A 72089-nucleotide genomic window follows, 5' to 3' on the forward strand; every position below is an offset into this window, starting at 1 on the left:
CTCCTTAGTATCTTAAGCCTCCTCCTCGACTTGTTGACCCCTCCACTGGAACATTACCGCCGCAATCTCCTCAAACCTCAACTTGCGAACCTTTCTGATAATAATGGCAATTGGATCCTCCTCATAACCCAAGCTCTCATCTAGTTGAATTGTGTTGTAATCCAATAGATGGGACCTGTTAGAATGGAACATCCAGAAAATAAACACGCGGAATACTGGATGAACACTCGATAGACAAGGAGGCAAGGCAAGCCTGTATGCAACATGAACAACTCGCTCCAAAACCTCGAATCAACCGATGAACCATGGACTAAACTTTTATTTTCTTCTGAACCTCATGATACCCTTAATCAGCAAGACTTACAAAAGTACCTTCTAGCCACCATAAATGAAAAATCACATGCTTTCTGATCCGCGCACATCTTCTGCCTAGACTATGCTATGCGAAACTGCTATTGAATCTTTACCTTATCCAAGGTATCCTTTACAAAATAAGTACTATATAACCTAGCCTTTCTAGGAGCAAACCAACCGATGGGGGAACGACATCGCCGATCATACAAAGCCTCAAATGGATCCATCTTGATACTGGTCTGATAGCTGTTATTATAAGCAAAATCGAACAACGGTAAGAATAAATCCCAATGTCCTCCAAAGTCAACCACACATTCTCTAAGCATATCCTCAAAAATCTGAATTGTCCACTCTGACTACCAATCCATCTATGGGTGAAAGGCCGTACTAAGCTCTACCCGAGCACCCAAACCACTTTGTACTTCTCTCCAAAAATGCAAAGTGAACTAAGTGCCTCGATCTGAAATATAGAAATAGGCATGCCATGCAACTAGACTCTCTCCTGGATAAAAATCTGGGCAAATCTCTCTAAAGTATATGTACTCATCATCGAAAAAATGTGCATAGACTTGGCGAGTCTGTCGAAATGACCCAAACTATATCAAATTTCCTTAATGTATGCAGTAAACCAACCATGAAATCCATGGTGATGTACTTCCATTTCCACTCCAGTATAACCATCTACTGAAGTAAGCCATCTAGCCCATGGTACTCGTACATAATCTACTGGCAATTCAAATATCTCGCAACATAGTCAACTATGTCCTTCTTCATTTGTCACCACCAGTAATGTTGCCTCAGGTCATAATACATCTTATCGATGCCTGGATAAATTGAATAACACGAACTGTGTGCCTCTTCCAAAATCGTCTCCCTCAGGACACCAACATGAGGAACACATAAGAAACTCTGGAGTCGTAGAATACCATCATCCACGATAGTTACCTTGTTGGAGTCACCTCATAGTATTTTCTCTCTGAAAACTGTCAAATGCGGATCATCAAACTGACGAGCCTTAATCTGCTCGAATAAAAACGACTGAGCCATAATACAGGAAAAAACTCGATTGGGCTCTGAAATATCCAACCTCGTAAGTCGATTAGCTAAGGACTAAATGTCCAAAGACAATGTCCTCTCCTCTACTGGAATAAACCCCAAACAACATACTCTCGACTTTTTTCCTTAAGGCATCCGCGACCATTCTCCTTGCTTGATGATAAAGAATGATAATATCATAGTCCTTGCTAATATCATAGTCCTTCAATAACTCAAGACAGATGCACTACCTCAAATTAAGATCTCTCTGTTTATACAGATGCTGCAAATTGTGGTAATCAATGTAAATCTCACACGACACCCCGTAAAGATAATGCCTCCAGATCTCGAGAGCATGAACTATCGTAATCAACTCCAAATCATGCACATGGTAATTTTTCTCATGATGCTTCAACTGACGTGAAACATATAAAATAATTTGCTCATCCTACATCAATACATGACCCAATCCAACATGTGAAGAGTTAGATACACAGTATACATCCTTGAATTAGAGGGCAAAACCAACACTAGTGATATAGTTAATGCGGTTTTGAGATTCTACAAGCTCGCTTCGCAATCATCGGAATATTTGAACTGAGCACCCTTCTGGGTCAATCTAGTCAAAAGAGATGCAATAGATGAGAAGCCCTCCACAAATCATCAATAATAATTTACTACCCACAATAAACTCCTACTCTCAGTTGTTATGGTGTGATGAGTCCAACTCTATATTACCTCGATCTTCCCGGGATACACCTTAATACCCTCACTTGACACAAAATGACCCTAGAAGGCCATATAACCTAACCAGAACTCGCACTTGGAGAATTTAGCATATAGCTTTTGTTCCCTTCGAGTCTAAAGCACTATCCTCAAATGGTGCTCATGCTGCTCCATGCTATGCGAGTAGATCAATATGTCATAAGTGGAGATAATGACAAATGAGTCAAATATGGCTTAAACACCAAATCCATAAATGATGCTGGAGAATTAGTCAAGTCGAAGGACATCATTAAAAACTCATAGTGCCCATATCTAGTCTGAAAAGCCGTCTTCAGAAAATCTGAAGCACGAATCCTCAACTGATGATACCCAGATCCCAGGTCGATGTTCGATAACATTCTAGCACCCTGACGTTGATCAAATAAACATCAATGCAAAACAATAGATTCTTATTCTTAATGGTGACCTTATTCAGCTGGCGATAATCAATTCACATCCGCATACTACTATACTTCTTATTCACAAATAATATATATGTTCCCCAAAGCAACACACTCGGCCAGATGAATGCCTTCTTAAGAAACTCCTGAAGCAGCTCTTTCAACTCTCTTAGAGTCATACGACAAGGCATAATAGAGATAGGCTGAGTGTCTGGTGCCAAATCAATGTCGAAATCTTTATCACGATCCGATGGCATGCCCTATAAATCAACAAAACAAACTCCCTGCACCATAGGCACTGAATCTTTCATGGGAGTGTCCACAGAAGTATCTCGAACAAAGGCCAGATAGGCCAAACAAACCTTCTCGACCATATGTTGAGCCTTCAAGAAAGAAATAACTTATATGGATGTACCAATAGATGAACCTATCCAGTCAAACCATGGAAACTCTGGCATCACGAAGATAACAGTCTTGGCATGGCAATTTTAGAATGGCATGGTACAGAGACAACCAGTCCATGCCCAAGATAATCTCAAAGTCAATCATATCGAGCAATAAAAGATTTGTTCTAGTCTCATACCCACAAAAAGTCACTACGCAGGACCAACAAACCCAATCCACAACAACAGAATCACCTAGTGGCATGGAAACATATATTGGAACACCCAAGAACTCATGAGATACATCCAGATTAAGGGAAAAAAGAGAAAACACCTAGCAATAGGTAGACCTGGGATCAAATAGTACTGAAGCATATCTATTGTAGATAGAAATAATACTTGTGATCATGGTATTAGAAGCTACTACATATAGTTTGGTTGGGAAGACATCGAATCTAGCCGGAGCACCACCTTACCAAACTTCATCTCTAGGGAAACCCCTACCCACTTTCCCTCTGCCTCTGGCAGGATGAATGGGAAGTATGGTAGCTGGTGTAATAATCATGGGCTAATGGTCCTGCTGCACTGCCTTCCTTCGGACATTGGGAACAAAACTCTTCACTTGACCAAACTCTTCACACTCGAAATAACTTCTTAAAGTGGAAAACTACTAAATCTGGGTCTCAACCTGATAACTTGGATACCAAGTGGAGGAACCCTAAATAGCTGGTGGCGTTAAGTGATGTCTGGAATGGCGTTGAAGTATGGCCACGTTGGAGCATCCTGAATAGGCTGAGGTGCTGAATGCATAGGCCTGCTAGAATGGCCATTCATGAACTAACCTCTACCCCCAGGCAGGGCGCCACTGAATCCACCAGAATGTCGAGGCCTCTTATCAATCAACATGAACTCCCTACTTTTGTTGTGGATATGCTCGATCCTTTGAGCTATCTCCACAACCTAGAAGTACATAGTCTCTATCTCTGCCTCTTGGGCCATAAAAACCTGAATCTCATGGTGCAAGCCCGCAATAAACCTCCGATCTATATCTGTGGGGAGTATGATAGATGTATGATAAGACAAGTCAGTGAATCTCTTCTCGTAATCAATTGTGAACATATGACTCTACCGAAGCCGATCAAACTAACCCCTTAACTCCTCCCTCTGTGAAGGTGGAATATACTTCTCCACAAAGAGGTGTGTGAGTTGATCCCAAGTCAAGAGAGGTGCCCCTACTGACCTACTCTTGATATAAGACTGCCACCATCTACGAGCCGTCCCTTTAGTTGAAATATGGTGAAGTCCACCATGTTGGACTCCATTAGTCCAAAATTATGCATCCTCTCCCTACAATGGTCAAAGAAATCCTGCGGGTCCTCTAACTTCTCACTTCCAAAGATGAGAGGATGAAGTCTAGTAAATCTGTCCAGCCACTTCTTCTACTCAACGGTCATGGCCCATCTAGTCTCTGCTCTAGCCCTTGTAACCTACTGAGCCCCACCCACAAGTACTGCACCTGGTATTGTAAACAACAACAGTGTGCCTTAGCGCATGAGTAGCAGGGGTCTGTGCTCCCCCTCCTGCTTGAGATATGGCCGAGTCTACTAGAAATAGGCTGGTTGGGTCTTAGAATCCATAAACCACAGCAAACATCCCATGACCTCCTAATAGCCTAGTGCGGTCATAAATTTTGTTGGGGCCGGATTGACTACAGGTACCTCATCCTGCTCGTCAATTATAGGATCCTCCACTTGATCAACTGGTGGTACCACAGGGGCAATGCTAGGATGCCATCATCCTCTAACAGGAGTTGTGGCCCTCCCTCAGCCTCTACCTGTACCTCTGATGGGTGGGAGTAGCCCCTTTTTGCTGAGTAATGCCATCGCGCGTGTTCTCACCATCTGTGTGAGAATAAGAGAAATATGCTTACCACAACATTAACTACAAGATAGCCGATGAATAAAGAAATGTTTTCTAACACCCTATAGCCTCTCGAAGATAAGTACGAATTTCTCTACATTTATCTGCAAGACTCGACTAGGTATGCTCATGACTCGTGAAACCTATGTGAACCTAGTGCTATAATACCAAGTTGTCACTACCCAATTTCCACCATAGGCCATGATGGAGCTCAACGCTGTTATAAGGAAAGCCAATGGTAAAACACCAAAAGATCATCCGTTCATAATACTTTTAAAATCAAGAATCTCTATAATAAAGTGAAATTTGGTTTAGAAGCCATGGTAAGATACTTCCATTACTACTATGTCGCAAAGTATGAACAAAACATAAAGCATAATGAAATATGTATCAAGTACAACCATAAACATCTACTAATAATCCCCAAAACCCGGTGTCACAAGTGCATGAGCATCTTGTAGAAAATACAAAACTACTAACTTCTGTATGGAATAAAAATAGATAGAATAAAATAGACATAGGGGGAAGGATACTCTAGGTGCTACGGGTCAAAGCATGGAAAGTATCTCACTACAAGATTTCTAGAAAATGCGGCTATGTGCTCGAGTGACCACGTGAAGTACATGTCTTAGTACCTGAACAATTAGTACAGAAGTGTTGTATGAGTACTTAAATCAACGTGTACCCAGTAAGTATCTAGTCTAACCTCGAAGAAATAGTGATGAGGGGTCGACATTGACACTTACTAGTGGTCCTACAACAATGTACATATAGTCGGGTGGTATGAAAAAGAACAAGTAGCAACGGAAGGGATCAACATAAATAATATGGTTCTCTAGTAAGAGTGATCACGAAATTATAAAATACCATAATACTACTACCAGGGAAAACAGGTCAACCAATCAGTACGATGCCAAATCTTAATTCAAGGAAAATTATATGTACATAGACTCCCTATTGAATATTACGCACGAGTCTGCCAAGGCGAACATCCCTATCCCATAAGAATAGTGTTACACAATACCACCGAGGCAAACGGCTCGATCGTATAAGAATAATGTTACACAATACCCCCGAGGCAACAACCCGATCCCATATGAATAATTCACAATACTACCGAGCCAAACTGCCCATTCCATAATGATATTTCACAACACTGCCAAGGAAAACGTGTCACACCCCAATCTTGGGGTGGGGGTTGCGACAAGTACACACTGACCGAACACCCGTGCGAACAGACGTTTGTTCTTACAATCTTTTTATTAATTAAGACGGGCCAGTGAGTCCTAGCAGTAACAATACCAGAATTAACATATGTACAGCTGATTGTCAAAACAAATATTCGCATTTTATACATGACAGTTACTATCACCCGCATCTTCATACCCAACCCTTACACGCAACCAAACACTAACACTAGTCTGCAAGCATCTAAGAGTACCAAAAAAAAGATATATATATTACAAACTTAGTCAGGACAGGGCCCCACCGTACCTAAAATGTTTATGACATCTACTTTAGTAGCTATTGACTTATGACATCTACTCCCCTTTTGACTGGCACATTGCCCTTCCATTCGATAATGGGCTCTCCAAGAAACTTAAAGCGAACAACTTTCTTCCAACAATCCACCGTAGCATAAAATAAGACTAGACAATCCATACCAAAACAATGTACGGGCCTCTAAATCAATATTCAGATATACTCCTAGATCTAAAATCACCATAATCCATTCCAGAGCCGTTTATTTATTAGTCAACATCTAGTACCTTTTTCAACATAAGCTTTTAACCATTGGACTAAGTGTCCCAACTCATTCCGAAATATCCCCCGAACCTAACCAACAATACTGATAAGTCATATAACCACAAGTGAACATAGAATACGCAATAAATAGGGGATCGAGGCTACAATACACAAAATGACTAGTCGGGTAGTCACATTCTCCCCCATTACAATCCTCTCACGCACCTAAAAAGGGCAAATATACCGAGGGCTGAACTTGCCCTTCTTTCCGAACCTCATCACACCCTTCATGGGCGATACTCTAAGCAATACCTTCTGTCCTACCATATATGCAACATTACAAACTTTCTGGTCGGTGTAACTCTTTTATCTAGACTGTGCCGTGCGAAGCCGATCGTGAATTAACTTACCCTTTTCCAAGCAATCCTGAAGTGGATCCGTGCCAAAACAACTAGCCTCCCCTGGCTCCAACCACCCAACTAGAAATCGATACCGCCTCTCATATAAGGCCTCATAAGGAGACATCTAAATACTCGATTGGTAGATGTTGTTGTAGGCAAACTCTGCAAGCGGTAGAAGCAGATCCTAAGAACCCCCAAAATCTATAACACAAGGGCATAGAATATCTTCCAAAATCTAAATGGATCTCTTGGAATATCTATTCGTCTGAGGGTGGAATGATATACTCAACCTAAACCACATGCCCAACTATCGTTGCACTGCCCTCAAAATTGCAATGTGAACTGCATATCACGTTCAGAAGTAACGGACATCAACACACCACGAAGATGAACAATCTCGCAGATATAGATCTCAACAAGCTGCTCCAAATAATAGATAGTCACAACTAGAATGAAATGTGCAAAATTAGTCAACCGGTCCACAATCACCCAAATAGAATCAAATTTCTTCAAACTTTGTGGGAGCCCAACAACGAAGTCCATGGTAACACGCTCCCATTTCCACTCAGGAATCTCAAGTCTCTATAAAGAAAATCACCTGACCTCCGATGCTCACACTTCACCTGCTGATAGTTCAAGCACCGAGCCACATAATCCACTATATCTTTCTTCATTCTCCTCCACCAATAATGTTGCCTCAAGTCCTAATACATCTTCGCATCTTCTGGATGAATGGATTACCGCAAACTGTGGGCCTTCTCAAGAATCAACTCACGTAAACCATCCACCTTGGATACACAAATATGACCCTGCATCCATAACACCCCATCATCTCCAATAGAAACCTCCTTGGAATCATTGTGTTGCATCGTGTCCTTAAGGAAAAAATAGGTGGGGGTCGTCAGACTGATGCTTTGTGATGCGCTCAGACAAAGAAGATCAAGAAACCACACAAGCTAGAACCTGACTAGGCTCTAAAACATCTAACATCATGAACTGATTGGCCAAGGACTTAACATCTGATGCTAGCCATCTCGTACCAAAAGGAATATATACAAGGCTACCCATACTCACTGCCTTTCTACTCAAGGCATCTGCCAGCATGTTGGCCTTCCCGGGATGATACAAAATGGTGATATCATAGTCTTTTAACAGCTCCAACCATCTCCGCTGCTTTAATTTTAGATCCTGTTGCTTAAACAAGTATTGTAAACTCCGGTGATATGTAAATACCTCACAAGACACGCCGTGGATATAATGCCTCAAATCTTTAATGCATAAATAATGGCTGCCAACTCTAAATCATAAACATGGTAGTTCTTCTTATGGGGCTTCATCTGGCCTGAAGTATAAGCAATCACCCTACCTACTTGCATTAAGACAAACACTATACCACTTCGAGAAGTATCACAATACACTGTATAAGAACCCGATGCTGAATGTAGAGCTAGAATTGGAGCTGTAGACAAGGCAGACATGAGCTTATAGAAGCTCTATTCACACTCATCAGACCACCTGAATGGAGCAACCTTCTAGGTCAATCTAGTAAAAGGTGTAGCAATGGATGAAAATCCATCCACAAATCGGCGATAATATCTGGCAGAGCTAAGAAAACTCCAAATCTTCGTGGATGAAGACGGTTTGGGCCAACTCTAAACTACCTCAATCTTCTTTGGATCTACCTTGATCCCCTCACTGGACACCACGTGCCCCAAGAACACCACCGAATCAAGCCAAGACTCATACTTGGAGAATTCAACATAAAGCTTCTTCTCCCTCAATGTCTGTAGCACAATCCTCAGATGTTGTACATGCTCCTCCTGGCTATGTGAGTACACTAGTATATCATCAATGAATACTGTAACAAAAGAATCAAGATATCGCTAGACTACACTGTTCATCATATGCATAAATGTTGTTGGGAATTAGTATGCCCAAAAGACATCACAAGGAACTCGTATTGGCTATAGCGGGTCCTGACCTCAACCCAGTCTTTGAAAACACTCTAGCTCTCTGACGCTAGTCAAATAAGTCATTAATGCATGGTAATGGATACTTTTTCTTAATTGTAACTTTGTTCAACTGCCTATAATCAATGCACATCCGCATAGTACCATCCTTCTTCTTCATAAACAGAATCGGTTCACCCCAAGGCAACACATTAGGCCTAATGAATCCTTTATCAAGTAGCTCTTTGAGCTGTTCTTTCAATTCCTTCAACTCTACTGGTGCTATATGATATAGAGGAATAGAGATGGGTAGTGTCCCTGGCACCACGTCAATACTAAAATCATTGTCCCTATCAGGTGGCATGCCCGACAGGTCTGGAAGAAATACATCCAAAAGGTCTCTCACTACCAGAATAGACTCAATAGTAGGAGTATCAACGCCAACATCCCTCACAAAGGCCAAATATGCCAAACATCCCTTCCCAACTATCCGTTGGGCCTTCAAATATGAAATCATTTTACTGGGAACATAATCTAGAGAACCTCTCCACTTAACCCTGGGTAACCCCTGCATCGTCAATGTCATGGTCTTAGCGTGACAATCCATAATAACATGACATGGTGACAATTAATCCATGCCTAAAATCACATCAAAATCAACCATACTAAGTAGTAAAAGACCAACTCTCGTCTCTAACTCCCCAATAGTCACCACGCATGACCAATACATATGCTTCATAATAGTAGAATCACCCACTAGCATAGATACATAAATAGGCATAACTAAGGAATTATTGGGCATCTCCAAATAACGAACACAATGCGATTATACGTATGAATAAGTGGAACCATGGTCAAATAATATGGAAGCGTCTCTATGGCACGCTAAAATAATACCTGTGATCATGGCATCTGAGGCAAGTGCTTTTAGTATGGCTGAAAATAGAGAGTAATGGGTCTGATCGACCTCCCTCTCTAGGACAGACTTAAGATGACTTGGCCCTACCTCGAGCTGGTTGTGCAGGTGGTGTAGCTGTTGGTGCTAGAATCATGGGTTGAGCTCTCTGTTGTGGAATCCTGCTCAATAGTCTGGTGCATTCTCTCTTGAAATGACTCATGTCTCTGCAATCATAGCAACCCATCCTAATGGGCTATTGAACCTAATAACCCAAAGAACTGCCTGTGCAAACCTGGGAAGATGAAGTATGGTAAGAACTCCATGCTGGCAACACAATGAATAGTGACTGACCCGAACAAGCACTATATGAACCATGGCTAGTTGATGTACCATGATGAACAAGAGGAACCATCTGCGCGAGCCTAAAAGGGCGACCCCTGTTATGATGGGACTGTCCTACAAATGGGGCGCTGTTGAAACCACCTGAACTACGAGGCCTCTCTCTCCTCATGCTACTAACTGTGAACCCGCTCTAGGCATCTAGAAATATGAACTACCTCGTCAAACCTCGCACCCAATGCAATCTCTTGAGTCATAATGAAACGTAATCCATAGTTGATGCCATCCATGAATCTTCTATTCATATCTTTCTCAGTGGGAACCAACCATACCACATGACGAGCCAACTCTGAAAATCTCATCTCCTACTAAGTCACTAACATACCCTCCTAGCGTAGCTACTCAAACTGCCTAAGCCTTTTTCTTTCCGAGTTTGTGGAACAAACTTCTCTATGAAGAGAACTGAGAAGTCATGTCATGCAAGTGGTGCAACGCCAGTTGGCCTGCTTTACTCATAGGACTCCCACCATCTATAGGCTGCCCACATCAACTGAAAAGAAGTAAATGAAACTCCACGGGTATCCAAAATACCAATCTTGCGAAGAATCCATAGGCACTTGTCTATGACATCATGAGCATCCTCTATCTCTACCCTACTGAACTTTGGAGGCTCAAGCCTCCCAAACCAGTCTAGCTTCTTTTTCTCCTTGTCACTCATAGATGGGCCAACCTAAGCCTGAGCAAATGCAACTGACTGGGCTGGTAGTACCCCTAGTGTCTGGAGTCCCAGAGCTACCTGCTCTAAAGTACGAGCGACAGGAGTTTGAGCACCTCCTCTGGCTAGAGAAGTGGTTGGTATGGTAGGAACCGAAATCGCCTAAGCAAGGTTTGTGCATACAGTCAATATCTCGGCAAAAGCATAATGGGAACAGCTAGTGCTTGAGCTGGTACACAGGCTTAACAACATCTATTATTTTCTCCTCAGCTGGAGCAACTGGTGGCTCCACAGGTGCTGCTCTAGCTATAGTATGAGCCGCACCTCGAACCTCTACCATGGCCCAAGCCTCTCGCGGCACTAGTTGTTGGTACTGATGGTTGTCTGCCTGATCTAGTTGCACGTGTCCTCACCATTTATGAGAGAATAGAGTAATAGAAGTTTAGTTTCCGGAATCAACAAATCTGCATGACAAAAATACAAGAAAGTTAAGTTTCCTAACGGTTTGGTAGCCTCTCGAAGATAAGTATAGACGTCTCTGTACCGATCCGCAAGACTCTACTAACCTACTCATGACTCGTGAGACCTTAGTAACCTAGTGCTCTGATATCAACTTGTCACAACACAAAATCCCAAACCGTTGTGATGGCGCCTAACACACTTACAAGGCAAAACGACAATCGTATAACAGCTAAACATTTGAATGAAATATGTTTAATAAACTCAACAACGGAGAATCTCATAAATATATTATAAAACTAACTCAAACTCTACTTTAACCATCCAAAAATTAGGTGTCAACGAGTACACGAGCAACTAAGCATCAAAATAGTCTGAAACTCTAGTATAACTGTCTGAGTAATATAACAGTACTGAATAAAATTAAAAGAAGGGGAGTCAACGTCTGCAGGCATTATATCAGCTACGCAAGGTCTCCGAGCAGATACTAGCACCAATCTAATAATCGTCACGTCCAAAATTACTTATATCTGCACACGAAGTGCAGAGTGCTATATGAGTACAATCAAACCAAGTATAGAGAAGTAATGAAACCAAGTTGTAGAGCACAAGAAGAAACATTTGTGTGTGTGTACGGTTTCTCAAATACTCTACTTAGTCAATATTAGGCATAAAGAGGTGATATGCAGTTAGATCAGGTAAATAATCACGAAAATTGCAACTAAAGATGAGATGAAAAATCCAAACAATCACTAGCAAGATTTCCTCAACCTTTTCAATTCCATTCCAAACCACTGATAAGATTTTCTCAATATCCGTGTCTACACAATCAAGAGAGAAACATAAGAGGGTGACCCTAGGGGGATGGATCCATATCCACACGCAAGCACAACCAATTTAACATGCTACAGCCTGGCATGGTCACACGCTCAATATCATACATCGCCCGACGAGGTCACAGGCACAACAACACAATTCGCCCGGCATGGTCATAAGCATAACGACATAATTCGCCCGACATGGTCACCGATATAACAACACAATCCGCCCGGCATGGTCACAAACATAACAACACAATATGCTCGACATGGTCACAGGAACCTAGCCCAATCATATCACTCAGGAGCAAATAGTAAGAATACATGTACGTAATGAATAATTAACATATCTCATGTTCCTGGACTGGTAAAAGTCACATGCTAAGTGTAGGCATGTGCAGAGTGTACTATTATAGATCAAATCGGCAAATATCATCACAAAATAATATTTATCAAGTTCATTTAGGGATTAAACCTCTATGTAGCCTCTAACATGGCTCAAATAGTTCACAAAAATGTTACATATATGAGATACATTACAGCTTAAAGCTTAACAATAAATTCTAGGCATATCATAGCCTAAGCACTATCCCGAGCATGGATAAATACCCTGGTGCTTGCATTGGGCTCAAACCCCACACTTATGTGCACCCATAGCACGTAGCTATCACAAATAATTCAAGCAACTATTACCTCAACCATGTTTAGATAATATACGTACCTCGAGCAAACCAAATAAATTCGCTAACAAGCCCTTCCAGCACGTATCAACCCCTGTTAGGCTCGAATCTAGCCAAAATAACGTAATACAATCAATAAAATCCATAGGAAGTGATTTCAAAAGATAAAGCTAAGGTCTTTAACTCAATTCAAAATTCAACCCCGGGTCGACACCTCTAAACCCAACAAAATTCATAAATTCCAAACACCCATTCAATTACGAGTCCAACCTTACAAAAATAATCCAATTCCAACAACCAAATTACCCCTCAAATCAACAAATTTTACTCTCCAATGACACAACCCAAAAAATCCCCAAATTCTAACTTAGATTCATGAGAAATAGGTGAAATAATCAATGTGGGTTCAATATTTATAGACAAAAGTGGTTAAAAGTCACTTACCTCTTCAATCTAGGTGAAAACCTCTCCAAAAATCGCCCTAGTCCATACTCCAAAATTCCCAAAATGAATAAAAACTCAAACCCTCGACTTTTAAATCACTGCCCAGCGCTTCCACTTCTGCGGGCTAAATTATCGCACATGCAGTTTCGCTTTTGTGGAAAAAGTCTTTCTTCTGCAAAGACAACTTCAACACCGACCTGCCGCTTCTATGGTTTACCAAATGCTTTTGCACGCCCATACCTGCGGGAGCCATCAACATATGCGGTTCCTACCCATCACGCAAAACTTCGCTTCCGCAGAATGACCATCGCAAAAGCGACTTCGCTTCTGCGAAACATAGATCGCTTCTACAAAAATCCCCAAGCTAGATATTTTTCGTACTTGTGACCCTCCAACCGCACCTGCAATGGTGCATCAGCGGTCAGACTCACCGCAGATGCGGTTACCCTAGCAACTCAAATTCTTTAGCAAATGCTTAAGGTATAAATCGATGTGGAAACCTATCAAACCAACTTCCATTGACCGCAAATTTTTCACACAAGTCATAAATGACACATGAGACCTACTACAACTTTTGGAACCAAAGTTCGAGCCCGGTATCAACAAAGAAAACTGTCGGTCAAACTTCTCAAAATTCAAGACGTTCAAATTTCCAACTTTCGCCAATTCAAGCCAAAACGACCTACTGGCCTCCAAATTAATATCCAAACATACTCCTAAGTCTAAAATCAGAACCATCAAAACTCCATTCCGGAGCCGTTTACTCATAAGTCAACATCCGATAAACTCTTTCAACTTAAGCTTCCAACCTTGGGACTAAGTGTCCCAATTCATTCCAAAACATCCCCGAAACCTAACCAACCACCTCGACAAGTCACGTAACTACAAGTGAACATACAATAAGTAATAAATAGGGAAACAAGGCTACAATACATAGGATGAATGGTCGGGTTGTCACAAATATCTTATGGTCGGTTCCCGAATCTCCACCAAGATCAAAGCTTCTATATCGTATACAAGTGAAAATGGTGTTTCACATGTGCTCGATTTCGCTATTGTTCGATATGCCCACAGCACACCCAATAGCTCATCTAACCAATTATCTTTAGCATCTTCTAACTTCGTTTTAATGTTTTGAATTATTATCTTGTTGGTAGACTCTGCTTGTCCGCTAGCACTTGGATGATACAGTAAAGATGAAATCCATTTGATCTTCAGACCCTCCAAAAACTTTGTAACTTTGGAAGCCATAAATTGTGGCCCATTGTCTCAAGAGATTTCTTTTATTATTCCAAACTGACATATGATGTGATGCCATATGAAATCCATCACATCTCTTTCCCCGATCTTTTTATAAGCACATGTTTTAACCCATTTAGTGAAATAATCAGTTAAAAACAAAAAGAAATCCTACGTGCCCGGGACCTTTTGGTAAGGGACCTACTATGTTCATTCCTCATTTCATAAATGGCCATGGTTATATCACCTAATGCGAAAGTTCTGCCGGTTGATACACAAACTTTGCATGATGCTGGCATTTATCATATTTTTGTACAAATGTCTTTGCATCTTGCTCCATCCGGGGTTAGTAGTAGCTAGCCCTTATTAGTTTAAGAACCAACAAATATGCACTAGAGTAGTTCCCATATACTCCTTCGTGAACTTCCCTCATCACGTAGTCAGACTCCGATATCCCTAAACACCGAGTCAATGGCCCTTGAAATGATCTCATATACAATTGACCATCAACAAGACAATAACGAGTTACTTTAGTCCTTAGTGCCCGGGATGCTTTCGGATCTTCATGCAATTTACCATGCCTTAAATACTCTATAAACTCGTTACTCTAATACCAAATTAGGTTGGTTGTGCTAACTTCACAATTTCCATTAACATCCAATATCGAATGCAGCAATTGAATGCCCCCACTGGAATCAGTTCCTTTCATTTCCATGGATGACCCCAAATTGGCCAATGCATTTGCCTCCACATTTTCTTCTCTTAGAATGTCAATAATTGACCATTCCCTAAACCGTGAAAGTAATACTTGACACATACTCAAGTATTGTTGCATGTGTTTCTCCTTGGTGTCGAAGTTCTATACACCTAGTTCACTACCAGCTGGGAGTCGCACTTTATATCGATAACCTCAGAACCTAGTCCCCAAGCTAATTCAAGTCCAATAACCAAAGCCTCGTACTTGGCTTCCTTGTTAGTTAATGGCACAGTTCTAATGGCATATCTCATGGTTTCTCTTGAAGGAGTGATTAAAACTATCCCGAGATCGAACCCTTTTGTATTAGATGCTCCATCCATAGAGAAGGTCCAAACACTTGATACCGTCCCCGATACCAACACTGCTTCTTAGCAGATAAAGGAATTAATCTTGGACTAAAGTCAGTCACGATGTTGGCAAAAAATTGTGACTTGATTGCAATCATGGGCTTGTATTCAATACCGAATTCACTAACTTCGACTTCCCATTTAGCCAAACGACCCGATAATTCAAGCTTATGAATGACATTTCTCAACGGAAAGGTTATCACAACGTCTATAGGATGACATTGAAAAGAAGGCATAAGCTCTCGAAAGATGACTACGAGAGTACTTCAATTCCTCTTTGATAAACTAGAAATGCCATGAACTTACCATAACCAATTCCGAAGGTCTATGGGTTGAGCTTCATGTTGTACTTTCTTAGAATGTCAAATGTTTCTTGGAGATGATTCAAATGATCTCCTGCATTAAGAGACTTAACCAACTTGTTGTCAGTATAAACCTCCATTGTCTTACCAATTTGTTGTTCATACATCTTATTCACAAGACTTCGGCAAGTGGCTCTGGCATTCTTAAGCCCGAAAGGCATCACATTATAGCAATATAAGCCTAAATTTGTGATAAATGAGGTATTTTCTTGATCTTTCAGGTGCATCATAATTTAATTATACCCGGAATATTCAATAACTCATTAACTCATGTCCGACCATAACATCAATCTTTTGCTTAATATTTGAAAATGGAAAAGAGTCCTTAGGGCATGCATTATTTAAATGTTTATAATCTATGCACATTCTAAATTTATTATTCTTCTTAGGTACCACTACTACATTAACTAGCCAATCGGGATAATTTACCTCTCATATAAAACCTATATTTAGTAATCGGATAACCTCTTCTTTGACAAACATGTTTCTTACCTCTACTATCGGTCATTTCTTCTGCCTTACCAAAGGGAAGTTGGTATCAAAACTGAGTTTGTGGAAAACCACCTCTAGTGAAATTCTATCATATCTGAGTGTGACCATGCAAAAAAATCAATGTTAGCTTTCAAAAAATAAGTAACTTTTCATTTGAGTCCGGGATTCAACTTGTCCCTAAGAGGAATTTCCTTTCTAATAACTCTGTGAACAAGGCCACTTGTTCAAGCTCTTCTGCGGTTGATTTGGTTGCATCTGTTTCTTTCGATACCTGAAAAGATCTCAGTATTTGAATTTCCTGAATCAACTAACATGCGTTTAATTTTGAAATCTAAAATATTAAAAGAATTTACTAGATCATTGTTGTGCGGCAGAAAAAGTCCTTCAGCATCCTCTTTATAAAGGTGATGTCATCTTCTGAAACTTCTTGGATCCCTTTTCCATGAGTTATCGATATCTTCATCTTCTTTGTTGTTGAAAATATCACCCTATTTACTTCATCTGACCAAATATCATGTTTATCGCCATACGCGGTGACCCTGTAGCTGGCTTTGATGGTTCTGCAACACTTCGATTTTTTTCCATAATTATTTTTGGCCCGAACACTTAAAAACTCTCTAAGGTGACCATTTTTCAACAATGTTGCCACCTCTTCATGAAGGTGCCGATAGTTCCCAGTCTTGTGACCATGTGTTCCATGGAACTCACACCATATATTGGGATCCCTTTGGCTTGGATCCGATCGAATATGTTTTGGGAACCAAGCCTTCTTTATGTTTCTCATAACAGACACCAATTCTACGAGGTTCATGTTAAATTTGTAGTCGGATGATCGGGGATATGTTCAATCTCGGGACCCTGATGCTTATTTTTTATATAAAGTTATGATACTCCGACCACGATCCATTCTTATATCAGAAGCAAACCTATCTAATAACTGAAAACCTTTATTTCCTCGCCCATCGGCCTTTACTTAAGGCTGAAAAATACCTCTCTAAGATCACCGATTTGCATCAACATTAACTTTAATATATTCTTGATTCCAATCTCGATTTTGTCATTTGGAAGACAACGAGGAACTCAGGTTATCATCTTCTATTCTAATCTTTGACTCATAGCGATTGTGGACAACTACCCATGTAGTTTTGTGAAATTCAAACAAGCTTTCCTTCAGCTTCCTAGAGGCATCTGAGCTCAATTGGTTGAGACCTTTTGTAAATGCTTCCATTGCCCACCCATCCGGTATCGCCAGCAACAATATCCTTTCATTCTGAAAACAGATCACGAACTTTCGCAATAGTTCGGATTCTCCTTGAGTGATTCTGAATATATCCCCCTTTCTGGATTGGACTTTTCTTTCCCCAGCATGAGCTTTAATAAAAGAATCTGCAAGTATTTCAAAAGGGCTAATCGAATGCTCGGGCCAATGAAAATGCCATGTTAAAGCACCTTTCGTTAGGGATTCACCGGATTTCTTATCGTGAGGGGCTAAGTCTATTCCTTTTATTGTCATAGTATAAATTGTGATATGATCCTGTTCATCCGAAGTCCCATCATACTTTGGAATATCTGAAATCTTGAATCTTTTCGGGATCAACTCTAGGGCCGCACTTGGTTTGAACGGCGGTAGTGTATAATTTTTTGAATTTTGTTCCTTCAACACCATTGTTTCTCCCCGGATCTGATTCATCTTAGTATGAAATTCTTCAGCATTTTGGTCCACTTGTTCATTAATTTCCCTCTTGAATCTCATGAGATCGATTTTGAAAGTGTCGTTAGCATTGTTGTCATTTTTGGATCCGCTACCAGTACCACCTGTTTCACTCTCATTAAAATTGAATCCCTCCCTCGGAGCAACGTTATCATTTCTTTGCACTATTTGATTTTTAGGCTTGCTATGAGGAATTCGAACTCCTCCATTAGGATTATTGGAAGCAACCAAAAGCCCTTGCTTCAACTCTATCGTCACGTGGTTTTGTCTTAAGAGGTGATCCATAATTTCTCTTTGTTTCTCTCTCAAGATTTTAACTGATACAATAATGTGTTCGTCATCCGCATCATCAGGAGTTGGAGTTCTCATATGACGAGAAATTTGGCCTTCGCAAACTAGAGTTGTTTCATGTCCTTCATTGCGAGTTTCTCTTGTTGAAAATTCCCGCTGGAACACATCATCTCACTCGTTGTGTGTCCCAACATTGTAAGCATTGTTCACATTGTTAGCTGCCATATTTGAAATTTGTTTTTTTGCTAAAAAATGATTCAAATTTGTTAGTAATGGATGAAAGGATCAAAGCAATTACACAATTATCTCCACCTCATGGTGGGCGCCAAACTATTTACCCGTAAAATATTATAGCTGAATTAGAAATGTAGTTAATAGACACGCGAATTAAGTTGATCCAAAAATATGAAATGAATAAGAATGAAGTCATGGATATAAAAATAACTTAAAGAAATACAAGCATGGTTTTATGATATGTTTATACGGAAACAATAATATGAACAATGTTAAGAATAAACATAAGCGAAAAATTTTATAGTATGAGAGCAAAGTATAGCCTTTTAATACAAATGATTCTTTCATGTCCTACAGTGGATACTAAATCTCCTATTTATAGCTCCATTGAGGGAGACATGATGCCCAAATCAAGCTCCTCTTGAATGAGAATAAAACCGCCATTGAAGGATGCATAAAGGTTGGCTATAAATATAGAGATTTTTTGCAACGGCTGCTCATTGAATGTTGTCTTTACCAATTGTTGTCTTCCTTTCAAATCTTTTCTCTTGGTTGTAATGCCCTCAGAATTGACACAGCACCAATCTATTGCTTGTATTTGGTACCAGCTACTTACAGACGTGACATCTTACCTCTCTTCAGTTCCATGTGCATGTGACCTATTCATTTGTCCAATTGTCGCTAACCAATTTACCTCATATACGAACGCTAGCTAAATTTCTGGTAAAAGAGTAGGGAGCAGTAGATGCTGAGACATGATAAGCTCCAGAGTCCCCACATCTCAATTACTGAGAAACAAAATTGGAACAGAACAGAAAAAAAGGTACCTTTCGGGTAGCATGTAAACATCTTTGTTAAAATACATTTTTAAACACAATATAACTAAGGAGACGTGCACAATGCCCAGCCCAGTACAAGCGCCAAAAGGAAAGTGGGGCTAGTTACTGACGACCCTACCGACCCCAATCATGAACCCAATGTTCAAGGTTCCTCTAACCCAACTTCCAAAACCCCCCTTCTCAATAATGGCGAAATACCCAATGTGGCCGGTCCCTTTTCCCCAAATGGGTACTCCAACAAAGACACAACTGTCAGCCCAATTCCCCATCCAAATACACTCACCTATGCTTCCCCTACCAACCCTTCTGAAACAACCTCTAATGGAGAAATATAAATAGTCATCACCAACAATCGAGTGCCCTATCTAGTACACCCCCCCCCATTTCCAGATAAAAAGACAACAACTGTCAACTCCATTAGATCCCCAATTAATGACCATCCCAGCCCCTAGTTTTGATTTCCAATAACCCTTCCACTAACCAAGACTTGACACCAAAAGGAGTTCTGATGGAACGACAGTCCCTTAAGTTCACCCCACTTGTTAGTCAAAGTAGTAAAGCAAAGAAACACAAAAATGGAAAAGGAAATGCAACCAACTATCATCACCTCCCTACCACCACCACCGGACCATCACCCGGCCTCCTGGTTGAAGGTTGCTCTACAAAGCCAGGGACTCTCTTACAATTTCACCCTGGGCAATCAAAAGGTGACCCTGATAGTGCAAAACCCAGCCCACATAGTCAGAGTCACGGTAGAAGCATTGATCAAAGCACTAGTAGCCTTTGGGCCGCTCCTATGGTAGTCGATGGTCAACAGAGACAGCAAAACTTAACACAAACCATCATATTCTGCTTCAAAAAAGAAGAGCATTTTCCCACCTCTCCAAAACATCAAGAAAGCAATCTCCAAGGCACTGGAGATCCTGAAGAATACCTCGGAGGAAGAGGGAACATCTTATGCCACGCCACGAATGAACTCGCTACTATTGGACTCAGTGAGAACGATAGAGTTCAGCACGGAAACAAGCGAGATAATAGTGGTACTATGCCCCAAAAAAATGGCCAAGTGTGGAATGAGCCTCGTCTCAACCCAAACTCATGGTCCAACCAAGCCATTACTTAACCTAACTCCAGTGTTGAGTCTCAAGAGGAAGTCTCCCCCACCTCCAATGAAGGGTCTGCAATGACTGAAGAACCCTCAAGAGGGACCTCACCAACCACCCCCAACTCCACTGATGAATTACATCATATGGAATGTTAGGGGAGGAAACAATGCCGAGTTTAGCGGCACTATTTAGAAATGGTGAAAATGTACAAGCCTGCCATGCTCGTCCTACTTGAAACAAAAATGGAATACCACCAGAATCTGGCTCAAGAACTTTTGATATGATCATTCAGTTTCCGGCAATAGGGCTCTTTGGGGGAATAGTGTTTATGTGGAAAGAGGAGTTTTTGGCAGTTGAAGAAGTGGCAACTACCCTCCAAGGCATCCATGCAATGGTTAAGGTAAGTACCAACTACCCCCCATGGCTCTTCTCTGCTATTTATGCTAGTAATCTCTTAGCAAATAGGAAACTCCTATGGGAGAACCTAATCACATTTTCAAAAAACCTAAAAACCAACTGGTTTATAGGACGAGACTTCAATGAAGTCTTAAAGGCCAGGGACAAATTTTGGGGCAATCCCATAAACCTGAGCCACAACAACCTATTCTGGAACTATATAAATTAGTATAACCTTATAGACCTAGTCTATAAAGGAAGCAAATACACTTGGATTGATAAAAGGTATAGTAATAGAACCTCTCTAATCCTGGAAAGAATAGATAGGTGCTTCGCAAATTAAGGCTGGATTATACAGTACCAGAAGCTACTGTATTGCACCTACCTAGGACCCACTCAGATCATTGCCCTTTACAAATTAACATGGTAGGGCCTCCAAACAACAAACCATCAAGGCCCTTCAGGTTTGAGTCAATGTGGGCTAGCCACCCTTTCTTCCCTAACATCATCAATAGGGCTTTCTCAGACCATTTCACCCTTCTTCAATCCACTGATTCTTTCAAGACTCTGGTCACCAAGTGGAATCAAGAAGTCTTTGAAACATCTTCCACCAGAAGAGGAGAATCCTAGCAAGAATTTATAGAATGTAGAGATCTCCTATCTACCAATTCAGTAGTTACCTGTTACACCTTGAAGCACATCTAGCTGCTCAACTCAACCTAATCCTCAAAAAGTAAGAAGATTTCTGGAAACATAAGTCTAGGATAAACTGGTTAAATAAGGGTGATGCTAGCACTAGATTCTTTCATACCTCCACCCTTAATAGAAGAAGTAGGAACAGAATCCTCTCTCTTAAAGAAGAGAATGGAATATGGCTTCATGACTAGAATGATATTCATGCCCAATTCTGGGCTTTTTTCTGATCTATACACCACATCCCACACTAAAGCCCCCTGGGCTTTCACCAGCCACTCCACCATGTCACTCATTCTGTCTGAAAGCCAAAAAGCTTTTCTGGACAAACCTCTTCATGTGAGTGAGATTAAAAGGACAGTCTTCTCTCATAAACCTTTTTAATCTCCTAGCCCTGATGGCCTCCACCCATTCTTCTACCAAAAATATTGGGACATAGTAGGGGACTCTATCACAAACTTCTGTCAAAAATGCTTTTCTACAAGCTCTATGCACCATGAATCAAACTCTCTTGTGCCTAATCCCAAAATGCCCCCAAGCTTTAATATTAAAAAAATTTAGGCTAATAGGACTTTGCAACACCATTTACGAGTCAGTCACAAAAATCATTGTGAAAAGGATAAAGTCTATTCTGCCCCGCATCATTTGGCCAAGCCAAGCAAGCTTCCTTTCTAATAGGAGAACCTATGATAATGCCATCATTGTTAAAGAATATATCACTCACTTCAGAAAAATGAGGGGGAAAAGTGGCAACATGATCCTATGAATTGACCTAGAGAAGGCCTTTGATAGGTTGGAAAGGTCCTTTATCAGAGACACTCTAGATGCTTTCAACTCCCCCCAAGCCTTATCTAAACTCATCTTGTCCTGCATCAGTTCATCATCCATATCCATTCTTGTCAATGGGAGGGGGGGAAACTGAGTTTTTCAAACCTTCAAGAGGCATTAGGCAGGGAGACCCTATGTCCCCCTACCTATTCATTTTGTGCATGGAAAGACTACCAAGATCTATTGATAAAGCAGTCCTAGATAACCAATGACAGCACATAAGTATAAGCAAATCTGGACCAAAAGTATCCCACCTCTTATTTGCAGCCTAACCCTATTTGCTAGAGCCAATGACAGGAACTGCAATACCATTCTTTCCATAATGCAGAACTTCAATAAGAAGTCAGGGTAGAAAATCAATCTCACCAAATCAAGAGTTTTGTATTCTTCAAACATTATGCAGGATTCCACACAGAACCTTTCCAACTCTCTGTTCATCAGGCACACAACATCCTTTGGGAAATACCTTGGATTCCCCATTCTTTATAAAAAATAAGCTTTTATAGATTTTCAATTCATCATTGATAACATGCAATCCAAACTGGCTGGTCAGAAAACCAAATGCCTCAACATGGTTGGGAGAACAATTTTGGCCAAAACTTCTTTGAACAACATTCCTAGCCATGTAATGCAGTACATAAAATTGCCCACTACAGTTACCAATTAGATTGATAAAATACAAAGAAGCTTTCTTTGCGACACCACCCCTGAAAAGAAGAAGTTACATCTGATCACGTGGGAGGTGGTTGCTAAGACCAAGGCTGATGGAGGGCTAGGACTGCAAAAGTCTAGTATCAAGAACAAAGCTTACCTCAGAAATCTTGCATGGAGGACCTATAAGAATACCAATAGTTTATGGGCAAGAGTTTTAATCCAAAATCATTGCAACATGTCCAGTAATGCTAGGTCAGTTAGACCTAGACACCAAGAATCTCCAATCTGGCAGGGCATCCTAAAGGGCTAGGAAATATACAATAAAGCAAGCATGTGGGTAGTCCACAAAGGAAACATGGTTAGTTTTTTAAATGATGCATGAATCCCTAATCAGCCAGCAATCAGACAGATGATTGAGGGTCCATTAATCCAAAATGACCTAAATACTAAGGTTAGCTCAATCCACAACCTGGGAACTTGGGACACATCTGCTTTGTCCATTAACCTACCTCCATGTATCATGAACCTGTTGAACTCTGTGTTCATCCCCCCTATTACAACTAAAGAAGACAAACTTATATGGAATTTCACTCCTAATAGCCAGTTCTCAAATAGTTCTGCTTACTCATTCCTAAGCAGGACAACCACCAGCCTCCATTCTAGTGGAGGAAGACTCTTTCAAATGGATTTGGAAGTTGCAAGCTCCCAACAAAATCAAGCACTTCATCTGGCTTCTCACCCATAAGAGGCTCCCAACTAGGAGCTTCTTCCACACTATAGTGATCAACTGTGATCCACAATGTCCTTATTGTAACAATGGACAGGAAACTATTGCCCATATTTTCTTTGAATGCACTAATGTTGTTCATTTATGGAATGAAATTCTATCAAAATATTCAAAAAATGGTTCACAACATGCTCCAGTTTTCAATGGCCATCAGTGGCAATCAACATGGAACTCTATCAAAAATGTAACTTTCAATAACTATATCCTTTCGAACAATCTCATTCCTTTTTGCTTGTGACACATTTGGTTAACCAGAAATAGTAATGTATTCAATAATAAGAAGGAACACATCAATGCCACAAACATAGTCTCAAAAACAACTGAATACCTTATGCGTACAAAAAATGACTCAATAAAGGTAACACATCATATCATGTTAAAATGGGAGCCCCCAACCAGAGGTTTTTACAAACTGAATACAGATGGAGCAGCAAGAGGGAACTCAAGAATAAGAGGATTAGGAGGAGTATTCAGGAACCACAATGGCCACTGGATCATGGGGAACATGGACAATATTCCTCATACAACAAACACTAGGGCAGAAGTACAGGCTCTCATTCGGGGTCTGCACCTAGCGGAGCAAAACAACTTGGCTCCCCTGGAAATAAACACTGATTCAGCTGAAACCATCAATATGCTTTTGAATGGAAGTCTAATTTATGATCCTCTAATTTGTGAATGAAGGTCAGTCATCAACATGATGGACAACGTGATAATGAGGCACATCTATCAAGAGCAAAAATAGAGTAGTTGATGCACTGGCCAAGGAAGTAGCAAAGGAAATCTTTTTGAACAAGTCTAGGATATTACAATTTCCTCCGATATTTGTCAATGATGTATTTTGGGCAGGCATCCTTGGAACTTAACTAGTTAGATCTTTTGTGGGTTGTAATATAAACACAATTGTGCACAACATTACAACTATGGGGGATCTTCAATGCCCCTGATGTAGTTCCTTTTGTTAACTAGCATATAATATTATATCCCTTTTCACCAAAAAAAAGGGGGGGGGGGGGGCCTTTATGCACTAACCAATTGAAAGCTAAGTTTGGAAAATTGATCAAGACTGGCCTTTTCTGCAGCGTTTAAATTTATATTTGATAGTTTGTCCAACGAACAACATAATTGGTTCAAGATGGAAACATATGGGACCACTCTAGTGTTTGTTTAGATCTAGATTCATGCCCTTCTCCCCTCCAACAACCTTGCCTGCTTTTATTAAAGCATTCAAAGTTCTATATAGAAATATATTTTATATAATCAGATCATTTATAAGATAACATATAAATTTTTACCATAAATATTATTTCATTTATTTATTTATGTGATAAGTTTTTCTTTTTAGTATATCCAAAAAATAAGTTATTTTTATTTAGAAAATAATGACCTTGAATGTTTTTCATCTTACTCTTTATAACATAATTAATAGTCACACAAACTTCTATGGTACAACCACAAGTTTTAAATATTTTTATTTTTTCTTTTAGACATCATTCGTGTCACTATCATATAAAATGCAATGACGGCAGTAACTGCTAACTTCGTAAAAATTACAACTGGCCTATGATCACACGTTACTATGCAAATAATGTAAAACAAATTTCTACACTGTCGGCTTATATATATTAAGAGAGAAAGTATTGTTCATTGATAGTTTCAAATTTTTATCGTACTATCAAGTAAAATTCACATATAATAATAGGTAACTCTTCATATCAAATTTGGTATGGTAACATGAAAAATAAACAAAAACCCTGCTATATTCAATTAAATTGCACTGGGAATGTAAACATCTTGACAGTACTAACAATATCTTTTCGGTATGGGTGTGGACTGCATGGTATTTGAGGGAGGGAGGGAGTGGAGACTTTCATTCTTCTTTTGTCTTTTTCCTCTAGATGTGTCCAAAACAAGAGCGGTCCTTCCATAAAGTAAGTAAAACAACAGTTTTAGGCCCCATATTTGTGGGATCCCATTTTTTGTTACACTTAATAGACTATGTATAAGTTTAAAAAAGAGTTCTATAAAGTGAAAAAGTAATTTTGATTTCTTTCTTTATCAAATATAGAGAAGAAAGATTTGCAACTGCCATAATTTCTACCAAGAAAATTGCACTTGAAATGAATATCGAATACGAATTTCGTAAAAAACGTGTGATATATAGGAATTAACAAATTGATATGAATGTTGATAATGAATTCTCAAAATCTTCCGAAAAGTCCTTTAGAGTTGATTACTTTTATACATAATAGACAAAGTTATTTATTCACTTCTAAATAGATTTGAACAATTCGAAGCTTATGAAAATATTTTTGGTTTCTATTTGGCAGTAAAAACTATGATCACTAGATGTTGGAAGTTTGAAAAAATAATTCCTTAATCATGAATGTTCTTTAAAGCATAATAATCAATTTGATACTGATGGTTTAGATTTAATTTCTAAACTAAAAGTATTAAGGAATATAGTACCATTAGAAGCTAACAGTTTAATTGCTACACTTAATCAAATAAAAATATTTAATTCTTTTCGAAATACCTAAATATCTTATGGAATAATGTTTATAACTCATGTTACCGTTGCTTCAACGGAATGAAGCTTTCAAAACTAAAATTGATAACTTACCTAAGAACAACAATGTCACAAAAAATGTTAAATGGATTAGCTATATTGCCAATTGAGAAATACTTATTACTCTATCTATTCCAATTTATGTTAACCTGTTTGATTGGGTACGGAGTTTAAGAAAAAGTGAAGACTTTTGGAATTATAGTCCTAAACAAGTCAAAAAGGACCCCAGAGTATTTGTATGGTTATAAAAGATTCTAATTAAGGGAAAAATTGGATGTTTAAGCTAAATTGTTTCCAAATTTAGAAAGGGGTCATTCTTTTTGGAACGGACCAAAAAGGAAATAGACTCACATAAAGTGGAATGGAGGGACTAGGAGTTATTGATTATAAGAAAATTATTTAATAACTTTGTATCTAAGAAATGCTAAAAAAATAGACTTCAGATAAATAAATTTAAAAAATTAAGAAAGTTAAGACCCCTTACAAAGTTTGGCTTTAGGCCACAAAATTCGTTGGGCCGCCTGTCGTCCAAAAAGGTTGAAAATATTAGCCTACATTATCTTACAAAGCAGCTCAAACCTCTTCCATCAACTCCCCTTGCTTATTCTTATTGATAGCAGAAAATAGTAGGGGAGTGAGTTTACCATAGCCAAGAATATGTCTAGCAGGAGAATAAGATCAGCTTCAAGACTCACTCAAGATGAGATTAATGATCTCGTCTTGAACTACAAAACAAGTTGCCGGACTCCTCTTCAAGGTGAACCTCCATGGTACGTTGTAGCATATGGTCGTTGCTCTCTTTCGATTTCTATCTTCTTTTCTGTAAATAGAAATAGGTCTAGAATGAATTTTGCAAACTCAGCTGATTCTATTGTGTAAGCTCCAACTATGTATCCATTCTAGACCCATGTTCCATCAAACTAAGCAAATAGTGTTATACTCCGTCCTTCCCATTTTGTGGAATCAATGCTTGATCGGGCACTAACTTTAAGAAGAAAATCAATAATTTCGAAATTTGTGGTAGGGACAAATCATAGATATTTACCCATTTCAGTAATGGTAAAATTAAATAAGAAATTTAAAATTATAAGTTGTTTTTAAATATTAGAAGGTGTCATTATTTTGAGACGGCCTAAAAAGAAAAGTATGTCATATTACATGAGACAGGGTGAGTACAAAAGACCATACATCTTATGAGGTAAACCATGACATGGAGATTAGAATCATGTCGAAATGAGCATGAGTTATATGACGAGAGGACGCCAGTCGGGAGTCATCCTAAATATAATAAGTCAGCACATCTTTCCACTCTCAAGTTTCAAAGATATCTCTTCTTCTTTTTATTCTTTGATTTTTGACAGGTACCAGCCTCGAATATACTTCAAGAGACGTGTAATTACATCAAAATGCTTCATAAAGAGGTGGATGATCACAGTGAGAGGCTCTCTCGCACATTAGCATCCATGAATCCCGGCACTGTTGATCTCGACACTATTAGAAGCCTTCTTCAAAAGTAACAACCCTCCTCACCCCACTAGAGACACATGCATCACTAGTGGTTAGCTTAGCATTTTTTAGTATGGGCATTGTATTGGGGAAAATCGAGTTAACATTTAGAATTAATTATGTGTTGACATGTCAAGACACGTGGATCAATGAAAGAATGGCAGCTGGTAAATAGTATTCAAAGAGCCGCGAGTCTTAATAGGTACCGGCAAAGATTCAATAAAACAAGAAGGAACGATTACTCGGATCGCTTGATGATTTGAAGAGACATCGAAGGAATGAATTTAGTTAGCAAAAAAGTACAGATACGTATTATCTGTAATTAATGAACATCAATGATGGGGAACATTATAGAATCTTCACGAAACAATTTCGATTGTCAATTATAACGTTATATTAATGCCATTAATTACTCATAATGGCTCTATTATGAGAGGAAAGGAATGCAGTACATAGAAATAGTTATAAAATGAGAGAAATAACATTTGTATATGGATAGATTATTGAAATATTCTTATTTACATTGCTTTACATTGCTCACCCAGCTACTTCTCAATTCAATTTTCCTTTCTTATTGCTTAATTAGTTCCTTATTTGATTATCAGTAAACCAAGTTCAACTAAAATTAAGCTTTGAAAGAAATTCATATTTTCTAGTTAAACAAATTTGTTCCGTTACCGGGAATCTGATAATCTTTTACTTTCTAAATCAACTCTCTTTTCAAAACAATCATGTCGAATGTCAACGACAATAACCAACAAAATTTACAGCACCAAGAAAATCAGCAACATCAGGAGAATCAACAAGGTGATGGAACTCCAGTCCCTTCATAGCGAAACTCTCCTCGACAATCTCGAGAAGGGACTCCTGACGAATTTGAATCAAATGTGAACGAGCAGTTTGAGAATGATCAAGCTATTGATGAAGCTTTGAAAAAATTAATTGCTCAACAGGTCAGTAATGCTCTTTAGGCTTTTGCTAACCAGTTGCCTATTGTATCACCGACGCCAACTCTAAAAAACAACACTGTGGAAATTCCTCGCTCAGGACTCGTTAACTCATGTAGTGGTGGAACTCCTAGCGAATCTCGTGATGGAGGGTCAGGTATCCCTGATAATTCTGATTTACAAAGTTTAGTACTAACTTTGCAAAAACAGCTGAAGAAGCAGAGCGATTGCATAGAGCAGATACCTGTAGTGCCGCATGTAATCATGGGAATAGACATGGACAAATATTCTCAACAACCTTGAAAGCCAAGTGCCGCTTCTTTACCAATTTCAAAGAAATTTAAGATGCCCGATATTTCGAAATACGATGGAACAACCGATCCACAGGATCACGTAACTACATTTACAACCGGTGTAAAGGGCAATGATTTGACCAAACAAGAATCTGTATTTTCTGAATCTGTGGCTTGTTTCCTCAATTCCCCAAAAAGGAGTGTTCGCCTTTTCCATCCCCCAAGCCACAGATTCAGAAACAAGCTCTCTCTAATTCTACTCTAATCTAAACATGGCTTTCCCAAGCATAGCATAGACAGTAAATAGAACTCAACTGTTGGCCAGACAATTAATCAATTATGCACAGAATTAGAGAAACAACCACAAGATGATAATCCGAATTAACGAAGATGTAATTAATAAATGTTAATAATCATGTCAGCCACAACCCTAGAATGTGAAATTTAGCGCCACATAGACATGGTAGCAAAACAACAAATCATCAAGAAAAAGTAAAGATTACTAAGTTTGATGGAAGAAATATGGAATCTGATGAATTCCTGCATCCACGGCGGCTCTGTTCTCTCCCTTGATCTAATCTTAGGTCTCCCTAGGTCCAATCTATGTCAAAAGTCGCAAAAATAATGTTTTTACATGTATTTATACCAAGTAGGGTAGGGCCTAGACGAAACACCCTTTCCTGCACGAAATAGGACTTTGGATCTGTAAAATTTGCACAAGCGCACCGCACCCTGCACCGCTCCATTCGACGCGCTAGTGGAGATTATCAACAACCTTGCATTTTCTTGTCAGGCCAGCTTTTACACTGTTGTGCCTCTCCATGCGGCGCGGTAATGAGAATTTGTGAAAATGCAAAACATGAAAGTTGTAGCCTTTCAAATAGCTTTACAAGGATATATTGTGGAGCCCAAAGGAGTTCTGAGCAAAAACTTATGTGCATTTTACTAGACAATGCATCGTTTGCCTGCTCGATTCTCTATTTTGTTCTTAACTATCATCTATTGATCCCCGAACATGATCCTGGCCTAATTCTTTGGGCTTATACTTAGACTTCAAAGCTCTAAATCACTTGAATTCATTCCATAACATCTACATAGCTTGGAATCACTCACACAATGCATAAAACACATATTTAGTGCAAAACACTAGCGATTAAAGCTCAAACTCAATTAAAGTGTAGTAAATTAGAGTATAATAAGCGACTAAAATACACAATTATAGCCTATCATCAGGCGGCTATGTGTTTTGCTAGTAATCTAAATGAAAAAAGCTCGAAAGCCACGAGGAGACTAAAAGAAAGTTTACGAGAATTTCCAGCAATAACTTGGAATGATGTATATAATAGATACAACACAAAGCTACGGATAGAAGAAGATACTATCATTCAGTCTCGGAAAGATGAAAGGGTTAGTTCAAAATAGGTACGAGCCGTATATGGGACCAGTAGGAAGGGATTCCTGTTCAAAATAGGAAAACCCCAAGTATGATCCTAGATCAAAAGATAGAGAGTCAGGATCGTCATCAAGGTTCGAAAAAGAATGAAACATGCGAGATACGCGAGATGAGGACAGAAGCCCAAAAGCAAAGATCAGCGGTTACAGTTTTAATATTAGCACATTCAAGTTGGTGGCTGTTTTGAGAAGCATGGGAGACAAGGTACGGTGGCCAAGGGAAATGAGATCAAACCCAAATAGGCGGAATCCTAATTTTTGGTGCGAGTTTCATAACGATCATGGTCACAAAACGGCAGACTGCAGATTGTTACAAGGTAAAGTAGAACATTTATTAAAACAAGGGTATTTAACTGAACTGTATAATGTAAAGGGAAAGTAAGCATATATGAAGAATAGGCAGGAACCGCCAAAACCTCCTTCACCAAAAAGAACGGTTAATGTCATAAGTGGAGGGTAAGAGATCAATGGCGTGACGTACACTACAACAAAAAAAGTGTCAAAAGGCACAGTTACCCACGGGAAGTGAGTTCGATAGGTTTTGGAAGAAGATAGTATTACATTCGATGATGCAGATGCAGGTGGCATGCTACTCCCACATAACGATGCATTGGTAATATCTTTACTTGTACATGACATTAATGTAAAACGAGTTTTGATTAACCCAGGCAATTCCGTGAGTATGATTATGTTAAGAGTGGTAAACGAGATACAAGCCGATAATAAGTTGATACCCAAGGCACATACCTTGTCTGGTTTTGAAAACTCGAGCGTCGTAACAAAAGGCGAGATAATACTCACCACATTCACAAAAGGAGTAGTGAGAGACACCAAATTTCAGGTAGTGGAAATGGATATGGCTTACAATATGATTCTTGGCAGACCATGGATTCATGAAATGAATGTTTTTTCTATCTACTTTACATCAAGTTATCAAGTTTCCATCACAATGGGGAATACGACAAATCCCTAGTGACCAACAAGCTTCTCGAAGCATTGACTCAGTGGCAGATTCAAGCGCAAAAAGTGACGAAAAATAGCAATCACAGAATGCAATTGAGGATGCAGCAATGCGAGCCTCAACTGAAGACGGGCAAATAGATGTAGATTCGAGCCCCGATATTATTCAAGAACCAGAAGAAAATGAAAACATCAAAACAACGATCGAGGAACTGGAAGCTGTGGTATTATTTATACATTGTCCAGACAGAAAAGTCTACATTGGAACCAACCTCAGCCCAGAGATGAAATGTAAGTTGATTGAATTTTTAAAGGCTAACACAAATTATTTTTCTTGGTCCCATTCAGATATGACAGGTATACCACCGGAAGTAATGACCCACAAATTAAATGAAGATCTATCATACCTACCTGTCAAACAACAGAAAAGGAAGCAAGGCTCCTTCAAGAATCAGGTGATTCAAGACGAGGTGTAGAAACTTTTAAAAATCGGGTCTATCCGTGAGGTAAATTATCCAGATTGGTTAGTTAATACTGTGGTAGTGCCCAAAAATAATGGTAAGTGGCGAGTTTGTGTAGATTATATTGATCTAAATAAAGCTTGCCCTAAAGATTCTTTTCCGTTACCACACATAGATCAGCTAATTGATTCTACTACAGGGCATGAATTATTAAATTTTTTAGATGCCTATTCAGGATATAATCATATTAATATGGATCCTCTAGATGAAGAAAAAACTTCTTTTATCACAGACAGGGGGACTTACTATTACAAAGTTATGTCGTATGGCTTAAAGAATGCTGGGGCCACATACCAATGGTTAGTGACCAAAATGTTTCAAGAACTCCTAGGAAAAACCATGGAGGTGTATATAGATGATATGCTGGTTAAATCACAACAAGCATGGAATCATATTTAACACTTGACAGACACATTTCAGATTCTTCGCAAATTTAACATGAAGTTAAATCTTGAGAAATATGCATTTGGCATGTCATCAGGTAAGTTCTTGGGTTTTCTTGTTTCTAATCTTGGCATTGAAGTAAATTCCACGTAGATTAAAGCTATTGAGGAAATTTCGGATATACTCACGAGCAAAAAAGAGGTACAAAGGTTGACAGGAAGAACAACAGCCTTGAGAAGGTTTATTTCCAAGTCATCAGAAAAGTGCTTCAAATTCTTTTCAACCTTAAAAATTCTAAATCAATTTGAATGATTTTAAGAATATCAACAAGTGCTTAAAAATTTAAATGTGTACCTATCAAATCCGCCATTGCTAGTTAAACCAAAAGATGGAGAAAAATTACTTATTTACCTAGCTATTTCAGAAGTTGTGGTAAGTGTCGTATTAGTACGATAGGACCAAGGTAAACAATCGCTGATTTATTATGTTAGTAAATCTTTATTAGATGCTAAGACTCGATATCCACATTTAGAAAAACATGCACTAGCATTAATTATAGCATCTAGGAAATTAAGGCCTTATTTCCAATGTCATCCAATCTCTGTGGTGACCGCCTACTCCTTATGTAATATATTGCATAAATAAGAGTTATCGGGTAGATTAGCCAAGTGGGCTATAGAACTAAGCGAATATGACATTACATATCAACCTAAAACTGCAATAAAGTCACAAGTTTTAGCAGATTTCGTGACAGATTTTAGCCAATGGATACAATTGGAAGCAGAAAAAGAACTGCAAGTATTTAATGGGTCTAATCCAAGTACTTGGAGCTTATTTACTAACAGTTCATCAAATGTAAAAGGAGGTGGTCTAGGCATTGTCCTGGTACCACTTGTGGGTGAAACCATACGACAAACCATTAAATGTCATTCAATTACTAAAAATGAGGCAGAATATGAAGTTGTGATTGCAGGTTTAGAATTGGCAGGAGAGCTCGGAATATTGCAAGTCATAAGCAAAAGCGGTTCGCAGCTCGTATTTTACCAAATGTAGGGGACTTATACAGCTAGAGAGGCAAGGATGCAACAATACCTTGGAAAGGCACAGGATTTAGTTAGACAATTCCAAACATGGAAAATCACACAGATACCAAGGGAAGAGAATGCCGAGGCAGACGCTCTAGCTAATCTTGCATCCGCTGTAGAAGTAACAAATGAAGAAAACGCTTCTGTGATACATTTATTTCATTCGGTGCTTGATCAAGACAAAAATGAGGTAAATTATGATAATCTAACTTGAGATTGGAGAAATTAGATTGTCAATTTTTTGCAGTATTGGATACTACCTAAAGATAAGAAAAAGGCTCAAGCACTTCGCCAATAAGCAGCTCATTACTGTTTAAATCAAGGCAATTGATATTGAAAAATGTTCAGTGGCCCTCTACAAGATGTCTCGAGCCTTCACAAACGGAATATGTGATGAAAGAAATATACGAGGGATATTGTGGAAATCACGCTGGAGGGAGATCTTTGGTAAAAACCATGCTGGCTATTATTAGCCAAAAATGGAATAAGATGCGAACAATTTAGTGGCTAAATATGACAAGTGCTAAAGATATGGCAACAACATGCATCGACCAGTTGAATTATTACATCCAGCTATGGCATCATGTCCTTTTATGAAGCGTGGGATGGATATCGTAGGTCTACTACCACGAGCCAAAGGCAAGGTAAGATTTTTGTTAGTACTCACTGATTATTTTATTGAGTGGGTAGAAGCAGGAGCCTTCAAACAGGTACGAGAAAAACATGTCAAAGACTTTATCTGGCGAAACATCATATGCCGATTTGGGGTGCCAAATGAGATCGTGTGTGATAACGGCCCACAATTCATAGGTGCATAAATTACAGAATTCTTCCAATTTGGCAAATTAAAAGAATTACCTCGACACTTATCATCCAGTGGGCAATGGACAAGCTGAATCAACAAATAAAGTTATTATCAACAACTTGAAGAAAAGAGTAGAAGAATCAAAGGGCAATTGGCCGGAGGTGCTACCTGGAGTCTTGTGGGCTTACCGAACAACAACAAAAACAAGTACGGGAGAAAAACCATTTTCACTGGTCTACGGAGCTGAAGCCTTAATTCCGTTCGAAATTGGGGAGCCAAGTACGAGATACACTCAAGCTACTGAAGAGTCGAATGAAGAAGAGATGCGGGTAAATCTGGATGGTAAATCTGGATTTACTTGAAGAAAGGAGGGAAACTGCATTAATAAGGATGGCAGCACAAAAACAAGTTATTGAGCGGTATTATAGTCGGAAAGCTCGTCTCAGATACTTCAAGATTGGATACTACGTGCTCAAGAAAGTTTTCCAATCCATGATGGCAGCTAATGTAGGAAAGTTAAGTCCAAATTGGGAAGGGCCTTACAAGATTCATTGTATCGCAGGAAAAGTTGCATACGAGCTTGAAACATTGGATGGCAAGATTCTACCTTCAAATTGGAATGATGTTCATCTGAAGAAGTACTATTTTTAAGGGAATGAAATCCCAACGGTCAGGTATCCCCACTTACTATTTTTATTTTTGAACTGTTAAAATTTTACTAACGATTTTAGATGATAGGCAAAAAGCTAGCCCACACTAAATGATGAATTTCGACCTGAAAGACACGTGGAAGGAACATAATTCCCAGTCTAGGATTACAACTATTCTGATGGAAATGTAATGGGTTAAGCAGTCTTCATATAAAATTGTACCTCTGAGTCCCGTATGTTTTTCCTTTTTAGGAAAAGGACAGCATGGAAGGAATAATCAAGTGCTCGATATTTCATACTTCAAAGCTCAAACACTTGGGGGACTATATAGTATACATATGATATATGTATAAGGAAGGCAGAAAAAATTAAATTTCAAGTCAAGCTTAAAGTCTACTAAACAAATATCAAGTTTAGAGCAGAGTCACGAGCTAAAAAACGCAAGCCGGATCCGAAAACCTATGATGAATATACTCATAGATACAAATTTCAAACTCCTACGAATGTTTAGGTTAAAGGCAGTATTTAGCCAGGGGTCATAAAGAAACCCTTGGATTTTTTTTTACAAATATGTTGTACAGAAAACAGTTACGGAAGAATCATAGAATATATTTAAATACATGTAAGATGTTATTTAAGCTTGAAAAAGTTCGAATGAAAATTTTATCAAAGTTATTCCAAGAAACATGTGTGTTCCTATTTCACCTTTCGTATATTTACATCATTATGAAGTTGAGATGTCTTCTTCATTAAGTGTCGTATATATAAGGGCTCTCTTTTATAATTCATGTTTGATTCAAAAATCCATAAAATTAACTAAGCATTTCTAAAATGCAAAAAAGTTAAAAGGGTAAAAAACAAATCTGCATATTGAAATTAAATAGAAATGAGACCCTGAACTTATAAAGAAACAAGGCAAGGGCAAATCATTAAAAATGTATAACAGAAACTCAAAGTCAAAAGCATTAAGTTGAAGAAACAACTTTATAATATTAAGTTCAAACTAAGTATGAACCTATTTTTAAACTAATTGTCATTATAAATCCCCGAAAAGACCTGGGGATATGTTGTTACAAAAATTATTACCCCTAAATTGGAACAGGGGTAAAACCACCGAACGTTCTACCAAAAAAAAGAGTCAAACTTTACAAATAAACTTTCATTGTGGAGTAGGTTCTGAAGAAGGATTCAAGACGGCATCATCAACAGCAGAAGGCCCGATTTGGTGAGAAGGAGCTAGGACATCCACCGCACCAGAATTAGCTTCAACATTCTCGGGAGTATCAACCATGGGTGAAGAGAAACTTTGGCTTTGTTGAGTGTTTTCGATGGTCTCCTTAATTTTTGCTAACTCAACATACAAGTTAAAACCTTCTAGGCTTACCTCCATAAGAGTATCATGGCACGTGTTCAAAATAGCCCAACTTACTTCAATATTAGCCTTATCCTCAAGAGCCTCATAGTCTTTTTCCCAATGATCAATTTCAATTCTGAGCTCCTCCCTCTCGGCTAAAGTAGCATCATAAGAAGACTGTAATGGGGTAAGTTAACTCTCCAAGAACTTGACCTTATCAGAAGACACTTGGAGATCCTCTTGGGTCTGGATGAGTGTTTGAACAAGCTCACTAGCATAAACCTCTTTCTCATTCAAAAAGGCCTTTAGACCTCTGATCTCTTCAGTAGCTTTGGAGAGTTGTTAAGCAAAAGACGACTCGAGAAGGCTTTTATCCTTGCCCGCATGGTTGGAAGAAGCTTTCTCAACTGCTAGCTCCGAGGCCATGGCTCTTAGCTGCTGCTCTAAAGTACATTTGTTTTCTTCTAAAACTTTCATCTCAATCTAAAGACTTTCATACTGCTCTTTCCATTTATCTACCTCAATGTGTTAATCATGAATCAATTGCACTGTATGGGAAACCCTTTTCATCATCTATGTACCGATGAGATTGATCTACATAAAAAAGGAATAAGAATCTTAGCAAAAGGAAAAAGTAATAGAACATGAAAAGAAGTCTATACCTTCAATGATGATTGCACGATGTCATTCATCCAAGTCAAAGAACCATGACTTTCTAGCTTGGACTTTTCAACTGGACCAACCAAGGGTTTCAACCATACATCAGCTTGGTCTGGCATCTTCAGAAGATTACCATCGGCGGGAACCTCAATGATAATTTCCTTCATCACTCTACTTCCACTTGAAGAACCAACTTTAGTTTGAGAAATATTAGTAGCAGGGACTGTAGAGGAAGTCATAATAGCTTGAGGCAGAGCAGAAATAGCAGCAGTAAGAACATGAAAATGGCGTTCCATTAGGACAGATACGGGGAAAGAAGCAAGAGGTACTTCCTTAGACACCAAATCAAAGCCTTCATTATCAAACCCACGTGAAAATAGTTGTTCATCAGAGTCACGAACTGGCATGGGAGTCTCTTCATCAGAACTCACTAATGTGGCTTTAACAGGCACGGTCACGGGAACAGAACGAGGGGGAGTAACTTCGTCATCCGAAATGACGTGTCTTCTAGCCCACGACTTTCTAACCAAAGAACTTCTATCTCGTTGCTCCTCGTCTTCAGAATCCTGGGGTCTGTCCGCTTTCCATTTCGATGAAGAACTCAAGATTATATCCTAAGCTCTTGCCAAAGAAAGTCTAGAAGTTGCGACCAACTCAGCACTTACACCACGAATAGGAAACCCTGATAAAAGGAAGGGTTAAACACATTTTAAAGAAATAATGAATAAAATTGTAAGGAAAACAATAATAATTTTACCGTGAGTTTTAACCTTCCAACCAAACCTGTTTGAGAGGTACTTCAAAGATCTAACTTCCATCGGAGCAATGGTCAACAATTTCTCTACCCAACCATGAAAATTGGGAATTTCTTCAACAATTCTCATGGTTGCTGAAAGAGAAAAGAGAAACAGTCATGGCAAGTACAAACCCTATTTAAAAAAGAAAATAGAAGAGGGAAAGTTGTAAAGAAAACGTACGTGCAAAATTCCACTTTTCAGGGAATGGCATATTTTCTTAACCTACTAATCCTAACGTAAGAGCAGCCACGAATCGGGCATACCAGCCACGATCTTTATCGTCCTCAGGGCTTACTAATACCCTCTTACTCCTCGCCACCAAAGTATAAATCCCATGACGGAATAACTTAGGGGAGTAGAGGTGCATTAGATGAAAGAAGGTGAAAGGCAATTCAGCCAAATTAGCTAAATACCTTAAGCATGAAACAACCCTCCATACAATGGGACCAATTTGTCCTAAACACACATTGAAGAAGCGACAGAATTTAATGATAACTAGATCAATAGGGGGTTTAAAGTCTAATGTAAAAGGGTATGTATACACGAAAGAAAAGCCAACCTTGAGAGAAGTAATCCTTTGATTTGCATTAGGGATCAGAATTGGAAAATCAAACCTCCAATGACAATCTCTATGAACAACAGAGATTAAAACTTTGAAAAAGACATCACAAGGAACTTGTATTGGCTATAGTGGGTACGGGCCTCAAATCAATCTTTGAAAACACTCTAGCTCCCTGAAGCTAGTCAAATAAGTCATCAATGCATGGTAAGGGATACTTTTGTTTAATTGTAACTTTGTTCAACTGCCTATAATCAATGCACATCCGCATAGCACAATCCCTCTTCTTTATAAACAGAATCGATTCACCCCAAGGTGACACACTAGGCCTAATGAATCCTTTATCAAGTAGCTCTTGGAGTTGTTCTTTCAATACCTTCAACTCTACTGGTGCTATATGATAGGGAGGAATAGAGATGGGTTGAGTGCCCGACACTACGTCAATACTAAAATCAATGTAACAATCGGGTGGCATGCCCGGTAGGTCTGCAAGAAAATACATCCAAAAAGTCTCTCACTACCAGAATAGACTCAATAGTAGGAGTATCAGCGCCAACATCCCTCACAAAGGCCATATATGCCAAACATCCCTTCCCAACCATCCGTTGGGCCTTCAAATATGAAATCACTTTACTGGGAACATAGTCTAGAGAACCTCTCCACTTAACCCTGGGTAACCTCTGCGTCGTCAATGTTAAGATTTTAGCGTGACAATCAATAATAGCATGACATGGTGAAAATTAATCCATGCGTAAAATCACATCAAAATCAACCATACTAAGTAGTAAAAGAACAATTTTCATCTCTAACCCCCCAACAGTCACCACACACGACCAATATACACGGTTCATAACAATAGAATCACCCACTGGATAGATACACGAATAGGCATAACTAAGGAATTATTGGGCATCTCCAAATAACGAGCTAAATGCGATTATACATATGAATAAGTGGAACCATGGTCAAATAATATGGAAGCGTCTCTACGACACACTGGAACAATACCTGTGATCATGGCATCTGAGGCAAGTGCTTCTGGTATGGCTGAAAATAGAGAGCAACGGGCATGATCGACCTCCCTCTCTAGGGCGACCTCAAGATAACTTGGCCCTACCTTGAGTTGGTTGTGCAGGTGATATAGCTGCTAGTGCTAGAATCATGGGTTGAGTTCTCTACTGTGGAATCCTACTAAATAGTCTGGTGCATTCTCTCTTGAAATGACTCATGTCTCTGCAATCATAGCAACCCATCATAACGGGCTGCTGACCTTAATAACCCAAAGAACTGCCTACCAAACCTAGGAAGATAAAGCATGGTAAGAACTCCATTCTAGCAACACACTGAATAATGACTTACTCGAACAAGCACTATATGAACCATGGCTATCTGATGCACCATGATTAACAGGAGGAACCATCTGAGCGAGCCTAAAAGGGCGACCCCTGTTGTGATGGGACTGTCCTACAGATGGGGCATTATTGAAACCACTTGAACTACGAGGCCTCTCTCTCCTCATGCTACTGACTGTGAACCCGCTCTAGGCATCTAGCAATATTAACCACCTCGTCAAACATCACATCAAATGCAATCTTTTGAGTCATAATGAAACGTAATCCATAGTTGATGTCATCCATGAATCTCCTATTCCTCTCTTTCTCAGTGGGTACCAACCATACCGCATGATGAGCCAACTTTGAAAATCTCATCTCATACTAAGTCACTAACGTACCCTCCTGGCGTAGCTACTCAAACTGCCTAAGCAATTTTCTTTCTGAGTCTGTAGAACTAACTTCTCTAAGAAGAGAACTGACAAGTCATGTCACGCAAGTGGTGCAACGCCAGTTGGCCTGCATAACTCATAGGCCTCCTACTATCTATAGGCTGCCCCCATCAACTGAAAAGAAGTAAATGAAACTCCATGGGTCTCCAAAATACCCATCTTGTGAAGAATCTGTTGGCACTTATCTATGACATTATGAGCATCCTCTGTCTCTGCCCCATTCAACTTTGGAGGCTCGAGCCTCCCAAACCTGTCTAGCTTCTTTTGCTCCTTGTCACTCATAGGTGGGCCAACCTAGGCCTGAGCAGGTGCAACCGATTGGGCGGTAGTACCCATGGTGTCTGGAGTCCCTGAGCTACCTGCTCTGAAGTACCAGCGACGGGAGTTTGAGCACCTCCCCTGGCTAGAGAAGTGGCTAGTACGGTAGGAACAGAAATCGCCTGAGCAAGGTTTGTGCATACAGTCAATATCTCGACTAGAGCATTTTGGAGGCCTAAAATCACAATGGGAACAGCTGGTTCCTGAGCTGGTCCCACAGGCTCAACAACATCTATTATTTTCTCCTCAGCTGGAGCAACTGGTTGCTCTACAGGTGCTTCTCTAGCTACAGTACGAGTTGCACCTCGACCTCTACCGTGGCCCCGGCCTCTCGCGGCCCTAGATAGTGGTACTGGTGGTTTTTTGCCTGATCAAGTTGCACGTGTCCTTACCATTTATGAGAGAATAGAGTAATAGAAATTTAGTTTCTGGAATCAACAAATCCGCACGACAAAAATACAAGAAATTGAAGTTTGCTAACGGTTTGGTAGCCTCTCGAAGATAAGTACAGACGTCTCTGTACCAATCCGCAAGACTCTACTAACCTACTCATGACTCGTGAGTCTTTAGTAATCTAGTGCTCTCATATCAACTTGTCACGACACAAAATCTCAAACTGTTGTGATGGTGCCTAACACACTTACAAGGCAAGATGACAATCATATAACAACTAAACATTTGAAAGAAATAGGTGTCAACGAGTACACGAGCTACTAAGTATCAAAATAGTCTAAAACTCTAGTATAACTGTCTGAGTAATAGAACAGTACTAAATAAAATTAGAAGAAGGAGAGTCAAGGTCTGTAGGCATTATAGCAGCTACCTCAAGGTCTCCAAGTAGATACTAGCACCAATGTAATAATCGCCGCATCCAAAAGGACTTAGATCTGCACATGAAGTACAGAGTGTTGTATGAGTACAATCGACCCAATGTACTCAACATGTATCCAAGCTAACCTTGATGAGGTAAAAGAAGAACAAAATATAAATCATGCTAGCTATCACCTGTAAAGTTTCATCTTTTTAACAAGTATAGAGAAGTAATGAAACCAAGTTGCAGAGCACAAGAAGAAACATATGTATATGTGTGTGTATAGTTTCTCAAATACTCTTCTTAGTCAATATTCGGCATAAAGAGGTGATATACAGTTAAATCAGGTAAATAATCACGGAAATTGCAAGTAAAAATGAGATGAAAAATCCAAACAACCACTAGCAAGATTTCCTCAACCTTTTCAATTCCATTCCAAACCACTGATATGATTTTCTCAATATCCGTGTCTACACAATCAAGAGAGAAGCATAAGAGGGTGACCCTAGGGGGATGGATCCATATCCACACGCAAGCATAACCAATTTAACATGCTACAGGCAGGCATGGTCACACGCTCAATATCATACATCGCCCTGTAAGGTCACAGGCACAACAACACAATCCGCCTGACATGGTCATAAGTATAATGACACAATTCGCCCAGCATGGTCACCGACAAAACAACACAATCCGCCCGGCATGGTCACAAACATAACAACACGATATGCTCGACCTGGTCACAGGAACCTAGTCCAATCATATCACTCAGGAGAAAATAGTAAGAATACATGTATGTGATGAATAATTAACATATCTCATGTTCCTGTACTGGTAAAAGTCACATTCTAAGTGTAGGAATGTGCAAAGTGTACTATCACAGCTCAAATCGGCAAATCTCATCACAAAATAACATTTATCAAGTTCATTTAGGGATTAAACCTCTATGTAGCCTCTAACTTGGCTCAAATAGTTCACAACAATGTTACAAATATGAGATAAATTATAGCTTAAAGCTTAACAATAAATTCTAGGCATATCATAGCCTAAGCACTATCCCGAGCATGGAGAAATACCCTGGTGCTTGCACATGGGCTCAAATCGCACACTTATGTGCACTCATAGCACATAGCTATCACAAATAATCCAAGCAACTATTACCTCAACCAAGTTTAGATAATATATGTACCTCAAGTAAACCAAATAAGTTTGCTAACAAGCCCTTCCCGCACGTATCAACCTCTGTTAGGCTCGAATCTAGCCAAAATAACGTAATACTATCAATAAAATCCATAGGAAGTGATTCCAAAAGATAAAGCTAAGGTCTTTAACTCAATTCAAAATTCAACCCTAGGCCGGCACCTCTAAACTCGACAAAATTCATAAATTCCGAATACCCATTCAATTATGAGTCCAACCATACAAAAATAATTCAATTCCAACAACAAATTACCCCTCAAATCAAAAAAATTTACTCTCCAATGACACAACCCAAAAATCCTCAAATTCTAACTTAGATTCATGAGAAATAGGTAAAATAATAAATGGAGGTTCAATATTTATAGACAAAAGTGGTTAAAAGTCACTTACCACTTCAGTCTAGGTGAAAACCTCTCCAAAAATTGCCCTAGTCCATACTCCAAAATTCCCAAAATGAATAAAAACTCAAACCCTCTCTTTTTAAATCACTGCCCAGCACTTCCGCTTATGTGGGCTAAATTATCGCACATGTAGTTTCGCTTTTACGGAAAAAATCTTTCTCCTACAAAGACAACTTCAACACCGATCAGTCGCTTCTGTGGCCAAAATCCTGCTTCTGTAGTCTACCAAGTACTTTTGCACGCCCGTACCTATGGGAGCTATCCACATATGCGGTTCCTTCCCATCACGCCAAACTTCACTTTCACAGAACGACCATCGCAAAAGCGACTTCGCTTCTGCGGAACATAGCTCGCTTCTACAAAAATCCCCAAGCTAGATCGTGTTCGCACTTCTCACCCTCCAACCGCACCTGCGACAGTGCATCAGTGGTCAGACTCACCACATATACGGTTACCCAGCAACTCAAATTCTTCAGCAATGCTTAAGGTCCAAATCGATGTCGAAACCTATCAAACCAATTCCCATTGACCTCAAATTTTGCACACAAGTCATAAATGACACAAGAGACCTACTCTAAATTTTGGAACAAAAATTCGAGCCTGGTATCAACAAAGACAACTCCCGATCAAACTTCTCAACCTTCAAAATGTTCAAATTTCCAACTTTTGCCAATTCAAGCCAAAGCATCCTACTGGCCTCCACATCAATATCCGAACATACTCCTAAGTCTAAAATTAGAACCATCAAAACTCCATTCCGGAGCCGTTTACTCAAAAGTTAACATTCGGTACACTCTTTCAACTTAAGCTTCCAACCTTGGGACTAAGTATCCAATTTATTCCGAAATATCCCTGAAACCTAACCAACCACCTCGGCAAGTCACGTAACTACAAGTGAACATACAATAAGTAATAAATAGGGGAACAGGGCTATAATACATAGGACGAATGGTCGGGTTGTCACAAATATCTTATGGTTGGTTCCCCAACCTCCACCAGGATCAAAGCTTCTACATCGTATACAAGTGAAAATGGTATTTCACTCGTGCTCGATTTCGCTGTTGTTCGATATGCCCACATGATACCCAATAGCTCATCTGGCCAATTATTTTTAGCATCTTCTAACTTCTTTTTGATGTTTTGAATTATTATCTTGTTGGTAGACTCTGCTTGTCCGTTAGCACTTGGATGATACAGTGAAGATGAAATCCATTTGATCTTCAGACCCTCCAAAAACTTTGTAACTTTGGAAGCTATAAATTGTGGCCCATTGTCTCAAGATTTCTTTTAGTATTCCAAACTAACATATGATGTGATCCCATATGAAATCTATCACTTGTCTTTCCCCGATCTTTTTACAAGCACCTATTTTAACCCATTTAGTGAAATAATCAGTTAAAAACAAAAAGAAATCTTACCTGCCCGGGACCTTGTGGTAAGGGACCGACTATGTCCATTCCCCATTTCATAAATGGTCATAGTGATATCACTGAATGCGAAAGTTCCGCCAGTTGATACACTAATTTTGCATGATGCTAGCATTTATCATATTTTTGTACAAATGTCTTTGTGTCTTGCTCCATCCGGGGTTAGTAGTAGCCAGCCCTTATTAGTTTGAGAACCAACGACTCTGCACCTGAGTGGTTCCCACATACTTCTTCATGAACTTCCCTCATCACGTAGTCAGCCTCTGATATCCCTAAACACCGAGTCAATGGCCCTTAAAATGATCTCATATACAATTGACCGTCAACAAGACAATAACGAGTTACTTTAGTCCTTAGTGCCCGGGATGCTTTCGGATCTTCAGGCAATTTACCATGCCTTAAATTCTCTATAAACTCATTACTCGAATCCCAAATTAGGTTGGTTGTGCTAACTTCATGTGAAATCCATTAATGTCCAATATCGAATGCAGCAATTGAACGCCCGCATTGGAATCAGTTCCTTTCATTTCCATAGATGACCCCAAATTGGCCAATGCATTTTCCTCCACAGTTTCTTCTCTTCGAATGTGAATAATTGACCATTCCCTAAATTGGGAATGTAATACTTGACACATACTTAAGTATTGTTGCATTTGTTCCTCCCTGGTGTCGAAATTCCGTACACCTAGTTCACTACCAGCTGGGAGTCGCACTTTATCTCAATAACCTCGGAACTTAGTCCCCGAGATAATTCAAGTGCTACAACTAAAGCCTCATACTCAGCTTCCTTGTTAGTTAATGGCACGGTTCTAATGGCATATCTCAGGGTTTCTCCCGAAGGAGTGATTAAAACTATCCCGAGATCGGACCCTTTTGCATTAGAAGCTCTGTCCATAAAGAAGGTCCAAACATTTGATACCGTCCACGATACCAACACTGCTTCTTAAGCAGATAAAGGAATTAATCTTGGACTAGAGTTAGTCACAATGTTGGCAAAAAATTGTGACTTGATTGCAGTCATGGGCTTGTATTCAATACTGAATTCACTAACTTTAACTTCTCAATTAGCCAAATGACCCGATAATTCAAGCTTATGAATGACATTTCTCAAGGGAAAGGTTATCACAACGTCTATAGGATGATACTGAAAATAAGGCCTAAGTTCTCGAAAGATAACTACAAGAGCTAGGGCAAATTTTTCAAGATGCGGATAATGTGTCTCCGCTCCCGATAAAACATTACTAACATATTAAACAGAAATTGTGTACCTTCCTCCTCTTGGACCAGAACAACACTTACCGCTACTTTCATAACCGCTAGATAGATTAATAGTTTCTCCTCTTCCTTTGATTTTGACAACAAATGAGTGCTAGACAAGTACCTTTTTACTTCTTTCAATGCTTGCTGACAAAAAAATTATGGCATTTCTCCGAAGACCTCGAGATAAACCTGGTTAGGGCCTCCAGCCTATCGGTAAACCTATATACTTCCTTCACATTTGTCAATTGATCTAAGATATCCTCAATGGCTTTTATCTTATCAAGGTTTACTTCGATTCCCCTTTGATAAACTAGAAACCCCATGAACTTACCATAACCAATTCCGAATGTCTCCGTGTTGAGATTCATGTTGTACTTTCTTAGAATGTCAAACGTTTCTTGGAGATGATTCAAATGATCTCCTGCATTAATAGACTTAACCAACTTGTTGTCAATATAAACCTCCATTGTCTTACAAATTTGTTGTTCAAACATCTTATTCACAAGCCTTCGGTAAGTGACTCTAGCATTCTTAAGCCTGAAAGGCATCACATTATAGCAATATAAGCTTAAATTTGTGATAAATGAGGTCTTTTCTTGATCTTTTAGGTGCATCCTAATTTGATTATACCCAAAATATTCAAAAACTCATTAACTCATGTCCGAACGTAGCATCAATCTTGTTCTCAATGTTTGAAAATGGAAAAGAGTGCTCAGGGCATGCCTAATTTAAATCATTATAATCTATGCATATTCTAAATTTATTATTCTTCTTCGGTACCACCACTACATTAGCTAGCCAATCGGGATAATTTACCTCTCATATAGAACCTATATTTAGTAATCGGGTTACCTCTTCTTTAACAAACATGTTTCTTACCTCTACTATCGGTCATTTCTTCTGCCTTACCAAAGGGAAGTTGGGACCAAAACTGAGTTTGTGGACAACCACCTCTAGTGAAATTCTATCATATCTGAGTGTGACCATGCAAAAAAATCAATGTTAGCTTTCAAAAAATAAATAACGTTTCATCTGAGTTCGGGATTCAACTTGTCCCTAAGAGGAATTTCCTTTCTAATAACTCTGTGAACAAGGCCACTTGTTCAAGCTCTTCTGCGGTTGATTTAGTTGCATTTGTTTCTTTCGATACCTGAAAAGATATCAGTATTTAAACTTCCTAGATCAACTAACACATGTTTAATTTTGAAATCTAAAACATTAAGAGAATTTAGCAGATCATCATTGTGCGGTAGAATAAGTCCTCCAGCATCCTCTTTTATAAAGGTGATGTCATCTTCTGAAACTTATTGGATCTTTTTCCATGAGTAATCGATATCTTTGTCTTCTTTGTTGTTAAAAATATCACCCTATTTACTTCATCTCACCAAATATCATGTTTAGCGTCATACGAGGTGACCCCTCAACTAGATTTGATGGTTCTGCAACATCTCGATTTTTTCCATAATAATTCTTGGCCCGAACACTTAAAAACTCTCTAAGGTGACCATTTTTCAACAATGTTGCTGACAGTACCCAGTCCCGTGACCATGTGTTCCATGGAACTCACACCATAGATTAGGATCCCTTTGGCTAGGATCCGATCAAATAGGTTTTGGAAACCAAGCCTCCTTTATGTTTCTCATAACCGACACCAAATTTACTAGGTTCATGTTAAATTTGTTGCTAGATAATCGGGGATACGTTGAATCTCGGGACCCTGATGCTTCTTTTTCCTATAAAGTTATGCTACTCCGACCACGATCCATTCTTCTATCAGAAGCAAACCTATCTGATGACTGAAAACCTTTATTTCCTCGCCCATCGGCCTTTACTTAAGGCTGAAAAAGACCTCTAGAAGATCACCAATTTTCATCAACATCAGCTTTAAACCATTCTTGATTCCGATCTAGATTGCTTCATTTGGAACACATCGAGGAACTCAGTTGATCATCTTCTATTCTAATCTTTGACTCATAGTGATAGTGGACATCTGCCCATGTAGTTTCGTGAAATTCTAACAAGCTTTCCTTCAGCTTCCTAGAGGCATTGGAGCTCAATGGGTTGAGACCTTTTGTAAATGCATCCATTGCCCACTCATCCGGTATCGCCAGCAACAATATCCTTTCATTCTGAAAACAGATCACGAACTTTCGCAATAGTTCGGATTCTCCTTGAGTGATTCTGAATATATCCGCCTTTCTGGATTGGACTTTTCTTTTCCCAGCATGAGCTTTATTAAAAGAATCTGCAAGCATTTTAAAAGAGTTAATAGAATGCTCAGACCAATGAGAATACCATGTTAAAGCACCTTTCGTTAGGGTTTCACCCAATTTCTTATCGTGAGGGGCCAAGTCTATTCCTTTTATTGTCGTAGTATAATTGTGATATGGTCTAGTGGATCCGAAGTCCCATCATACTTTAGAATATCTGAAATCTTGAATCTTTTTGGGATCAACTCTGGGGCCGCACTTTGTTTGAACAGCAGCAACGTATAGTTTTTTGAGTTTTGTTCCTTCAACACCGGTGGCGCTCCCAGGATCTGATTTATCTGAGCATGAAATTGTTTAGCATTTTGGTCCACTCGTTCATTCATTTCCCTCTTGAATCTCATGAGCTCGATTTTGAAAGTGTTGTTAGCAATATTATCATTCTTAGATCCGCTACCAGTACTACCTGCTTCACTCTCATTAAAATTGAATCCCTTCATCGGAGCAACGTTATCATTTCTTTGCACTATTTGGTTTTTAGGCTTGCTAGGAAGAATTCGAACTCCTCCATTGGGATTATTGGAAGCAACCAAGAGCCCTTGCTTCAATTTTGTCGTCATGTGGTCTTGTCTTAAGAGGTGATCCAAAATTTCCCTTTGTTTCTTTCTCAAGATGTTCACCGTTACAACAACGTGTTCGTCATCCGCATCATCAGGAGTTGGACTTCTCATATGACGAGGAATTTGGCCTTTGCAAACTAGAGTTGTTTCATGTCCTTCATTGCTAGTTTCTCTTATTGAAACTTCCCGCTGGAACACATCCTCTCGCTCGTTGTGTGTCCCACCATTGTAAGCATTGTTCACATTGTTAGCTGCCATTTCTGTATTTTTTCTAAAAAATGATTCAAATTTGTTAGTAACAGATGAAAGGATCAAAGCAATTACACAATTATCTCCACCTCATGGTGAGCGCCAAACTATTTACCTGTAAAATACTATAGTTGAATTAGTAACGTGGTTAATAGACACCCGAATTAAGTTGATCCAAAAATATGAAATGAATAAGAATGAAGTCATGGATATAAAAATAACTTAAAGAAATACAAGCATAGTTTTATGATACGTTTATCCGGAAACAATAATATGAACAATGTTAAGAACAAAAATAAGTGAGAAATTTTATACTATGAGAGCAAAGTATAGCCTTTTAATACAAATGATTCTTTCATGTCCTACAATGAATACTAAATCTCCTATTTATAGCTCCATTGAGGGAGACATGATGCCCAAATCAAGCTTCTCTTAAATGAGAATAAAACCGCCATTGAAGGCTGCATAAAGGTTGGCTATAAATATGGAGATTTTTTGCAACGGCTGCTCATTGAATGTTGTCTTTCCCAATCGACGTCTTCCTTTCAAATCTTTGCTCTCAGTTGTAATGCCCTCGGAATTCACTTAACACCAAGCTCTTGCTTGTATCTGGTACCAGCTACTTACAAACGTGACATCTTACCTCTCTTCAGTTCCAAGTGCATGTCACCTATTCATTTGTCCAACTATCGCTAACCAGTTTACCTCATATACGAACGCTACCTAAATTTCTGGTAAAAGAGTAGGGAGTAGTAGATGCCGAGACAAGATAGGCTCCAGAGTCCCCATATCTCAATTACTGAGAAACAAAATTAGAACAGAACAGAAAAACAAAGGTACCTTTTGGGTAGCATGTAAACAAATTTGTTAAATACACTTTTAAACACAATATAACTAAGGAGACATGCACAATGCCTAGCCCAGTACAAGTGCCAAAAGGAAAGCGGGGCCAGTTACTAACGACCCTACCGACCCCAATCATGAACCCAGTGTTCAAGGTGACTTTAACCCAACTTCCAAGAACCCTTTCTTAATAATGGCTAAATACCCAATAGGGTCGATCCCTTTTCGCCAAAAGGGTACTCCAACAAAGACATAATTGTCAGCCCAATTCCCCATCCAAATACACTCACCTACGCTTCCCCTACCAGCCCTCCTGAAACAACCTCTAATGGAGAAATATCAACAGTCATCACCAACAATCGAGTGCCCTATATGGTACCCCCCTCCCCCTTCCCCATTTTCAGATGAAAAGACTACAACCGTCAACTCTATTAGATCCCCAATTAACCTAGTTCTAATTTCTAGTAACCCTTCCACTAACCAAGACTTGACACCAAAAGGAGTTCTGATGGAACGACAGTCCTTACTTGTTACCCAAATTAGTAAAGCAAAGAAACACAAAAATGGAAAACAAAATGGAACCAACTATCATCATCTCCCTACCACCACCACCGGACCACCAACCAGCCTCTTAGTTGGAGGTTGCTCTACAAGGCCAGTGACTCTCTTACAATTTCACCCTTGGCAATCAAAAGGTTACCCTGATAGTGCAAAACCTAGGCCACCAAGCCAGAGTCATGGTGGAAGCATCGAGCAAAGCACTAGTAGCCTTTGGGCCACTCCTATGGCAGTCGATGATCAACAAAGACAGCAAACCTCAACACAAACCATCATATTTTGCTCCAAAAGAGAAGATTATTTCCCCACCTCTCCAAAACATCAAGAAAGGAATCTCCGAAGCGCTGGAGATCCTCAAGAAGAAGAATACCTCAGAGGAAGAGGGAACACCTTGTGCCACGCCACGAACAGACTCGCTAATACTGGACTCAGTGAGAGCGATAGAGTTCAGCACAGAAACCAGCAAGATAATAGTGGTACTATGCCCCATAACAATGATCAAGTGTGGAATGAGCCTCGTCTCAACCCAAAATCATGGTCCAATCAAGTGTTGAGTCTCAAGAGAACGTCTCCCCCACCTCCAATGAAGGGTCTTCAAAGACCGAAGAACCCTCAAAAGGGACCTTACCAACCATCCCCAACTTCACTGATGAATTACATCATATGGAATGTTAGGGGAGGAAACAATGCCGAGTTCAAGTGGCACTGTTTAGCATGCTCGTCCTACTTGAAACGAAAATGGCAGACCAACAGAATCTGGCTCAAGAACTTCAGTTTGATATGATCATTCAGTCTCTGACAGTAGGGCTCTCTGGGGGTATAGTGTTTATGTGGAAAGAGGAGTTTGTGGCAGTTGAAGAAGTGGCAACTACCCTCCAAGGCATCCATGCAATGGTTAAGGTAAGTCCTAACTACCCCTCATGGCTCTTCTCTGATATTTATGCTAGTAATCTCTTAGCAAATAGGAAATTCCTATGGAAGAACCTAATCACAATTTCAAAAAACTAAAAACCAACTGGTTTATAGGAGGAGACTTCAATGAAGTCTTAAAGGCCAGGGACAAATTTGGGGGCAATCGCATAAACCTGAGCCACAACAACCTATTCTGGAAATGTATAAATGAGTGTAACCTTCTAGACCTAGGCTATAAAGGAAGCAGATACACTTGGACTGATAAAAGGTAAAGTAATAGAACCTCTCTATTCCTGTAAAGAATAGATAGGTGCTTCACAAATGAAGGCTGGATTTTACATTACCCAGAAGCTACTGTACTGCACCTACCTAGGACCCACTTAGATCATTGCCCTTTACAAATTAACTTGGTAGGGCTTCCAAACAACAAACCATCAAGCCTTCAGGTTTGAGTCGATGTGGGCTAGCCACCCTTCCTTCCCTAACATCATCAATAGGGCTTTCTAAGACCATTCCACCCTTCTTCAATCCACTGATTCCTTCAAGACTCTGGTCACCAAGTGGAATCAAGAAGTCTTGGAAATATCTTCCACCAGAAGAGGAGAATCCTAGCAAGAATTTCTGGAATCCAGAGATCTCCTAGCTACTAATTCATTAGTTACCTGTTACACCTTGAAACAAATCTAGCTGCTGAACTCAACCTAATCCTCAAAGAGGAAGAAGATTTCTGGAAACTTAAGTCTAGGATAAACTGGCTAAGTGAGTGTGATGCTAGCACTAGATTCTTTCACACCTCCACTTTTAATAGAAGAAAGAGGAATGGAATCCTCTCTCTTAAATAAGAGAATGGAAACTGACTTCATGACCAGAATGATATTCATGCAGCAATTCTAGGTTTTTTTTTACTGATCTATACACCACATCCCACACTAAAGCCCTTTGGGCTTTCACTAGCTACTCCACCATGTCACCCATTCTGTCTGAAAGCCAAAAAGCTTTTCTGGACAAACTTCTTCATGTGAGTGAGATTAAAAGGGCAGTTTTCTCCCATAATCCCTTTAAATCTCCTAGCCCTGACGGCCTCCACCCCTTCTTCTGACAAAAGTATTGGAAAATAGTAGGGGACTTTATCACAAACTTCTGTCAAAAATGCTTTTCTACAAGCTCTATAGATGGAACCATGAACCAAACTCTCTTGTGCCTAATCCCAAAATGCCACAAAGCTTCAATGCTAAACAATTTTAGGCCAATAGCACTTTGCAACATCATTTACAAGTCAGTCATAAAAATCATTATGAATAGGATAAAGCCTATTCTGTCCCACATCATTGGGCCAAGCCAAGCAAGCTTCTTTTATGATAGGAGAGCCTGTGATAATGTCATCATTGTCCAAGAATATATCACTCACTTCAGAAAAATGAGGGGGAAAAGTGGCAACATGATCCTAAGAATCGACTTAGAGAAGGCCCTTGACAGGCTGGAATGGTCCTTTATCAGATACACTCTAGATGCTTTCAACTCCCCTCCCCCCCCAAGGCTTATCTAAACTCATCTTGTCCTACATCAGTTCATCATCCATATCCATTATTGTCAATTGGGGGGAAACTGAGTCTTTCAAACCTTCAAGAGGCATTAGGTAGGGAGACCATATGTTCCCCTACCTATTCATTTTGTGCATGGAAAGACTATCAAGATATATTGGTAAGGCAGTCCTAGATAACCAATGGAAGCCCATAAGTATAAGCAAATATGGACCAAAATTATCCCACCTCTTCTTTGTAGATGACTTAACCCTCTTTGCTAGAGCCAATGACAGGAACTGCAATACCATTCTTTCCATAATGCAGAACTTCAATAAGAAGTCAGGGCAAAAAATCAATCTCACCAAATCAAGAGTCATGTTTTCTTCAAACATTACACAAGATTCCATACAGAACCTCTCCAACTCTCTGTCCATCAGGCACACAACATCCTTAGGGAAATACCTTGGATTCCACATTCTTCATAAAAACAAACTTTTGCAGATTTTCAATTCATCATTGATAACATGCAATCCAAACTGGTTGGTTAGAAAACCAAATGCCTCAACTTGGCTGGGAGAACAGTTCTGGCCAAAACTTCTTTGAATAGCACTCCTAGCCATGTAATGCAGTACATCAAATTGTCCACTACAGTTACCAATTAGATTGATAAAATACCAAAAAGCTTTCTTTTGGGCACCACCCCTAAAAAGAAGAAGTTACATCTGATCAAGTGGGAGGTGGTCACTAAGACCAAGGCTGAGAGAGGGCTTGGACTCCAAAAGGCTAGTATCAAGAACAAAGAATCCCTCACAAATCTTGCGTTGAGGACCTATAAGAATACCAATAGTCTATGAGCAAGAGTTTTAATCCACAAACATTGCAACATGTCCAGTAATGCTAGGTCAGTTAGACCTAGACACCCAAAATATCCAATCTGGAAGGGCATCCTAAAGGGCTGGGAAATATGCAATAAAGCAAGTAGATGGGTATTCCACAAAGGAAACAGGGTCAATTTCTTAAATGATGCATGTATCCCCAATTATCCAGCAATCAGACAGATGATTTAGGGTTCATTGATCCAAAATAACCTAAATGCTAAGGTTAGCTTAATCTACAACCTGGGAACTTGGGACACATCTACTTTGTCCATTAACCTACCTCCAAGTATCATGAACCTATTGAACTCTGTGTTCATCCCCCTGTTACAACTAAAGAAGCCAACTTTCTATGGAATTTGACTCCTAATGGCCAGTTCTCAAATAGTTCTGCTTACTCATTCCTAAGCAGGACAGCCACCGGCCTCCATTCTAGTGAGGAAGACACTTCCAAATGGATTTAGAAGTTGCAAGCCCCCAACAAAATCAAGTACTTCATCTGGCTTCTCACCCAAAAGAGGCTCCCAACTAGGAGCTTCACCCACACTATAGGGAAAAACTGTGACCCACAATGTCCTTATTGTAACAATGGACAAGAAACTAGTGCCCATATTTTCTTTGAATACGCCAATGCTGTCCATTTCTAGAATGAAATTCTATCAAAATCTACAAGGAATGGTTTGCAACATGCTACAGTTTTCAATGGCCATCAGTGGCAATCAACATGGAACTCTATCAAAAATGTCCCTTTCAATAACTATATCCTTTGGGGCAATCTCATTCCCTTTTGCTTGTGACACATTTGGTTAACCAGGAATAGTAATGTATTCAATAATAAGAAGGAACACACCAATTCCACAAACACAGTCTCAAAAGCAACTAATATCTTATGCTTACAAAAAATGACTCAACAAAGGTAACGCATCATGTCATGTTAAAATGGGAGCCCCCAACCAGAGGATTTTACAAACTGAATACAGATGGAGCAGCAAGAGGGAACCCAGGAATAGGAGGATTAGGAGGAGTATTCAGGAACCACAATGGCGACTGGATCTTGGGGTACATGGACAAAATTCCTCATACAACAAACACTAGGGCAGAAGTATATGCTCTCATTCGGGGTCTGCACCTAGCGGAGTAAAAGAACTTGGCTCCCCTAGAAATAAACACCGATTCAGATGGAACCATCAATATGTTTTTGAATGGAAGTCTGATTTATGATCCTCTAATTTGTGAATGCAGGTCAATCATCAATAGGATGGACAGTGTGGTAGTGAGGCATATCTATCGGGAGCAGAACAGAGTAGTTGATGCACTAGCCAAGGAAGTATCAAAGGAAATCTTTTTGAACAAGTCTAGGATATTACCAGTTCCTCCGATGTTTGTCAATGATGTACTTTGGGCAGACATACTAGGAACTGAACTAGTTAGATCTTTTGTAGGTTGTAATATAAACACAATTGTGCACAACATTACAACTATGGGGGATCTTCAATACCCGAGCAATGCCCCTGATGTAGTTCCTTTTGTTAACTAGCATATAATATTATATCCATTTTCACCAAAAAAATGAGGGGCCTTTATGCACTAACCAACTGAAAGCTAAGTTTGGAAAATTGATCAAGACTGGCCTTTTCTGCAGCGTTTAAATTTATATTTGATAGTTTGTCTAACGACCAACATAATTAGTTCAAGATGGAAACATATGGAACTCTCTAGTGTTAGTTTAGATTTAGATTCATGCCCTCCTCTCTTCCAACAACCTTGCCTGATTTTATTAAAGCATTCAAAGTTCTATATACTAATATATTTTATACAATCAGATCATTTATAAGATACCACATAAATTTTTACCATAAATATTATTTCATTTCTTTATTTATGTGATAAGTTTTTCTTTTTAGTATATCCAAAAAGAATAAGTTATTTTTATTTTAGAAAATAATGACCTTGAATGTTTTTCATCTTACTTTTTATAACATAATTTATAGTCACACAAACTTCATGGTATGGCCACAAGTTTTAAAAGTTTTTATTTTGTCTGTTAGACATAATTTGTGTCACTATCATATAAAATGCAATGACGGCAGTAACTGCTAACTTGGTAAAAATTACAACTGGCCTACGATCACATGTTACTACACAAATAATGTAAAGCAAATTTCTACACTAGCAGCTTATATAACTTAAGAGAGAAAGTATTGTTCATTAATAGTTACAAATTTTTGTCGTACTATCAAGTAAAATTCACATATAATAATTGGTAATTCTTCATATCAAATTTTGTATGGTAACATGAAAAATAAACAAAAAACTGCTATATTCAATTAAATTGCACTGGGAATGTAAACATTCTTATCACTACTAACAATATCTTTTCGGTACGGGTGTGGGATGGATGGTATTTGAGGGAGGGAGGGAGTGGAGACGTTCATTCTTCTTTTGTTTTTTTCCTCTAGATGTGTCCAAAACAAGAGCGGCCCTTTCATAAAGTAAGTAAAGCAACAGTTTTAGGCCCCATATTTGTGGGACCCCATTTTTTGTTACACCTAATAGATTATGTATAAGTTTAAAAAATAGTTCTGTAAAGTGAAAAAGTAAGTTTGATTTCTTTCTTTATCAAATATAGAGAAGAAAAATTTACAACTGCTATGATTTCTACCAAGAAAATTGCACTTGAAATGAATATCGAATCCGAATTTCATAAAAAACGTGTGATATATAGGAAGTAACAAATTGATGCGAATGGTGATAATGAATTCTCAAAATCTTTCGAAAAGTCCTTTAGAGTTGATTACTTTTATACATAATAGACAAAGTTTTTTACTTCAAAATAGATTTGAACAATTCGAAGCTTATGAAAATATTTTTGGTTTCTATTTGACAGTAAAAACTAAGATAACTAGATGTTGGAATTTGAAAAAATATTGCCTTAATCCTGAATGTTCCTTAAAGCATAATAATCAATTCGATACTGATGGTTTAGATTTATTTTTTAAACTAAAAGTATTAAGGAATATACTACCATTAGAAGATAATAGTTTAATTGCTATACTTAATCAAATAAAAAGATTTAATTCTTTTCCAAATACCTAAATATCTTATGGAATAATGTTTATAACTCATGTTACCGTTACTTCAACGGAAGGAAGTTTTCAAAATTAAAATTGATAAAATCTTACCTAAGAACAACAATGTTACAAGAAATGTTAAATGGATTAGCTATATTGTCAATTGAGAAATACTTATTACTCCATCCGTTCCAATTTATGTTAACCTGTTTGATTGGGCACGGAGTTTAAGAAAAATGAAGACTTTTAGAATTTGTGGTCCTAAAAAGTCAAAAATGACCCCAGAGTATTTGTATGGTTATAAAGTATTCTAATTAAGGGTAAAAGTGGATGTTTAAGCTAAATTGTTTTCAAATTTAGAAAGGGGTCATTGTTTTTGGAACGGACCAAAAAAGAAATAGGTTCACATAAACTGGAATAGAGGGAGTATGAGTTATTGATTATAAGAAAATTATTTAATAACTTTGTATCTAAGAAACGCAAAAAAAAAGACTTCAGATAAATAAATTTTAAAAATTAAGAAAGTTAAGACACCTTACAAAATTTGGCTTTAGGCCGCAAAATTTGTCGGGTCGCCTCTCGTCCAAAAAGGTCCAAAATATTAGCCTACATTGTATTATAAAGCAGCTTAAACCTCTTCCATCAACTCCCTTTGCTTATTCTTATTGATAGCAGAAAATAGTAGGAGAGTGAGTTTACCATAGATATTTACCCATATTAGTAATGGTAAAATTAAATAAGAAATTTAAAATTATAAGTTGTTTTTAAATATTAGAAGGTGTCATTATTTTTTAGACAGCCTAAAAAGAAAAGTATGGCATATGATATGAGACATGGTGAGTACAAAATACCACACATCTTATAAGGTAAACCATGACATAGAGATTAGAAGCATGTCGAAATGAGCATGAGTTATATGACGAGAGGACGCAGTCGGGAGTCATCCTAAATGCTTAAACATCCAAGTTTGAGAATTCTAGGATATTTCTAAGTTTGACTTTTCAAAATCCAAGTTTCTAAGATATTTCTTCTTCTTTTTCTTCTTTGATTTTGGATAGGTACCAGCCTTGAAGATAGTTAAAAAGACATGTAATTACATCAAAATGCTTCACAGAGAGTGGATGATCTCAGTGAGATGCTCTCTCGAACACTAGCATCCATGAATTCTGGCACTGTTGATCTCGACACTTTTAGAAGCCTTCTTCAAAAGTTACAACCCTCCTCACCCCACTAGAGACACATGCATCTCTAGTGTTTAGCTTAGCGTTTTTTAGTATGGACATTGTATTGGGGAAAATCGAGTTAACATTTGGAATTAATTATGTGTTGACATGTCAAGACACGTGGATCAATGGAAGAATGACAGCTGGTAAAGAGTATTCAAAGAGCCGTGAGCCTTAATAGGTATGGGCAAAGATTCAAGAAAACAAGAAGGAACGGTTACTCGGATCTTTTGATGATTTGAAGAGACATCGAAAGAATGAACCTAGTTAGCAAAAAAGTACAGATATGTATTATCTGTAATTAATGAGCATCAATGATGGGAAACGTTATAGAATCTTCACGAAATAGATACGATTGTCTTCCTGAATTATAGAATATTAGGACAACCATGTAATTTAACTCATAAGGGAACTAGGCTTCAATGGACCAACGCTTGCGAACGGAGTTTCCAGGCCTTAAAGGGCAGATTAACTTTAGCACTAGTTCTAATGCTCCCAGAAGGGACCGATGGTTATGTGATCTATTGTGATGCTTCAGGTGTTGGCAAGGTTGTGGCTTATGCTTCTAGACAACTAAGAAAGCATGAGAAGAACTACCCGACCCACGATTTAGAGTTAGCCACGTTGATTCATGCACTAAAGATGTGGAGGAACCACTTGTATGGCATTCATGTTGATATCTATACGGATCATAAGAGCCTCCGGTATATCTTCAAGCAAAAGGAATTGAATCTACGTCAAAGGAGATGGTTGGAGCTACTTAAAGACTATGACATAGATATTTTATACCATCCGGGGAAGGCGAATGTAGTAGCCGACGCCCTCAGTCATAGATATATGGGTAGCATATCGTATTTATAGACACAAAAGAGGGGAATAGCCCATGAGGTTCATCAGCTAGCTAGTCTTAGAGTTCGGTTACTGGACTCAGGTGACGTTGGAATTACTATTCAGGATACGGCAACATCCTCTTTAGTAAAGTAAAGGAACGCCAGTACAAGGATCCTATGTTAGTTCATTAAGGGATACCTCCCCTCAGAAGGAGAAGACACCATTTGAAATTACAGAAGATGGGGTCCTCAAATATCGAGGACGATTTTGTGTCCCTAATATTGCAGGGCTACGTCGGCAGGTTATTGGATAAACTCAATATTCCCGTTATTCTATCCATCCAGGAGTGACAAAGATGTATCATGATATCAAGGAAGTATATTGGTGGGATGGAATGAAAAAGGATATAGCGGAGTTCATTGCTCAATGTCCTAACTATTAGCAGAATAAAATTGACCATCAAAAACATGGTGGATTATTGTAGGCTATGGAGATTCCAACTTGGAAACGGAAGTAATCAATATGGATTTCATCGTAGGCTTACCCCGTACCCAGCGTAATTTCGATTTGATAGGGGTGATTGTTTATAGGCTTACAAAGTCAGCCCATTTTCTGCCCGTTAGAACTACATATTCCTTAGAGGATTATACGAGGCTTTATATTAAGGAGATAGTACGCCTGCATGGTGTCCCTGTATCTATTATCTTGGATAGAGGAGCTCAATTTACAGCTAACTTTTGGAGGTCTTTACAAAAAGGATTGGGGACTCAAGTAAGTCTTAGTACAGCATTTCATCCCCAAACAGACGGACAAGCTGAGCGTACTATTCAAACATTGAAGGATATGTTATGAGCTTGTGTAATACACTTCAAAGGTAGCTGGGATGATCATCTACCACTTATTGAGTTCGTATATAGTAATAGTTACCATTCCAATATTCAGATGGCTCCATACGAAGCTCTTTACGGACGGATGCGTAGGTCGCCTATTGGGTGGTTCGATGTTGGGGAAACTATGTTAGTAGGACCAGAATTGTTATAGCTGGCAATCGAGAGAATTAAGCTTATACAGGAAAGGCTATTGGTAGCTCAAAGCCATCAGAAGACTTATACGGATAATCGACGACGAGACTCGGAATTTCAGGTGGACCACTGGGTATTCCAAAAAGTTATCATCGATGAAAGCTTTCATGAGATTCAAAAAGAAAGGAAAACTAGGCCCTCAGTACCTGGGACCATAGAGGATCATACGCAAAGTAAGCCAGGTAGCATATAAGTTAGACTTGTCTTCGGACTTGGAGTCTGTACATCCAGTCTTTCATGTGTCTATGCTCCATAAATGTATCGAAGATCCTTTCAGAATTGTGTTAGTTGACGACGCTCAGGTCATAGAGCAGCTATCCTATGAAGAAACTCCCATTGTTATATTAGACGGACAGATTCGGAGATCGAAAACTAAAGGCGTAGCTTCGGTGAAAGTACTTTGAAGAAACAATAATTTGGAAGATGTGACTTAGGAGGCCAAGGAAGACATGAAGTCTAGATATTCCTACTTATTTACTCCTCAAGAGAAGGATCCAACTGAGACGTCATAACCATAAGTTACGTGTATGAATTCTTGTGTTGGGTTATTAAGCTTCTACGGGGAGAGTTAGTAGTGGTGTTGTTACAGAGACGACCTTGCCAAAGTTATATAGTTCACGGGAAGTTGAACATTCGAGGACGAATGTTTCTAAGGGGGGAAGGATGTTACATCTCGCGTTTTCGTACGTTAAAAATTTTATTTTCAGCTAACCGACGTAGACTCGAGGATGAGATCATCTTGACATTAACGTACTTACGCTATTTATAACAAGCAATAAATAAGTGTTATGAAAGATAAAGGGTTACACAGATTAAAGAAAATGAGTTTCATTGAAAGTGGACAATTTGTAATAAAATACAGGTCGAGCAACAATACCCAATAATTATGAACTAGTACCATGCGAGGTACCATGTGACCATGATAGTATAATATATAAAGTATATATGAAGTATTTTAAAAATAAATAGAATTTTAAGTAATTTGAGGCAATCTTTAAATTATACGGGTAATGGATTAATTACCAGATAACAGAACATTACCCAGTTGACTAATAAGTGGATAAAAAATTAAAAACCCACCACCACCCCATGTGGCAAGAAGCCACAACATTGAAAGATGACTAAGTAGTCATTGTTACCAAATGGCTAATTAGGAAGATGATTAAGATATGACTTACATATTAAGTCTTAGCAAATAAGACTTGGGATCAATTTTAGAAACTTAGTAAGCAATTCAATAGAAAGACACAATCTGCCTTTGGACTTCATTTCAAAGACGTTGAAACAGAAGCATATTAAAGCTTCACCAAAAGCAATTTTATCCAAGTTCTACACAAATCCAACAAAAACTTTGGAACAAAGCTAAAAATTTCGTTCCAATTACATTTGTTCAAATAATTCAAGTGAAGAATTTCGTTCCAATTACATCTTATTCTGTCAAGAATTTCATTCCAATTTCAAATCCAAGTATAAATTCCGTTCAATAATTTCGCAGAAGCAAATTCTTTCAAATAATTCAAGAAACATGTATGTTAAGGCTCTCCTTTCTTTTTTTTTGGCGTGGTCCAAATTATATTGAAGAAACGAGCAAACACACAATGTCCATGAATTACTCTATTCATAGAAATATTAGGGGTATCTATATTTGTGATTCCCCATATGAATTATTATTATCTTCTGTTAATGGGTCTCAGAATGATACACAGTGGAAAAAGTTTATCCGGAAGAAATATTGAAATTATTACGTATTTTTCATTTATTCCACTCATTTATACATGTGAAATGACCCATGACCAGATGTCATTGTATACATGTATATATGTAAATATATGTATATGGGATATGAAAAAAGGTTACGGCATTATATACGCACCACCATCTGATCAGCGGGTATATGTTGATGATGTTGCCCACAGTGGCCGAGACGATATAATGGGATGCCCTCAGTGGCTTGATGATATTATGTACACCCATACCTATGCATGACACGACATTCATATGCACGTACATGACATTATAAACGTTTCAGAATTTATACAGTTATTCATATTTAAAGATGTGTTTCTATATTCCATGTTTCATCTATGTCTTTTACGTACTAATTTTCATGCCTTACATACTAAGTACATTTTTTGTACTGACGCCCTATTTTACGGGGCCTGCATTTCATGCCCGCAGGTGCAGGTAGGCAAGCTGATAGTCACCCTTCTTAGGATCCCTGATCAGCGAGAGTTGGCATGCTCCATCTGATCCGGAGCTACTTTTGATTTTGGTACAATACGTTTGTGTATATATATATATGGGTATGACGTGGCTCAGTACCGTCTTTGTACAGTTATGTTTCTATTAGAGGTCTATAGATAGTATGTCTAGTTAGGTTGCATGTGGCCTTGTCGGATTTCAGTTATTGGATGTGTAGTTGGCTATGGAAGCCTTGCCGGCTCGCCCACTGTATTCTGCATGTATACGTGCATATGCCTTGATGGTAGGTTTCCTTCATGTATGTTAATTCTGTGATACAGTAGATGTTATTCAGGTTCATATCTTAGACGCATGCTTAGGGGTGTTTGACAGGTAGGACTCAGGCACCCATCGCGGCCCATCGGTTTGGGTCGTAGCAATTTGAATGTGCAAACTGTCTACTCTCTTTGCTTTATTGTGAGGGCACATGATTTCGCAATGGATATGTAATGGTATTAGACTTCTCGGTCATGGTGAGTGTTCAAGCCAAGTATACTTTGTGACATTGAGTTGATTATTAAGTCTAGGATTATCATGAGAATTTTGTTTATATGGGTTGCAAAAGTTTGGCATTAAAAAGTGGAAAGTGTGTGGAAGGTACATATGCTAGAGCTTAATTGTTGCTATCAACCGAAGTCATCGGTGTAATGTGCTTAACTGATATATGATCCTCTAAGTTGTGTGCTTGTGGTTGTATTTAGAGGTGGCATTGTTGGTGTAGTTTTGGTTCAGTCGAGGACGAGCAAAAACTTAAGTGTGAAGTGGTTATGTATGGCTAAAAACACATATAGTGTGATGCAAATTTCCTAACATTTTAGTATAATAATAGTGATGCTTAGAGTGCATTGTGACGTTTTGTGCCTAATTTTGTTTTTTGCTTGTGTAGGAGTGATTGGAAGAAAAATAGAGAAAAAAATAAAGTAGTGGCATAGCTAGTCAATACCCACTATAGCACGGAATTCCAATGTTGTTACTAGTGCCTAACATCTAATATGGCACTTAATTTCAGTTTTATCCCTGGTGCCCAACACTCACCATAGCACCCAAAGTAAGGGCCACAAGCAGTCTGGCGCACCCAGCACATTCTAGAGTCCAACGTTTCTCTATTTTTCTTGAACTTGGTTAAAATCCTCCGGGACTTCTCCTACATATATAAATGTCCCTTAAACATAGTTATTGAAGGGAGTTCGACCCTGGCATAGGAGAAATGCTGCTAGAACAATTTAGGAGCCAAAAATCACAGAGTTTTTCTTTTTTTAATTGGGTCTGTGACACACCGATTGATAGGCCTAATGAGAATGTGTATTCTACATTAGATTGAGTTTGCTTACTCAATGCAGCATTTGCTTTGGTGTGTTGGGTGGAGTTGATTTTATTCATGCCTTGATATATTTCATGTGTTACTCTCTTTTGGTATGATGGTTTGTGAGATGATTCCGTTTTTTGCACGTATGTTGTGGCCCTATTTAGGCCTTGTCATGATATATGAGTGGGATGACTGAGATGCTGTTTTACTTATTGCATCGTAGTTGTGCTTTCCTTTTCGTAGCGCATTATGCTATCCATCTCTCCATAATTATATTATGCACTTTACGTGCTTGTTGTTGAGACACACATTCTTGGTGAGTATGAGAATTATTGCCCAATAGTTATTCTCATGTAGATTGATATGTGTGGATCGGGTTTCACCACAACGATATTATGTGTGGATTGGGTTTCATACTACAGTAGAGTTTTGTTGAACATAATTAATTATTCTCATTTTGTATGTTTTGTTTCTCGCCTATATTTGACCCCGAAGTGGGTGAAAAGGCTTCTTTGATGGTCGTATGGGTGGATATTAAGAATAGCCCACCATCATCCAAGAAGTGCAAATCAAGCAAGGCGGTCACTAGCGGTCCTTCTTCAAAAGGCACAAGCCAAAAAGTTATGCTGATATAATCCTCAAGCAAATAGGTTTGATGTTTGACTTATTTGTCTTGGATAAAATTGATGAACAATCTGGTGATATAATACCTCGGTGATCAAATTTGCATCCGTGATCACCCAGGAACTCCTACCCGTTATTCAAAAGGACTGCAGATCGATAAATATATCAATTTTCACAGCATTAATATTGATGAGTAACTCACTATCTATCATCTCGGACACTATTTTGTTTATACTTACCATTTCACTATCGGGTTCTCACTTCCCATAGACTCGGTCAATCAAGATACATGGTGGAGATATTGGATTTCCTAGCTCAAACAGGTCTAATAATCTAGAGGTTAGTTGTCTATCTCTACTAGCTATCCACTTTAGCTTACGTGCCATTTACCTTGTAACATCTTATTCACCTTTTCCCCCTAAGATTTACTAGGGTGGTACACTCACTGTGAACCATCGGGGTATGATGTCTCTGATCATTAATTGTAATGACGAGCGTGAATATAGGGGTTTAGATAGATAAGTCATAATATCAACCCTGTGTCTCATCAATTCGGAGAAGATTCCTTTTTCAGAGAAGTGGAACCCTAACCATAAGTACCCTTTCTTAAATCTTCTATCTATGTTATCTCATGGGTTCCTCTCACTCCCTTCTTTTGGATTGTAGTTATTCCCCTTGAATTTATGGATCGACGATATAGAAGAGCAGGTGTCCTAGATCATGAGGGCTTTTTCCATGGCAGTCCTGACTTAGAAAAACATTGGTTTTGGCCTTAAGCTGAGAGTAAAAACCCACAGACTTCAACTTCATGGTCCCTCGGTGAGAAAAAGAAAAAGTGCGAGAAGTGATAACCTCCCCTAGAATTTCCAGAAGCTGGGTGACTCCAGTGTAGCACTCATTAAGCCTCCTTCTATTAGTTCCTCTTTGAAAAGAAAGAGGATAGCTGAGAAAAAAGATAAATGTTCGAAGATTGATAAGAATTGTCCCCAACTGAGCCATTTGGCTACTCGCTACCATCATGGTGAAGAAGTAGAGAAAAATAAGGTCATGGTAGAAGTCAATTCGTAAGAGTATACTTAACCCAGATTTGAGAAGCCAAACCCTAATCTGGACAAGGGTTCTGAATTTCATATTCCCCAAGGGCTACTTGATGAGGGGATGTATCTTACCTAGATCTTGTAATCCAGAAGGAGGGGTGCTCAAGATCGTTCTCAAGACCTTCTGGATCTGCCCTAAATAATCTCTTCTCTTCCGAGTCACATGGTCAACACGTTGTGACAATGAAGCGCATGCTTAGGATACTTTCACTGGACCTTCTGTTGATCCGAGTGAGCATACTATTTTTTTCACCCTACCTAACAATGTTAACCTTAGAGCAGAGCCTCGCCATGTAGATAAGTACCTTTACTAAATTTCTAGTCCTATCAAACATGAACAGAGGGCATAGTATGATACAAAGAGGTTGATGACACAGTTGACAGATAGAACCATCAGGGTATGCTTTACTTTTGAGATTGCTTTCGGTTATTGTCTTGCACTCATAAGTCATTCACAATTTATGTTTTAATTTCAGCATGAATGGTTGTATCTAAAAGCTCTAAAGAGGTATGTACGGATAAGGCCAAATTTAATAAGATCAAAGGGTTGAAAGCTGAGGTCGAAGGGCTCAAAGCAGAAAAATAAGCCTTGATGCTAAGGACAGAGACCACAAAACAGAGTTCGTAGAGGCAGTAGAAAGAACTCTAGGGTATTCATTTTATGTACATACAAGATCTTTCCAAAGCCGATGAGAAGATCCGAACTCTCACGGATGAACTGGCTAAGAATGAGAAGGTTGAGCTTCAATCTGTAACGGAGCATTCCCGGATATAGGACAGAGAGGAGGAACTGGAGTTTGTACTTTCCCTTTTGGATGAACTTTTCCAATATAGTGGTGCCGAGAGAGCTGCATTTCAAGAGGCTTATGATGAGTTGGACCAACGACTCCTACAAATAAACAAAAAAGCTAATGTTAACAAGAATTGGGTTTCTTTAGAATCCCGACTAGTGTTCCCCATGAGGTTTATGCCGCGAAGTCGGATATTGAAAGGGGAATCATGGATCATGAGGGCAAATAAAGAACCTCAGACTGTCTTAGGTTATCCTTCTCCCGACACTCGAGAATACAACCTTGATATAGGAGAGAATAGTTCAGGAAGAGACCTGGACGATATTGACGGAAGAGAAGAGATTTTGGAACATCTATTTTCTTTACCTCTCTCGGCCACTCTACTTCCGGACGTTCTTCTTCCTTAAGACTTCCAGACCGACCCTATTCCGGAACCCATAGATAATAGGCCCAATACACCTTAGATGCCACCTTTTGTACATCCCATTTGTGGGATTATCATGAATGAGAATTTTGTGACAAGTTTGTTGCTTTGAATCTCCTATGTACATTTGTTCTCGCTTTGGATATTTCATACTCGAAATATTTTTTGTAATTTATGTCCCATCGTATGAACTTATAGTTTCGGTGTCGTATACTGTGTTTGGGGAAATTGCTCAAAGTTGTTAAGTACTCAACATGGATGATCACGCCCAACTATGACTTATAAAAAGGACTAAGCGGTCGTTGCAAATATAATCCGGTTTACAAGTCCGAAGTCGAATCCCACAGAGAACTAAGGACTAGCTACAACTGTTCACTATCACCAATAAGACAAGCTTGAACAATTCCTAACTTATAGATATTTATATTTTTGTGTTTAACTAATTAACTAATAAATTAAAATAGTAAATTAACAACTAAAGATACTAAGGGTTAGAGATAATATTAAGGATGCCTAGAGTTATGATTTCCCCAATTGTCGGAATCTTTCCCGCTAGGTCTTCTATAATTTTTCCTAAGTATTCTCTATCGATCATGAGCGCTCTGTGTGTTGTAATTCTCTCCCGAGTAATTACGACAATTTACTAGACATACTCTCCCGAGTTACGCTAGCTGGCTTTAATTACAGCTCACTTAGATCGCACCCAAAGTTTCGTTATCCCTAATCCCACCTTTAAACCCTTGGTTATTGATTCCTTACATACGTCAGGAGTGATGTTGTTCAAGTACTACCTAAATATGCACTATATCCCGAGTAATACATACTAAATAGGCACAGCTAATTGAGGATCTTATCAATTAACTACAACAAGAACGTAGTTGAACAAATAGAGATTATACTACAGCTCAATTTTATCAAAACATAACAAGAATTTATACTAAAAAAGGTTCCATCAAAACCCTAGATAACAAATTATCTATTCATAATAGTATGTAAAACTACAATACTAAAAGTCATAACAAACAATGAAAAATAGGAAGAGGAAGGAAAAACTCGTAGAAGATTTCCCCGCCTTGCTCCTATTGTGTCTCCTGCCTTCTTAGGTTGAATTTGTGTCAAAATTATGTCCAACCTCTCAAAATAGCATTTTTACATGTATTTATACTAAGTAGGGTCTAGCCCAGACGAAAAAACCCTTTCGTGCGCGAACTAGGACATCGCTCTGTAAAAGTTGAACAGTTGCGCCGCACCATGAAGCGCGTTAGTGCATTTTATCAGCAGCCTCACCTTTTCGCATCAGGCAGCATTTTACACTGCTGCGCCATGCCTTGCGGTGCAGCAGTGTAATTTTCTCAGAGTGAACTTATTTCGTCCTCTTTTAACATCCGGACTTGGTACATGACCTCCGAACACGATCTCTGCTTAATGTATTAGGCTTTTACTCATACTTCAAAGCTCCAAATTAACTTTTGAGCTCAGGATCACTTCCTGCAAGGCATAAAACACGTACTAAGTGCAATTCACTATCATTTGAACTCAAATGTACGTAAAAATGCAGTCATTGACATGTAATACTACGGCTAAAACACGAGTTTCTAGCCTAACATCAGCACCCATACCTAAACCATTGCTCATCCTCGAGCAATCAAACTACACTTTATATAGACACGAGTTTTTTAAACAATTTTCCTAACTCATCACACTAAGAATATTTAAAATAGACTAAGCACAAAAGCGTAACATCTTCACCTCAAGATTTGACTCACAAGTACCTCGCATTATTCACAACTCACCCACTTACTATAACGTAGAGATCACTGATATTACCTTTCCTTCATGAATCAAGTGCCCTCACACAACAAAAAAGAGTAGTTCCACACAATAAAATATAGGAGCACTTAGGAACTCAAGATAGAAAGAATTCACTCACTATCAGAAATAACATTCTTATGCCACAAAAGATGCACCATAGGCTTGCCCGTAGTGTATTACTCTACTAATCGAGTTCATTCAGTCTAGGATCAAATAGGACTTTATTTGGTTGTAATGTAGGCTGCGGGACGGGTAGGATACATTTAGATAGAAGAGTGACTACACCTCCCTAAGCACTTTAATACATATACTTTAACATTCAAACCTCATACTTATGTCAAACCAAATTCCGCCTTCACATCAATGTATTTTACCCCATACTTATTTAAGCACAAGCACAATTACATCAAGAGTCACCACTTATCAAGGAAATTTTTTTTCACAACAATACAACTTTTGTTTCCTTTTCTCTTTCTTTTTTATTCATGTGGCTCTTACTTTTTCAAAATAGTGAACCTTTCTCCTTATTTCATTAGTTCCACTCAAAAGCCAAAACAACCACCTCACACTTTAACTTTTACACAGTTCATAACAATTCAAGTGCTCATAAGAGGTTAAAAGGTTCAAATAGATGATTAATTCAAACAAATGGGTAAGGCTTGTAATGTGGTTGGCAAAGAAACAATATTAAAGGCTCAAATGGGTTAACTACGATACATAACAATTAGGTGGGTAAAATATACATATCTAGCTCAACAAAGAAATGCCTATATCACTTCCAAGACTGAACAAAACTACTACTTCTCTTTACAAACACACAGGGCAAGTTCTAGTCAAATGCAATGCACTGAATAACGCAAAACCTTACACACACACGGCACATAACTCACTCAAGATTGGATTCATCAAGACACTCTAGTCAAAATAGTTAAGCAAGTTAAAATCATATAATTTAAGGTACTTATACAAGAGTCAAAAACTAAGCCTAAGCGTCACAACCAAAGTACTCACTATTCTCAAGGCATAACAAAGTCAAGAGATATTGTTTCATTTCAAAACACAACACAATGGCTCCTACTCCAAAAAAACTAACTACACCCGGTTTAAATAAAACCCTTGGAAAAGAACCGCGGCACAAAAAAAAACCAAGGGGAATTACTACACTATCTACAAATAAAATCTTTTTGTCCTTTTTTCTTTAGACTTAAATCCCTCAAGAAAATTGTCTAATAGATCCATCGTCAGGAAAAGTCCAATCTTTTAAAAAAATTATTTAATTAAACTAACACAGCTAAAGTAGCATGAAAAGTCACCTAAACAATCTCCTCACCCCACACTTAAAATTGTGCATTATCCCCAATGCATATCATAACTATAAAAGGGTAAGGGAAACTCCCTGGTAGGCCAAAGGTCAAAGAACTAGTAGCTCATGGGGTATTCAGACTTCTCCCAGGCTTGGTCCTTCATGCGAGTACCTCATACTTAGTTCCAACCATCTGGTTTGATGTTGCATCCTCCCAATAGCTTTGCTTTCTATGCTCCTAGAAAATTAAAAATCGACACTACAAACATAAAAAAATTAAAAAAATAAAATAAAAGAAAGTAGTAAAGCTGGGTTGCCTCCCAACAAGCGCTTGATTTAATGTCGCGGTACGACACGAATCACTTTTTGCCTCCACTTTGAACTTATGAATTGGACCCCTAGTTTTGATTCTGCTCTATGATCATGCTCCTAGGGTGGTCGAACGAATCTGACTAGCCTAATAAAATAATGTAGTATTCTGTACTTCTTGGGCTTTAGATGAGGTGTGTAATCCCGACTTTCTGGCAAGAAGAATTCCAGAATGTAGGCATCTTAGTCCTCATGCCTTGACTCCTCAAGTGGCTCGGACTACTCTATTTCCATATTATCATCTAAACACAAAGTGGAAAAATGCTTGGAGTGTGGACCAATGCGCTCAACTACAAGAACATTGGGACTGTCTACATTCTCAACACTAATGACAATAGAGTCAACTAAATATGTATCCTCAATAACCTTGGTTGACTCTAGTATCTCTTCTACGACATCGACATCCTCAAAATCTAGTTCGATTAATTGTTGGTGTTTTACTCTGGCCTTCTCCTCTAGCTCCTCAATTCTTTTATCTAATTCACGCTATTCTTGGATAATATTCACAATATTGGATTGTTGAGCATTAAAATCTTCAACCAGTTGACTCATGTGAATGTTCAAGTTGTGAATTGTTTCCTCCTGTCTTTCTATTTGCAGTTGTAATTTACTATGTTGTTCTAAAATGCATTTTAACATATCTTCGATCTTCTTTAGGTCAGTTTCTCTGAGTTCTTTGTTCCTATTAACTTCACCAGAAAAAGAAGAACCATCAAAGTAAGGGATTGGGGGAAGGTAAGAAATATATGCACAACCGTGAAAGTGACCATCTTGACCACCTCACATATCACACACATTCCACACATAAGATTGAGTTGGTGCACAAAACTCGCTCTCAAGAATATTTTGATAATTTTGCCCTGCGTGGTTTCCTCCACAATATGCATAACGAGGATCAAAAGTAGAATTACAAACATCAAAACTCTCATAATTCCAAGATACCATGTCTCTCAGATCAAAAAAAATTAAAATAAATAAATAATCAAATACACGAAAACAAAAATAACAGTTCAAACTTGCAACCTAGAAATATGTACACCTACAGCTACATCGTTAGTTCCCCGGCAACGGCGCCAAAATTTAATCACGCCCAACTATGCCTTATAAAAAGGACTGAGCGGTCATTGCAAATATAATCTGGTTTACAAGTCCGGAGTCGAATCCCACAGAGAACTAAGGTTTAGCTACAGCTGTTCACTATCACCAATAAGACAAGATTGAACAATTCCTAACTTATAGATATTTAGATTTTTGTGTTTAACTAATTAACTATCAAATTAAAATAATAAATTAACAACTAAAGATACTAAGGGTTAAAGACAAGATTAAGGAGGTCTAGAGTTATGATTTCCCCAATTGTCGGAACCCGCTATGTCTTCTATAATTTCGCCTAAGTATTCTCTACCGATCATGAGCTCTCTGCATGTTATAATTCTCTCCTGAGTAATTACGACAATTTACTAGACATACTCTCCCGAGTTACGCTAGCTGGCTTTAATTACAGCTCACTTAGATCGCACCCAAGGTTTCGTTATCCCTAATCCCACCTTTAAACCCTTGGTTATTGATTCCTCACATACGTCGGGAGTGATGTTGTTCAACAACTACCTAAATATGCACTCTCTCCCGAGTAATACATACTAAATAGGCACAGCTAATTGAGGATCCTATCAATTAACTACAACAAGAGCGTAGTTGAACTAATAGAGATTATACTACGGCTCAATTTTATAAAAACATAACAAGAATTTATCCTACAAAAGGTTCCATCAAAACCCTAGATAACAAACTAGCTATTCATAATAGTATGTAAAACTACAATACTAAAAGTCATAACCAACAATGAAAAATAGGAAGAGGAAGGAAAAACTCGTAGAAGAATTCCTCGCCTTGCTCCTATTGTGTCTCCTGCCTCCTTAGGTCGAATCTGTGTCAAAAGTATGTACAACCTCTCAAAATAGCGTTTTTACATGTATTTATACCAAGTAGGGTCGGACCCAGACGAAAAAACTCTTTCCTACGTGAACTAGGACTTCGCTCTGTAAAAGTTGAACAGTTGCACCGCACCATGCGGCGCGTTAGTGCATTTTATCAGCAGCCTCAACTTTTCGCATCAGGCAGCATTTTACACTGCTGCGCCGCGCCTTGCGGCGCCCCATGCGGCACGGCAGTGTAATTTTCTCAGAGTGAACTTATTTCGTCCTTTTTTAATATCCGGACTTGGTACACGACCTCCGAACACGATCCCAGCTTATTGTATTGGGCTTTTACTCAGACATCAAAGCTCCAAATTGATCAATTTAGCTCCAAATTAACTTTTGAGCTCAGGATCACTTCCTGCAA

This window comes from Nicotiana sylvestris, chromosome 10 (assembly GCF_000393655.2).
Source record: "Nicotiana sylvestris chromosome 10, ASM39365v2, whole genome shotgun sequence".
In the NCBI taxonomy this organism is placed as follows: Eukaryota; Viridiplantae; Streptophyta; class Magnoliopsida; order Solanales; family Solanaceae; genus Nicotiana; species Nicotiana sylvestris.